The sequence below is a fragment of the Bidens hawaiensis genome, unplaced genomic scaffold (genome assembly GCF_021521415.1).
Source record: "Bidens hawaiensis isolate Kalapana, Puna unplaced genomic scaffold, B.hawaiensis_p1.1 tig00023070_1, whole genome shotgun sequence".
Taxonomy (NCBI): Eukaryota; Viridiplantae; Streptophyta; class Magnoliopsida; order Asterales; family Asteraceae; genus Bidens; species Bidens hawaiensis.
In genome coordinates, this window is record NW_027493614.1 from 72889 (window position 1) to 144977 (window position 72089).

General features: G+C 36.3%; 1 long non-coding RNA gene and 1 pseudogene across 2 annotated transcripts; one reads left to right on the plus strand and one right to left on the minus strand.

Annotated features, from left to right (window-relative positions):
- The first annotated feature begins 43141 nt into the window (after positions 1–43141).
- On the plus strand, positions 43142–43390 carry LOC143566895 (uncharacterized). 2 transcript variants are annotated; one of them, XR_013141309.1, is made up of 2 exons: positions 43142–43303; positions 43337–43390. It is a non-coding gene; the product is annotated as an uncharacterized LOC143566895 (long non-coding RNA). The 2 variants fall into 2 exon arrangements; XR_013141308.1 differs by having other exon boundaries at positions 43142–43300.
- Positions 43391–44959: 1569 nt separating this feature from the next.
- LOC143566902 (secreted RxLR effector protein 161 pseudogene) lies at positions 44960–45520 on the minus strand (annotated as a pseudogene).
- Positions 45521–72089: the final 26569 nt, after the last annotated feature.

A 72089-nucleotide genomic window follows, 5' to 3' on the forward strand; every position in this document is an offset into this window, starting at 1 on the left:
TCCATAAGAAAGCCTAATTTTAAAATATTCTCCTAACTAGATAAACGACACTTTACCATTAATCTATACACAAAATACATTTATAAATAAAGATATTAATAAATATAACTATAACCAAAACAGAGAACACCAGATAACATATAAGATGCCAGTAATCTACATCTTCAAAACTTGGTTAAAGCATTTCATCGAGCACCAGATGGGCATCTCAAAACGAGACCAAACCAATGAACAATGACTTTACTTTCAAACTTATTAATGTACAAATGTCAAATCAAATTAACTTATTGTTGTGCTACTGATCTATAAAAGCATTAATGGTGGAGGATTACCTATATCCTATGTTAACATTCGATTGTGGTGACCGCCATGGTGGAACAACACAGATACTGGAATCTTATTGCGATATGGAGATGATCGATGGTTACCTGTGTGACCTCGAGCTGCAAAAAAGGGATGGGGGAGGTCCTAGTTCGTCGGATCTGAGAGTCTTGCAGGGGAGACGTGCTGTGTCAAATATCGTCCAATTGAATTTGAGAACCGAAGGAAGAGGGAGATTTGATTTTTTTTTGAACGGCCAACTAAAGTTGGCCGGGTATTCCGCGGCCCCATTGGCTAAAGGTAGCCCGAGCCGGCCACTAGTCCGGACGGACGGAGCCTCTAGCGGTCCACCTGTTGAGGGATTCACCGGATAAAACCCGACCCCATGCCCGCCAAACGGCACGACAGCGAGGAGCTGGTAAAACCGGGTGAGATCAGGACTTGAACCCTTGCCAGGGTCATCCCTCATATCTCCCATAAAAGTTGGTGGTAGTGAAGTTTGATCCCCCTACCTCTCACTTGTAAAGTGAGTGCTCTACCATTTAGCTACAACCAACTTATTGGAGATTTGATTTTTTAATCTTTAATGGTGGGAAATTTAAGTTTTTTAGAAAAACGCAAGTTAATTAATCTTTGGAATTAAACAAATATTTTTCTTTTAACGGGAAAAAGTTTTTTTTTTTATCTATTTTATCTAATGTCTAAAGAAATTAGAACCTATAATTATTTAGTTGTAAGTAATACATTTTTGCTACTAGACAAAGCTAGTGGTTGTATTTGGAAAGAAACATATTAGTATAATTTAATTTAATCAAAACATAATTATATAGAGTATAAAGTCAACAATAATACTCTCTCCGTCACATTTTAAATGTCCATTCTTTCATTTTTAGTTGTCCTAATTTAAATGTTATTTCTATACATATAAATTCAATTTCCAATTGTGTCCTTACTATTACATATACTAGATGTTTCATTTTACAAAACAAGTGAGCATATGACATAATAACTTAAAGGGCGTTATTGTCATTTTACAGCTCATAAAATAAAATGATCAAACATTTCTTAATTTGTGTGTTTTGGGTCCCATGACATTTAAAATGGGACAGAGGAAGTATGTTAATATGTTTTTACTTTTAAGAATTATCTAATAATGATAACGGACAATGAGGCTTTGCTTGCCGCGTCTGAATCTAACATAGAAGAGAACAGAAAGGAGCGCGAATGATAATAAATTGGTACCAATAGTACCCGTTTTGGATCTGGTACCCAGTACCTTCTGCTCATCCTTAGTGTAGTCAAAAAAATTTGATAATCAAGAATTGATACTGACAAAACAATTTTGATACCAGTACGGTAACGGTACCCGGTACCTTGTGCTCATCCTTAGTGTAGTCACAAAAATTTGATAATCAAGAATTGATACTGACAAAATAGATCGAGCACTGATCAACCTAAACGACCTTATCAACCGTAGTTGTCATCTATGACACTAACACAATGTTAATGATATAATACAATATCCAAAAAAGATACAATTTCAAGAAAAAAGACATAATCAACGCTGAAAATAAAAACAAAATACGACGATAAAGAAAATGACACAATGATCTTTTTCATCATTATCATTTTTATCCCAATTTGTAAAAATACTAAGTATTATACTTGTGAACGAAAACATAGGAAGAAACTAATTAAACAATTATTCAATTAATATGATGAAAACTTATTATTATTTAAATATTAAAGTTTCAAATAAGTAAAAAATATTTATTATGATTAAAATAAAGATAAAAACTAGTAAGCAATAAAAGACTCAAAATGGATGCTAGAGAGCACGTAAATGATATTAAAGGATAATCAACCGAATTACTTTTCACATATTACAATCATACATTTATACAAGATGTAATTCTATAATTTGGTGAATGAATATACACAATAAAAGGAAACTAATAATTATGAAATATTATCTAAAAATAATTATTTGACTTGTTATTCAAACTTCTGAGCGGGAACTTATTGTATTGTTAATATTTCCCCACAAGATGGACGATCGAGAGACTAGTCCAATCTTGGATAGAAGATATTGGAACCGTGGTTTTAACAATGGCTTAGTAAGAGCATCAGCAAGTTGTTCATCACCAGATATGTGAGTGACCCGTATCGTCTTTTGTTGAACCTTTTCTCGTACAAAGTGAAAATCAAGAGCAAGGTGCTTCATGCGTGAATGAAATACCGGGTTAGCCGAATAGTGTGTGGCACTCAAATTATCACAGTAGATGCCTGGTGTAACTATGGACTTGTAGCCAAGTTCTGATAATAAAGATATTAGCCATTGTACTTCTGTTGTGGTGGATGCAACAGCCCGGAACTCTGCTTCGGTTGAGGACCTTGCCAAGGTTGGTTGGCGTTTTGAGCTCCAAGCAACCGGATTGGAACCTAAATAAACAATATAACCAGTGGTACTTCGGTAGGTAGATCTTTCACTTGCTCAGTCAGCATCAGCAAAGGCATGAAGATGTAGAGGAGAATTGTTTTTAAACATTAGACCATGATAAATAGTACCGTGAAGGTACCGAAGCAAACGCTTTAGGGCGGCCCACTGGATGTTGGTGGGAGAATCCATAAATTGAGAAAGCTTGTTGACCGTAAATGCCACGTCGGGTCTAGTGAGGGATAGGTATTGGAGAGCTCCAACAAAAGCATGAAATTGGGTGGGCGATGGAAGAGGTGATCCATCGGTGGGGGAAAGATGGTCCGAGAACGACATTGGGGTGGTAGCCGGCTTACAATCACTCATGTTAGCTCGATTCAACAAATCAAGGATGTATTTAGTTTGGGATAGAAAAATACCGTTTTTGTGGGGAAAGACTTCAACACCTAAAAAATATGAGAGAGATCCAAGATCTTTTAGGGAAAAACGAGCAACAAAGGAATTGATGAAACAGTTTATAAGCGATGTGTTCGGGCCGGTGACAATTATGACATCAACATAGACAAGAAGATAGATCGGAGATTTAGTATGGTGATTAACAAAAAGAGAGGGATCGAAAATAGTTGGTTTAAAGCCAACCAAAAAAAGATATGATTTTAGTTCATCATACCATGCGCTAGATGCTTGACGAAGGCCATATATAGCCTTGTTTAATTTACAAACATGATGAGGAGAAGAGGGATCGGCAAAACCGGGTGTTTGAGACATGAAAACATCTTCGGTTAATGTGCCTTGAAGAAAAGCGTTATTGATGTCGAGTTGACGGAGACACCAATATTGATAAGTGGATAGAGAAAGAATGAGACGAAGGGTTGCGGGTTTAATAACCGAGCTAAAAGTCTCAACATAATCGAGACCGGGATGCTGGTGAAATCCTTTTGCTACTAAACGAGCCTTTAGACGGTCAACTTCACCATTGGGTTTGAATTTGGTTCGAAAAACCCATTTGCAACCAACAAGGTTGGGTGCAGATTCTGGTGGAACAAGAGACCAAGTGCCGTTACGTTGTAGGGTGTCAAACTCATCTTGCATAGCCTTGCGCCAAAGCGGGCTTTTTAGGGCTTGATTTATTGTTGTAGGTTCGGTGGGTTGAGAAGAAGATGCATTATAAAGAAGAAAACTTTCGTTGTGGTATTTAGGGTTCGGTTTGCGGATGCGAGTGTGGGTCGGTGAGACGGGATGTTCATTGGGTGTGTTAGGATGTTCATTGGGTGTGTTAGGTTCAGATGATGAGTGGGACTCGGCTGGGTTAGAGAGGTTTGGGTTTTGGGCAGGTTGACTTATTTGTCCAGGAGGAGTGTTAGTTGGTGAATTTTGTAGGTTTAGGCCATAAGAATTGTTGTTTGGTGAATTGGGATTTAATGGGTTGACCCCTGATTGGTTTGGTGTGGTGGGGGGTGGGCCCCTCAATATGGGAATGAGTTTGTGGATCAACATGGGTGTTTAAAGGTGTAAGAGAAGTTTGGTTTTGTGGGGAATGTATAGAAGGTGTGTGAGATGGTGTAACTGGATGCATGTGAACAGTGAGTGGAAGCCATTCATCCGGATTAGGTGGTGGAGGAGTTGAGGATTGAGATAGAACTTCATAAGGAAAATGATTTTCCACAAAGTAAACGTGGCGAGAAATATAAATTTTGTTGGTTTGAGGATCTAGGAGATAGTAAGCACTTTGGGTCGATGAATATCCAACAAAGATACATGGTTTAGATTTAGGTTGAAGTTTGTTGGAGGAATATGGACGGAGCCAAGGGTAGGGAAGACAACCGAAACTACGAAGTTTATCATAGTTTGGTAATTTATGAAATAAGCGAAAATAAGGAGAATCATTTTTTAGAGTGGAGGTAGGGAGACGATTTATTAGGTATGTGGCGGTAGTGACCGCAAAAGGCCAAAATTTGAGAGGCATTTTGGCATGGGATAAAAGAGCAAGGCCCGTTTCGACTATGTGACGATGTCGTCGTTCGGCATAGCCGTTATGTTCAGGATTGTGTGGAGGAGAGGTAAGATGAGATATGCCACAAGATGCAAGATGAGAAGCAAGTTTGATGTATTCACCTCCATTATCAGAAAATAATTGTTTTATTTTACATTGAAAATAATTTTCGACAAGACGTTAGGAAGGTAATGAATACATTAAGTGAATCAGATTTCTTCTTAATAGGATAGATCCAAGTGTATTTGGTGTAGTGATCAACAAAAATAATATAATATTTGTAACCATCATAAGAAATAACGGGAGAAGACCACACATCCGAAAATAAAATTTGTAATGGTGCATTTGAAGTAATTGATGAAATATGAAACGAGAGTTTATGACTTTTGTTAATGCAACAAGAATTACACGAGTCATCAAAAGAAGAAATAGATGAAATAATTGAAGATAGACGTTGTAGCACTTGAGAATGCGGGTGTCCAAGCCGATGATGCCACAAAGAGGACTTATTTTTCTTAACATAAAAAACATGAGGTGGTGATTTCGGACGAAGCTCGTATACCCCATGTTTAACTGTTCCTTGGAGGAGAGGAAGTTGGGAGTGGCAATCCTTGATGACAAAATCAAGAGAAAAAAATTGGATTAGTATATTGTTGTCAAGACATAAACGAGAAATGGAAATGATGTTGCGAGATATAGATGGAACACATAAGACACTATGTAAAACTAACGAAACGGTATCAAAATGAAGTGTTAAAGAGCCAACATGAGTAATATTAAGAGACGAACCATCACCAATGATGAGTTCTTGGGTACCATCACATGGAACATGGAGCGACAAAGCATTGAGATCATTTGTGATGTGATGAAAAGCACCACGATCACAAAGCCATGGACGATTATCATTTGTATTGATGCTTGGAACTTGCATCAAATGTGCCTGCGGGGATGTGTGATGTGGCCCTTTTGGTAAAGAAGGTAGCCCAATTTGAGGATACATCTTCTTGAATGCAAAGCAGGATGTAAGGGAATGACCTTAGTGAAGCAAAATTGGCATTTTCCCTGGGTGATTGTTAGTGGTGGATCGGGTGGAGGCCAAAGGTGTTTGAGGAGTAGGCAGGAGACCAGCATTTGGAGATGGTTGATGATTTTGCCAATGTTTATGTGTTGGGCGAGTATTTGCAGCAAAGGCGGTGGCGGGTTGGTGAAGGTTGGAGGTGGGGGATGATTGTTGGGCAAGTTTAATTCATGATTAATAAGTTTCTCGTGAAGTTCATGAAAGGTAATAGGGGTGTCTCTAGCATGAACGAAATCGATAACAGATTTGTAGGCGGTGGGGTCGAGGCCGTGTAAGACAACATCGGTTATATATTCGGGGTCGGGTGGTTTTCCGAGAACAGAGAGTTCATCTGCAGTGACCTTTACGGATTGCATAAAATCAGAGACGGTTTGGTTTGGGCCCTTTGAAGTTTGTTTGAGACAATATTTGAGTTGTTTGATATGGCCACGAGAGGTGGAGGCATATGTATCGGAAAGAATTTTCCATGTGTCGAGGGAGGTTTTTGCATTGGTAATAAGCGAGACAATACTCGGAGATAAAGTCCCAACTAGAGCACCGAACAAGAGGCGATCTTGTCTAAACCATACCTGATAGTCAGGATTGGGAGTCCCTGATGTCCGTCTTTTTCAATGGATGATTGCGGGGCAGTGAAGCTACCATCGATGTATTTGAATAAATCCAACCCATGTAAAAAGGCTTCAGCCTGAGTTTTCCAACTCAGGTAGTTTGTTTCAGTAAGCTTCAAGGATGGTGGGAATGAAACAAGAGTAAGAGAAGTTGGGTTGGTAAGAGGTATTGTACCAATTTGAGATGAGTGTACTGAACCTTGAGTGGCCATTGTTATAGTGAAAGAAGATGGTTGAGCAATGCAAGAGATGAAAAAGATGACAGGGGTGGGGGCGGCGGTATTGTGGTAGTGGAAGATTAGGGTTATTTTAGTTTCCTGGCTGATACCATACTAAAGGATAATCAACCGAATTACTTTTCACATATTACAATCATACATTTATACAAGATGTAATCACATAATTTGGGGAATGAATATACACAATAAAAGGAAACTAATAACTATGAAATATTATCTAAAAATAATTATTTGACTTGTTATTCAAACTTCTGAGCGGGAACTTATTGTATTGTTAATAAATGAAACGGGAATCGCCCAACTACATCCATTGTTAAAGAGTAGAACCACTTGTTCAATGCACCAACCGATCACTTTTGGTATAAAATGGGATTTATTAAATTTTATTTTTGATAAAACGAAACATTAGAATACGAGTCCCTTGTTCTTACTTACACATAGACTAAATATCAGTACAAAATAATGTTACGAAAAAGATATGATAAAAAACTAATTTCGGCCCTAGATACTTCCCGTCATAAGATAGAATTTGTGTAATATAATTGGAGATTGATCACTCATCGTTTCCAATACTAAAATTCGTTCAAGACTGAATACCATTCCCTAATTCATCACGTTTTGAAAGTATGAAGGCTACTATTCAGTCTCCATTACATTCCCTCAAAATTAGAGACTGACGATTAGAATCGTCAAACTTGCCCCACTTTTTCATTATAGAAGAATATATTGAGAATAAATTTAGTCTTAGATAAGGTGTCTAAATACTAGTGACGGATTACTAGTCACTAAAATGTGCCGCGTAAAATCAGTCCCCAAAACTACTGGCTACTGAAAATCAGTCCCAGATACCAAATATTTGAAATTGAAACATCATTCTCTAATAATTTAGTCCAGTCTCTAATATGTTCCTTCTATGTTAGAGACTCATGATCAGTCGTAATACATTTGAGTAATTTTTCATTACATATATGGGACTAGAATATGCGAAAACCTTTTATTTCCTAAACACATTTGAGACTAAAATTTTGTCTTACATAAGGTGTCAAAGTATTAGAAACTGATCTTCAGTCAATAACATTAGTCACATAAAAATCAGTCCCCGATATTATCAGTGACTGAAAAAATAGTCCTAGATACTATGTATTTGAGACTGAAATATCAGTCCTTGATAATTTAGTGTTTAATGGTCACTTTTTTGTAGTGTAAGAGCACTAAAAAGTAAGTTGTTACCATTTCAAACATTTTATAGCTTTTGTTTTGATTTTATCTTGAATGTTCATACTTGTTCATAAGTTATTCTTCATGATCATGTAACTTTTATCATATGAATATTATATCTTGGTTTTAAGAATAATTATAATCATGGATATCCAAGATGAATACTTTGATTTTTCTAAATCTTGGATCAAGCCTAGTTATTTTTGCAAGTACAAACATAAATATATATTTATCTAAATCTTATGATTCGTTGATCATCATAACTTATAATCTTTCTTTTAAATAAGATTATTTATAAAAATTTCTTTTATTTAAAATATTTTACAATAGATATAACATACTTCATATATTTGAATTAATAATTGAGTAAATTAATTATTGTTTATTTTATTTCAACATAACTACTATTTATAATTTTCTTTAAGAGAATTCATGCAAAACATTTAAGTTAATTAATTAATTATGTTACTTGGAAACAAATGTTTAATCATAAATTGTTATTAATATTATTATTTAATCTTATATTAATAAGTTATAATTATTTGTCTACAAATCATTCTTCAACTAATAAACATCAACTTATTTATAAAAACTTTATTCAATTTGTTAAACTCATTAAAAATCCCCAAGTCCCCATTTACCATAAGTTAATTAACTTTATAACTCCGGTAGCTAGTCCTTGATTTTTGTATCTTCGTTATTATTTATAGTTTCGTGATTCAATTGCTTCGTTTGTTAACTCGCTTTCGGTTATTATTTCAAGTTGTCTCCAATATCAAAGGTGAGTTTCTCATACCCCCTTTTTACTCTTTTACTACTTTTGGGGGTAGCATATATATCCTATCCAAACTACAATTTCATTTATTCATTATTTACAAACTACAATTCGCTACATGGACTTGTGTGTTTACTTTTTACTTGCTACAAATTACTTGCTCATGGATTACTTCAAGATAGTATGATCATACGCCCCCCTTTGCGCTCAATACATTTGTTGTTATGAGTGGAAAATTGCCTCATTATCCGAGTACGTTGGTACAATCCCAACTGGAAAGGACCTTACTTGCGCTTATCTGAGTATGCTGGTGTACAATCCCAGTTGGAAAGGACATTACTTGCTCATTTACACTTGTTCATGGAATTGTATGATTTTTATGTACGTATGTCAAAACTTGTGTGAAGTCACCAACTATTTATTTAGTTGACTTTATTTTATATATATGTTATAGGTATAATTATTAGAGGATGAAACGGAGAAGACACTAGAACTTAGGTTATATTAATAAATGGACAAGTTGTTAATTGTTCTTGTATTTTCTTGTATTTCTTGTTCTAAACTTATGTACTTGATGTTTAAATAAATTAATGATAATATTGTCACTTAATAATGTCACATGTGTTTTGGGCAATTTGTACGTCACACTCGGGCGTATTCCGCTTTAGCCGGGGTGTTACAGATTGGTATCAGAGCCGTGACTATAAGATAGAACATTAGACGTAGTGTTCTAGTAGGTTATAGTTTATTTGCTTAATTGTTTAGGTTTCTTGATTAGAAATTATGTGAGCCTTATTTGATTGTTCAATGCACCTTATTTGATTATTATTAATTTGTTTATGCCTCATGTACGCAAATACTATTATACTGATGATTCAGTTACTTCAATTACACAAGCACACACAAGTCCAAGGCTTATGCCTAAATACAAGAGTTTTCCAAAAATTTCAATTATTGATTTTTATTGTGGTGGTCCGATATGTATTCTTCTTAAAGATGGTTCTATATGGCGGGTATGTAGTAATTGTAAGGGGGACGTGCCTGTTTTCCGAAACTCTTGACACCAAGGTTATTGAAACCTAAGGATAAGCAATGCGTATAAATCCCAATCAGACTCGGGACCCGGTTGCTTACCTGGAGAGTTAGGAAAGAGCATGAACTCTATTAAGCCAAAGCATACCACTTTCAATGCCATATGAGTCACAAGTTTAAATTTTCAAATGCGACAATGTTCTCTTTGTGAAAAGAATATGGTTGCGCTCCTCTATGTTTTACAATGTGTTTTAACTGGAAGTCTGTACACGAATACCCAGCTTTCGGTTCGATTTAATTACACATTTTTAGAAGAGAATAGTTAAGTTTAAAAAAAAAATTTGTGGCACGTTTTCTTTTTTATACGCTCATTTACGGCTTAAACTTTTAAAAGTTTGCTAAGTAATAACCGAATTTCAAACGATTCATTTGTTATTTTACTATCATGTTTTTTTTTTAAATTGTAAATCGAAGTTTTATATAATTTACTATAAAACGATTCAATTGTTATTTTACTATCATGTTTTAAAATTGAAAATTCAAAAAGTTATGGTGATACATAAATGGTTGAATTTCGATTTGATTACTATATTGTTTTACTACATTTTAGAATTGAAAATTCAAAAAAGTTACATAAATGGTTGAATTTAGATTTGATTGCTATATTATTTTATTCATTTACTACTGCGTTTTAGAATTGAAAATTCGAAAGGTCATGGTGATACATGAATGGTTGAATTTCAATTCGATTACCTTATTTCCATATTCATTTACCCTTATGTTTTAGAAGTGAAAATTAAAAAAGTCATGGTGGTACTGTAACATCCTAAATATTCTAATAATAAATAGAGAATGTTGCGTTAAATTGTCGTGCGTTTAATGTTACTAATTAACGTCTAATGAGGAAAAGATCATGGACTTGGACTAATTAAGATGGATTAAAGGAAATGGGCCTTAGGTCCATGGGCTTTAAGGGATATAAATATCCCCTAAACCAACCTTAAACCCTAAACCATAATTCATTTCCTTCTTATTCTCTAACACACTCCAAAACACACAGACACCGCCATACACGGCCGCGAGAGAGAGAGAGAGAACGGGACTCGAGTCCAAAATCAAGCCAACCATTATTAGACCTTCAATATACGAGCTAGATACGAGATAACCAAGCAAACCGTGACCACACCGAACGCGTAAAGGTATGCCTTTTACCTTAATGTTTACGTTTTTAGGATCAGTTAGCTTTGAAACTTAAACATAAAGTAAATCGGGTCTAAACGAAACGTAAAGTAACAAACTTGATGTTGGAAATGAACTTGACAAACCTATGGCTATGTACGGCGACTTGTTATTAAACGTTTTAAGTCGAAAGCTCCAAACTTTATGTCTTTTTGGGCCAAGTTTTACCCGAACTAGGCCATGGGAATGATCGCGGAGTTAGTTAACGTAATATCCAAGAAATTCTCGATGAAATAAGGGTGATTTTGGTGATTAAGTTTGAACAGAGACGGCAGCTGGGCAACTTCGCCCGCAAGCCATAACTTCGCCTTCATGCAAGTTCGCTTGCAAGCAAGTTCGCCTAGCTGATAACTTCGCCTAAGGCCAAGTTCGCCTAACTGATAACTTCGCCTAAGGCCAAGTTCGCCTAACTGATAACTTCGCCTAAGGCCAAGTTCGCCTAAGGCCAAGTTCGCCTAACTGATAACTTCGCCTGGTGATAAGTTTGCCCATGATAACTTCGCATGGCATATGTTCGCCTAGGGTTAACTTCGCCGATCACTAACTTCGCCTATGCTTAAGTTCGCTTAATGTTAAGTTTGCTTATATTTAAGTTCGCTTAATGATAAGTTCGCTGGAGTTTGCTTATTGGACCCTGCTAGGGGCTGCCGCCCCTAGACCCCGCTGCCAGGGGCGCTGCCCCCGGACCCCCGTTCGTTGTGGGTTATATAAAGATAGAAATACAACACGAGTAGTAGTAGTTAATTGATACATGTAAATATTATACAGTTAGCCGTGCACAGCTCAAGAAGGGAATAACGATTAACGGATAGCGTAACAGGATTCAGGTGAGTTTCTAGCCCCATTTATGTGTTATGTTTTCGGGGCTGTGTGCATACTCAATATGTTTGTTAATACTCTTATCCTAAGAGATAAATGTATGCTTTATGTGAATAATGTGAAATGTATGAATGATTGCTTGATGGTACGTGAACGATCTTCGGATATTGCACGTACTGTCAGGTTGTAACGCTATGTATAAGGTAAGTATAATATGTATGCTTATATGTATGAACGTGATAAAGTTAATAAAATAAGGAAATGATGGTTGTATGGTTGTATGGTTACGAAAAGGGTACCGAGCCCTAATAATACTCGAGGTATGATGTATGGTTGTATGGTAACGAAGAGGGAATCGAACCCTACTAATATTCGAGAACTAGGGAACCGAGCCCTACTAATATTCGAGGAAAGAGGGTACCGAGCCCTAATAATACTCGAGGAAGGAGGGTACCGAGCCCTAATAATACTCGAGGAAGGAGGGTACCGAGCCCTAATAATACTCGAGGAATGTAGGGCGTAATGCTCTTTATAACGTAAGATATGAAAGCAAGTTAATACAAAAGAAAGTATGAAAGTATGAATGAAAGAATATAAGTTTATGTGTATTGTATAATGTATGATTAACTAGAACTCACTCAGCGTAGCTGACTTTTAGTATGCACGCAGGTGAGTAGGATGAGGCAGCTCGCTTGAGGAGACATGTGGCACTGAATAAGAGGCTGGCATCGGAAGACTCAAGACGTTTAAGTTTAATGTTTCGGTTATTTTGAAAGACAAGATGATGTTTTAAGACAAGATGTGTTTTGTTATGAAATGTTTTATGAAAGCTTTTATATTCCGTGAATGTTTTAATTAACTCTGATATTTAGAACTGCGTTTATGAGTAAATCCAACACGAAAGTAGGGATACCGGTAACGGGGCCTTACAGGTACATGAACCCTCGATTTTCAATTCGATTTCACTATTTATTGTTATGTTTAATACTTTTTCCATGTGATTATTCAATAATTTATGAGGTTTTCGTTTATTGAAAGATGAAAACTCATGACGTTTCATGGGAATTCCAATTTCGATTTCAAATTTGTTCCATGCGATTTCTATTCTTTACTTGTTTTTATTGATGTATCTATTAATTGTTTTCAGACTTACGTCCCTGGTCATGTGAATTCTTCATGTTCGTATCATGCCTCCTCGTTTTCCTAGTTGTTACGCTCAACTGGCAAAATGACAATCCAAGTTATCGAGCAAATGGCCTCCGCGATCCCGATCACCCCATGTTTAACCGCACCCACCTTCATCGCTATAGTAAATTCAAATTCAAACCCAACACCATTCTTGAAACGCAAACTAAACCCAACCGAAAAAGCCTCGCGTAGAAACACACCCTTTGTGTAGTATGCGTAAATTCCACCACCTTACTTCCCTGAAACGTTGATATACTTCAATCTGTGGTAGATTTACTTACTACTGATTGCTAAAACTCACTTAAACTCAACGCCACTCACCCATCTGCAAGACCTGTACCTAACCATTTTCTCAATTACATGTTTAACCTCCTGCTTCAAGCCTACTAACCTTGTGGTGACCTTAGCACGCCCGTCATACTTTGGAAGGCCTAACTTGTTTCTGCCATACAATATCCCGACCCCGCATCCTTTTTCAACCTTATACGATTTTCCGGTTTCAATACTTAGATCTTTACAAAAACTCATCAAACTCGTCTATATTTCATTTCTCATACTTTCCTACAATTTATTTCTTTTACTAACACCTCGCGCCTAATCCCAAATCCTTAGTTATTTTAACTTTCAGTCAAATGAATTTTCTTTAAGAAGAATTTATTATCTCTATTATTATTATTATTGTTATTATTATTAAAATTATTAATATTATCATCATTACTAATATTACAACTACTATTGTTATTAGTACCATCACCGTCATCACTATTATTATGTAAGGCCCCGTTGCCGGTGTCTCACATTGGACGTTGGATTTACTTATAAACTCAGTTCTAAAATCAGAGTTAATTAAAAACTTTCGCGGAATACTAAAATAGTCAACCATTCGCTACAATCATCCATAATTTGTCTTTTTAAACATAACATAAAATATAGTGATAAAACATCATAACAAAATCCTCAGATGCCAGCTTCGTCCAACCATGCCACGTATCCTCCTCAAGCTAACTGCCTCATTCTACTCACCTACGTGCATACTAAAAGTCAGCTACGCTGAGTGAGTTCTAGTTAATCACATGACATACAATACATTCATAACTACATACTTTCTTACTTTCGTTTATAATATACTTACTTACCTTCGTACTTTCTTTCTTTCATATACTTACCTCACGTTTTAAAGAGCATTACGCCCTATAACCTTCGCATATATTATTAGAGTATGCAACCCTTTAACCTTCGCATATAATATTAGGGTATGCAACCCTTTAACCTTCGCATATGTTATTAGGGTATGCAACCCTTTAACCTTCGCATATATTATTAGGGTATGCAACCCTTTAACATTCACATATATTATTAGGGTATGCAACCCTTTAACCTTCGCATATTATAAGGGTGTGCAACCCTTTAATCTCACCTTACCTTTCATTACCGTATCCATATATTTAATACCATTCACAACATAATCGTACCTATCCCCTTATTCACACACACATACCATATAAACTACACTATACTTGCCTTAACAATATGTGCAATACCCGAAGGTCGTTCACGTACTGTCAAGCATACATATGTAACTATCACAATCGTTATTAAGACATACACTTACCATTTAATGTAAGTGTATTAACATTCACATCAAGTATGCACACAACCCCAAAAACATAACAAGGAAATGGGGCTAGAAACTCACCTGGATCCTGTTGCGCTCACCGTTTATCGTAATTCCTCTCTTTAACTGAGCTCGGCTAACTGTAATATATATTTTTGTTAATTAACCTTCAACTTGATTAAGTTGGTATTTAAGTTTACCAATATGATTCTAAGCTGGGCTTGTTTATTTTAGTTCATGCTGATGGGCTGATCTGATTTTAACTATGGGCTTTACATGATGCGGGCTTAGTTGTTTCAGGCCCAACTGTTCACTATCTGAGCCCAACTGGATTCAACCCAAAACCCAACAGAGGACTAGTCAGCCGAGAACACTTGGCAGAGAACCCAGCCCGTGAGCGACAACTATGGTCTTGACCGAGAACCCCATGGCCGAGAACCCTGAATCACCGAGAACTCTCGTCACCGAGAATTCTTGTTGACCGAGAACTCCATTTGACCGAAGACCCATGTTGACCAAGTTCTCGCGTTATCCGAGAACCCCAAACGGAGGCTCAGGTCACCGAGACCCCTGGTCTGATGCGTTCAGCTCAGGTTTCTACCTTTAAACCCATTCTATAACGGCTAACGGTCCATGGTTAAACTCTAAATCATCTATAGCCCAACCAACTTAACCGTTTCTCATTTGTTACCTCCTGTTAACCTCACTGCTTCAAGATCTAACCCATTCTAGTCATAAAGATTGAACCTTTAATCCTAAAACGTTCTTTAAGCTAGTTATAGGGTTTCATTCATGAGCCATATCTAACCATGAGACCTTTACTTCCATATTAATCATCAAGTTTGAATCATTATGATTTATCTAGACCCAATCTATCATCCTACCAATTTTCATGTAAATCCGTTTATGAAAAGTAAGCCTTTTTAACAAAAACGTACATTTGAGGTTTTTGTATGAAATCACTCGAGATGCTCAAAACGATATCAAACGAACTCCGATTTGAGTGATTCAAGCGGCCACGGAACCTTCTTTTCGCGATCTACAAACCAATTAGCTCACCTTCGCCGGAAACCGCCGCTACAGTCGCCGGAAGAGCTGAACAGTCACCGAAATCTTCGCTTTTAAGCTGTTGTGGTTTTACTGATAAACATCAGACTTCCCGACCTCTGATCGAAGATCTTTTCTGTGGAAATCTTCATTTATATGTCAGGAATACTCGGTTAAAATTTGAGACCGATCCGATGGCTAGATCTCGGGAATCTTTGTGTCTTTGTGGGTGTTTTTCTCAAAAACGGGAATTGGGTTAAGTGTGTGTTTTGATGGTGTAGGCTATGGTGTGGAGATGTATGAAAATGGAAATGATATGGGTTTTAAGGGGTATTTATACTCCCTTAAGCCCATGGACTTTAGGCCCATCTTTCCTTTTTGGTTCATAATTAATTTCGTCTAATTAGCCTACTTATCCTTCCATCTTTGTTATTTTATTTCTCTACTAAATTAAGTAAGCTTTTCCATCTTAAATAAATAATGTATTAATTATTTATTCTTAGAAATTTCGGGATGTTACAATTCTTCCCTCCTTAAAGAGGTTTCGTCCTCGAAACCTAACTATTACTTAAACAGATTAGGGTAGAACTTGTGCATCTCATCCTCAGCTTCCCAAGTAGCATCTGATCCTTTTCGATGCTTCCATATCACTTTTACCAGGGGTATAACCTTGCGACGAAGCTGCTTCTCCTTGCGATCAACAATCTCTATCGGCTGTTCAACGTAGTTCAGCTGTTCATCGACCTCGATGTCCATTAATGGCACGTGAGACGTGTCATCAGCTAGACACTTCCTCAGATGGGAAACATGGAAGGTCGAATGAATTCCCTCTAACTCATCAGGTAAATCCAGCTTATAAGCTACTTCACCCACACGATCTTAAATCTTAAGCGGTCCAATGTACCTTGGACTCAACTTTCCTCTTTTCCTAAAACGGATAATTCCCTTCCAAGGCGAGACCTTGAGCATCACATTGTCACCAACGTTAAACTCAATCGGTCATCGTCGCTTATCAGCATACGACTTCTGTTTGTCTTGAGCGACTTTCATTCTTACTTTGGTCTGATCAAACTTTGATGAGGTTTCTTGCACGACCTCTAGGCTTCCCATTTCTTTCTGACCAATCTATCCCCAACATACCGGGGTTCTACATCGTCTACCGTAAAGCATCTCTAACGGTAGCATACCAATACTTGAATGGTAGCTGTTGTTGTAGGAGAACTCTGCTAGGTGCAGATGATCATCCCAACTTCCTCCAAAGTCCAAAACACAAGCACGTAGCATATCCTCAAGGGTCTGGATCGTCCTTTCAGACTGTCCATCTGTTTGAGGATGATACACCGTAATGATGTTCAGTCTCGTTACCATAGATTCATGGAACTTCTTCCAAAACCTCGAAGTGAACTGAGTATCTCTATCAGTCACCATTGATGACGGTACTCCATGCTTGGTTACAACCTCTTTAATGAACAAGCTTGCTAACGTATCTAACGAGATAGCCTCTCGTATGGGCAGAAAGTGAGCACTCTTGGTCAAACGGTCCACAATCACCCAAATGGTATCATGATGCTTAGCTGTATGAGGTAGCTTAGTTATGAAATCCATGGTGATATGTTCCCACTTCCATTCAGGTATCTCCAGTGGTTGCATCTTACCATAAGGCTTATAATGTTCGGCTTCGACTTGTAATCAAGTTAGGCACTTACTAACATAATCCACCCAATCATTCTTCAATCCAGGCCACCAGTAATCTCTTTTCAAATCTTGGTACATCTTTGTAGCTCCAGGATGAATCGAGTATCTTGATTTGTGAGCTTCATCTAAGATTCGACCTATGAGATCACCATGGCGTAGGATCCACATACGGTCAAGCCTAGTCTTAACACCATGATTGTTTTCCATCAACTCATCTTGCTGGCCATAAATCCTTTCTTTCTTTACTAACCCTTCATCTACTAACACCTCTGACTGTACCTTGATAATTTCTTCAAAAAGACTTGAGTTCATAATCAGCTTGTGTGACTTCACTGTCGCAAGGACTTCCTCATTCTTACGACTTAGCGCGTCGGCGACCACATTATCTTTACCAGGAAAGTATTTAATGTCGCAGTCGTAATCCTTAATCAACTCCAACCATCTTCTCTGTCTCATGTTCAATTCCTTCTGTTCGAAGAAGTAATTTAGACTCTAATGATCGGTGTAAATGGTACACTTAGTACCATACAGATAATGTCTCCATATATTAAGAGCATGCACTTCAGCTGCTAGCTCTAAATCATGCGTCGGGTAAGTACTCTCATGAACTTTCAACTGTCTAGACGCATAGGCTATCACTTTTCCTCGTTGAATCAACACGCAACCTAACCCACGATGCGAAACATTAGTGCAAACTACCAAGTCCTCGTCACCATCGGGCAAAGCAATGATTGGAGCTTGCGTGAGTCTCTTCTTTAACTCTTGAAAAGCTTCTTCTTGAAACTTACCCCAACTGAATACTATCGACTTTCGGGTCATACCAGTCAACGGTGCGGCTATCTTGGAGAAACCTTCGATGAATCTCCTATAGTAGCCAGCTAACCCTAAGAAGCTTTGTATATCAGTCAGATTTTGTGGACTCTTCCAATTAGTTATCGCTTCAATCTTAGCTGGGTCCACGGTAATCCCTTCAGGATTAATCACGTGAACTAGGAATTGCACTTCTCGCAACCAAAACGCTCATTTCGAAAACTTAGCATACAACTTCTCTTTCTTCAGAGTCTCCAATACCTCTTTCAGATGCTCAGCATGATCAGACTCGCTCTTTGAATAAATCAATATATTGTCGATGAAGACAATAACTGACTTATCCAACATTGGCCGACACACCCTATTCATCATGTCTATAAATGCTGCATGAGCATTTTTTAGACCGAATGACATCACGAGGAACTCGTACTGTCCATACCGTATTCGGAACGCTGTCTTAGGGATGTCTTCCTCCTTCACCTTCAGCTGATGATAGCCTGATCTGAGATCTATTCGTGAGGACCAACTTGAACCTTGTAGTTGATCGAACAGATCATCGATCCTTGGCAAAGGATATCTATTATTTACTGTAAGCTTATTCAATTCACGATAGTCTACGCACATTCTCATACTTCCATCCTTCTTCTTCACGAACAACACTGGTGCACCCCACGGAGAAACACTCGGTCTAATAAAACCTTTGTCGAGAAGTTCTTGCAGTTAGGACATCAGTTCTTTCATCTCGGATGGTGCTAGGCGGTAAGGTGCTTTCGCGACGGGTTGGGCTCCTGGTACTAAGTCTATCTGGAATTCTATCTCTCGCTCCGGTGACAACCCCGGAAGATCCTCAGGGAATACTTCTGGGTAGTCGCGCACGATAGGAACATCTTTCATCTCTTTTGTCTCGGCCGTAGCGTTGACAACATACGCCAGGTAGGCACCACATCCACGTCGTAATAAACCTTCGGCTTTTATCATCGAAATGACATTAAGCCCGGAACTTTCCTTATCACCATAAACCGTCACCGCACTACCATCCAAGGACTTTAACCTTATTATCCTACTCTTACATGCTATACGATCTTTAACTTAGACGTCAAATCCATTCTCAAACGACATCGAACTCTCTTAAGGTCAATCATAAAGAGTAGAAAGGAACTCATGTCCCTCTAGTTCTACCTTACAATTCTTAACCATTCTCATACTTTGAAGAAAGTATCGCTGGTGGTCTCTTCCATAAAGTATCAGGTACACAACTACATTCTTCTTAACGTCTTCTTTCATATTTGCTATACTATGTAGTCTCGTACTTTCATTCCTTTTCAATTAGGATGCTTCGACTTCCACCTGTCTTTCTCGTTCATCTCTACTTTCTCCGCATTCGCTTCGTTACTCACGATCCCAACAAGTTCCTTTTTGGAGTTAACTATTGCAGACATACTACCTGTCTTGACTCATTCTAGTTGGCTTATCTTTGTTTCTTTCATGCTACTTCCATTTGGACATCACAGTTCGGGCTACCTTTGATGCTTCGGCGAACATTGTTGGCGTTGTAGTGCGAAACATTTGAGCAACACCCTTGGTGTATATGATTACAAGCTCCAGGAGTGATCCGTCTTCTTTACTTCCTAAAGTCGAAGTCCTATTGCTTTTGTATATTACTTTGTCACACCTTCTTCATCAGGTGTTTGGTTGGCACGTGTCCTACCACAGCGTCCGGTACGACCACTTCGCGCTCGTCCCTTTTTGTAGCAGTCATCTATCTTATCTCTAGGAAACACAAACGTTATCACTCTAGGAATTATTTAGCACATGATTCGTAAGGTAAGTAGTTAATGACAGTGGCCAAGTGTAATTAACTCTTTACATTACTCCTAAGGTTCTACATATTTCCCTTTATGATTTCACTTGTGCTAGTTTCTACTTCTCACATAATCATAACATACATATAACCTACATCCTTATCCCTAGAATTTAAGCTAGCATACACACATTCTTTCTTTAGCGGTTAAGCTAATATTCAAATGATTCTTTCTATAGCAATTAAGCTAACTTCCTTACACATTCTTACATTATACATGAAATTAATCATATACTTTACCTTTACCGGGCTTGCTTGAGTGACACATGGCTATCTTGAATTGGCATCTTCTTTCTTTTCTTAATTAAATCCCATTCTCTGTTCGAGTCTAAGCATGTACGATGCTTAAATCTCTCGAACTTTGCTCTGATACCAACTTGTAAGGCCCCGTTGCCGGTGCCTCACATTGGACGTTGGATTTACTCATAAACTCAGTTCTAAAATCAGAGTTAATTAAAAACTTTCGCGGAATACTAAAATAGTCAACCATTCGCTACAATCATCCATAATTTGTCTTTTTAAACATAACATAAAATATAGTGATAAAACATCCTAACAAAATCCTCAGATGCCAGCTTCGTCCAACCATGCCACGTATCCTCCTCAAGCTTACTGCCTCATTCTACTCACCTGCGTGCATACTAAAAGTCAGCTACGCTGAGTGAGTTCTAGTTAATCACATGACATACAATACATTCATAACTACATACTTTCTTACTTTCGTTTATAATATACTTACTTACCTTCGTACTTTCTTTCTTTCATATACTTACCTCACGTTTTAAAGAGCATTATGCCCTATAACCTTCGCATATATTATTAGGGTATGCAACCCTTTAACCTTCGCATATATTATTAGGGTATGCAACCCTTTAACCCTCGCATATATTATTAGGGCATGCAACCCTTTAACATTCACATATATTATTAGGGTATGCAATACTTTAACCTTCGCATATTATAAGGGTATGCAACCCTTTAACCTTACCTTACATTTCATTACCGTATCCATATGTTTAATACCATTCATAACATAATTGTACCTATCCCCTTATTCACACACACATACCATACAAACTACACTATACTTGCCTTAACAATATGTGCAATACCCGAAGGTCGTTCACAAACTGTCAAGCATACATACGTAAATATCACAATCGTTATTAAGACATACACTTACCCTTTAAGGTAAGTGTATTAACATTCACATCGAGTATGCACACAACCCCAAAAACATAACAAGGAAATGGGGCTAGAAACTCACCTGGATCCTGTTGCGCTCGCCGTTTATCGTAGTTCCTCTCTTTAACTGAGCTCGGCTAACTGTAATATATATTTTTGTTAATTAACCTTCAACTTGATTAAGTTGGTCTTTAAGTTAACCAATATGATTCTAAGTTGGGCTTGTTAATTTTAGTTCATGCTGATGGGCTGATCTGATTTTAACTATGGGCTTTACATGATGTGGGCTTAGTTGTTTCAGGCCCAACTGTTCACTATCTGAGCCCAACTGGATTCAACCCAAAACCCAACAGAGGACTAGTCAGCCGAGAACACTTGGCAGAGAACCCAGCCCGTGAGCGACAACTATGGTCTTGACCGAGAACCCCATAGCCGAGAACCCTGAATCACCGAGAACTCTCGTCACCGAGAATTCTTGTTTACCGAGAACTCCATTTGACCGAAGACCCATGTTGACCGAGTTCTCGCATTGATCGAGAACCCCAAACGGAGGCTCAGGTCTGGTCTGATGCGTTCAGCTCAGGTTTCTACCTTTAAACCCATTCTATAACGGCTAACGGTCCATGGTTAAACTTTAATCATCTATAGCCCAAGCACCTTAACCGTTTCTCATTTGTTACCTCCTATTAACCTCACTGCTTCAAGATCTAAACCATTCTAGTCATAAAGAATGAACCTTTAATCCTAAAACGTTCTTTAAGCTAGTTCTAGGGTTTCATTCATGAGCCGTATCTAACCATGAGACCTTTACGTCCATATTAATCATCAAGTTTGAAGCTTTATGATTTATCTAGACCCGATCTATCATCCTACCAATTTTCATGTAAATCCGTTCATGAAAAGTAAGCCTTTTTAACAAAAACGTACCTTTAAAGGTTTTTGTATGAAATCACTCGAGATGCTCAAAACCATATCAAACGAACTCCGATTTGAGTGATTCAAGCGGCCATGGAATCGTCTTGTCCCGATCTACAAACCCATCAGCTCACCTTCGCCGGATACCGCCGTTACAGTCGCCGAAATAGCTGAACAGTCGCCGCTACTGATAAAAACCCGACTACCCGACCACTGATCGAATATCTTTTCAGTGGAAATCTTCATTTATATGTCAGGAATACATGGTTAAAATTTGAGACCGATCCGACGGCTAGATCTCCTGGAATATTTGTGTCTTTGTGGGTGATTTTCTCAAAAACGGGAATTGGGTTAAGTGTGTGTTTTGATGGTGTAGGCTATGGCGTGGAGATGTATTAAATTGGAAAGGATTAGCTTCTAAGGGGTATTTATACTCCCTTAAGCCCATGGACTTTAGGCCCATCTTTCATTTTTAGTTCATAATTAATTTCATCTAATTAGCCTACTTATCATTCCATCTTTATTATTTTATTTCTCTACTAACTTAAGTAAACTTTTCCATCTTAAATAAATAATGTATTAATTATTTATTCTTAGAAATTTCGGGATGTTACATATTACTATTACGGTAATTATCAATATTATTATTATTAAATTATTATTATTATTATTAATATTTTTATTATTATTATGATTAGTAATATTATTATTACTAGTACTATCGTCACAACTAATAATAATGTAATTATTCTTTCAAGCCATATTTAAAGTAAACTTTTTGTTTCGAACAAGTTTTAAGCCCTTTAAATCCATTTTCATTCAACAATCGGGTAATAAGACAATCATTTTTTTCTCAACCTAGGTCACGGGCCAAAAGAAAACACTTGTTTTTATGTGAAAGTTTCATAAAATTTGCAAGTTTTAGCAATACCTAAAAACCTTTTGGCATAAATAAAAATAGAATAAATCTTATTTCACCATGAGATATAAAAACACCACGATTTATAACCGATTTTCGTAAATTAAAAACTATGTTGTATCCCTTCCTTTCTTTCCCCTTCGTTAACGCCAATGAGTTTTGGCTAAGAAATCATGGCACCACCTCCCACATCAACCTCTCATACCCCAAATAAACCAATATTCGAGAAGACAAGCGTCGCAAGCTGCATTTTCTTTTCTTTAACTTCTCCTTCACATATTTTTCGGATGTACTAAAAGTGATTTTTATACCCACTTCTTTAGAATATTGGTTACAAAGTTTGTTTTAATTGTTCATTGATCTTTGATCCATATTCGTTTATATATTTATGAAACGTGAATTCATACATTCTTATTCGCTCTATTAAATCAGTTTACGTTTGTTATTTCAAATCTCGTGGTCTATGACCCATTTTTCTTAAACATAACCGTTAAGTGGAAATTGGGACTATGCTACCTAATAGAAACTGTATTTTCATTTTATTTCTACATTTTACTATCGGTGAGTGGTTGTCTCCAAATGAATTCGTTTACTTAGAACCGGGACTGTGTCCCATGTACATGCCGAGTTTATGTTATGTTATATTTTCACACAAATTGTTTTGTTTATTTGTGTACTTCTTTTTCACTCGATGTTTTATTTAAATCATTATGTTGTTCTTGATTTCCTCAATCTGGAATCAATGCTTTATTTTGATTTCAAAATTTCAATTGTTTACTTTGATAAACTCAAGGTTGCTATTGTAACTTTTCTTTCACAAACTTAAATGGATTTTAATAACGTGAATATAGAATTTCGTTTATCCGTTTTATTTCAAATTATTAATTTATACGTTGTAATGTTCACTTCATTTCACCTCAATGTTACCGTTAATTGCGCTACATTCTTTAGGAGATTTCCATTTGTTAAACATCATGGTATTTTGATACATAAAAAGTTTCGTTTATCTAAGCTATTCTCGAACCCAAATGCGTTATCAATTTACATGTTCATACTTCGTTGGTTAAATGCTACATTTACTTACCACGTTATTCCCGACCCCATTATTTCAATCACATGTTACGATGTTCATAATTCTAAATGCTTTATTCTTTAACTTCATTACCTCGTTTATTCATTTTTTAAATCGTTCACTTGGTTTAGACTCGATGATTTTATTTACTTGACTTAGTGTTTCGTGTCGTCCTTGTTCTGAATGGTCTATCAATATGTTTTAGTAATGCTTACCCTTTAAATTCATTATTTTTTTTATTTTCAACGTTCTATATGAGAATTTTATGTAATTATAAAGTCTACGTCTTAAAACCACACAATAAAGCAAGTTATATGGACCATCCGACGATAGAGGTAATTATGGGTCGACACGTAATTATCAAAGTCCTCGCATGGAAAATATAATAAGTCCGGTTGTGTGAAATAACTCGGAACTTGGAATGATTTTTTGGAGAACGGGGCAAATACAATATGATAAGGGCATGGTGGATACGCCGCTGGTACATCCTATATATAAGTGTCCTTGTCATATTTCCTATTTGTGGCGTTCTTTCGGGTCATTCAAAGATCTACGTTATTATATTTTAATTATGCATGTATAAAATTGCAAAAATTTCCATCAACTCCGTTTATTAGTTGTTCTCTTTTAATTTTTTTTATTTTAATTTCGGGACAAAATTTCTAAAAGTTGTAAGTCTTGTAACATTCGTTACTTTTCAAACCCGACCCATTTTAAATTTTCGGTTTTGTTTCTATTTAAATTTATATATTTTTATAATGTTATTAATTAATCCCAAGTTTCGTTAATGTATTTTATGTGATCATTTCTATGCAATTATACACTTCACCACCCTTATAGTATTATGTACTCATTTAAAACATTCATAATCAAGATCAAATAATTATATACATGTCCCATGCAATTTTCTAGAATTATTATTTAACTACAACTACTACTTTTATTATTTATAATTATTATTATTAATTTTGTTATTATCATCATCTTTTCATATGTTACTTAACTAATAAAAACTAATGAATGTTTTAATTCAATAAAATTTATTAAAATAGTTAAACCTTTTGAATACCCTATTAAACAATTTTTAATTTGTGTTTTAATTATATTAAATATGATTAATTTTCATAATTTTCTTAAGACATAACAACTCTATATTTTCAATATAAAAGGAGGACAAATCCTCCATTATTTTCACACCTCAATCCATTCTTTTCTTAAGTTTAAGAGCACTAACAAGTAAGTTGTTACCATTTCAAACATTTTATAGCTTTTGTTTTGATTTTATCTTGAATGTTCATACTTATTCATAAGTTGTTCTTCATGATCATTTTACTTTTATCATAAAAATATTATATCTTGGTTTTAAGAATCATTTTGATCATGGATATCCAAGATGAACACTTTGATTTTTCTAAATCTTGGATCAAGCCTAGTTATTTTTGCAAGTACAAACATGAATATATATTTATTTAAATCTTATGATTCGTTGATCATCATAACTTATAATCTTTCTTTTAAATAAGATTATTTATAAAAATTTCTTTTATTTAAAATATTTTACAATAGATATAACATACTTCATATCTTTGAATTAATAATTGAGTAAATAAATTATTGTTTATTTTATTTCAACATAACTACTATTTATAATTTTCTTTAAGAGAATTCATGCAAAACATTTAAGTTAATTAATTAATTATGTTACTTGGAAACAAATGTTTAATCATAAATTGTTATTAATATTATTATTTAATCTTATATTAATAAGTTATAATTATTTGTCTACAAATCATTCTTCAACTAATAAACATCAAATGATTTATATAAACTTTATTTAATTTTGTTAAACTCATTAAAAATCCCCAAGTTCCCATTTACCATAAGTTAATTAACTTTATAACTCCGGTAGCTAGTTCTTAATTTTTGTATCTTCGTTATTATTTATAGTTTCGTGAGATTCAATTGCTTCGTTTGTTAACTCGCATTCGGTTATTATTTCAAGTTGTCTCCAATATCAAAGGTGAGTTTCTCAAACCCCTTTTTACTCTTTTACTACTTTTGGGGGTAGCATATATATCCTATCTAAACTACAATTTCGTTTATTCATTATTTACAAACTACAATTCGCTACATGAATTGGTGTGTTTACTTGTTACTTGCTACAAATTACTTGCTCATGGATTACTTCAAGATAGTATGATCATACGCTCCCCTTTGCGCTCAATACGTTTGTTGTTATGAGTGGAAAAGGGTCTCATTATCCGAGTACGTTGGTGCGCAATCCCAACTGGAAAGGACCTTACTTGCGCTTATCTGAGTACGCTAGTGCACAATACCAGTTAGAAAGGACATTACTTGCTCATTTACACTTGTTCATGGAATTTTATGATTTTTATGTACGTATGTCAAAACTTGTGTGAACTCATCAACTATTTATTTAGTTGACTTTATTTTATATATATGTTATAGGTATAATTATTAGAGGATGAAGCGGAGAAGACACTAGAACTTAGGTTATATTAATAAATGGACAAGTTGTTAATTGTTCTTGTATTTCTTGTTCCAAACTTGTGTACTTGATGTTTAAATTAATTAATGATAATATTGTCACTTAATAGTGTCACATGTGTTTTGGGCAATCTGTACGTCACACTCGGGCGTATTCCACTTTAGCCGAGGTGTTACATTTTTAGTCTAAGTTAAAATGGGTTAATCTTTACAACAACGCCCTTAATGCAATGTTTGTTAAGTGTTGACCCGACATGTATATATTTGAAGTGCTTGGATTCGGTGGATAAATATTTTGCGGTTTTAAATTGGTAAATATTTTCAGAGTTCGGGGTCGAGAGTGTAAAATCGTTTAAAACTCGAGATGTTTTTACCCTATCGCGAGATAGGTTGACCCTATAAAGGTCATTCAAAATACCATTTATTCTCATTCACACAATCCTTATCCGCTATCTTTCTCTCTCTATCTGTTTCTCTCAAAATCCACCGCCACCACCGTCCTTGAAAATTTCAAGATCTGCTCCAAGATCTTCAACAAACACTGATCTGCCTCATAAATCACACTTATATAATCTTTTTTAACATGGACCAGTTCCCCGTGGTAAAGGTTTTACCGTTTGTCCATGATTATTTTGGTTCTGGGTTCATGAACAGTTCCCGTTGGAACTGCTCATGCTTTATTGGTTATATTATTGTTGTTCTTTGTCTAAATTGATAATAGATTATGATTGTCGATACCATTTAGAGTATGTGTGTTGATTGAATTGAGTTTTATGGTCGTTTTTACAGTTTTTGATGCTTGAGGGTTTTCGGTGCTCTTTTGGGATAATAAACCCAGTCTTGTGTTTAAATATGTTCATAAGCTGCCTAGATCTTCATATCACATGCATATGAACCCAAAAACATGTCTGAGGGTTAATTATGTGATGTTCTGAAATTTTGGATACTTGTATTCGAATTGATGTGTATTCAAATAGATGTATATTCGAATGAAGGTTGTTTTTGGACGGGAACAAGTTAATATATTGCAAAATTGTTTAAGGAGAATGTGTTCGAATGGATAAATCTTGTATTCTAATAACAATTTCATTCGAATGGACATGATATGTTGAGAAAGTAATCAAGGATAAAGCATTCGAATGGCCTCATGAATATATATGGAAACCTAGTTGAGGATTGTTTATGTGAAAATATGTTAAGGACATGACATTCGAATGGCCATTCGAATCGAATGTTCATTCGATTCGAATGTTCATTTGATTCAAATGCTATTCGAATCAAACATTCTCAAGCCTAAAATTGACAAGTGACATATATTCGAATGGAGAAATTAATGTGTTAAGAATGTGGACAAGGACTGTGTATTCGAATGGGCATTCGATTCAAATGACCATTCGAATAGAAAAGTGTTAAATGTTTCAAGAACTGGTCATTCAAATGTCTATTCGAATAAGCTGAAAACATTACAAAATTATAGTGCATTCGAATAGAACAAAATTTTTTAAAAAACTTCTAATGTCAATGCATTCGAATACTCATTCGAACATGATCATTTGATTCGAATCATCTATACTTTAAAATGTTTTATGTTCTAACTTGTTTAAACTTAACAAAAGGGTTTCTTATTTGATTCGAATTGACAAGACTTAGTGTTTCCTGTTATTCTTTTATAACCCATTCGAATGCTTGGGACTTAGACAAATTTTCTGGTTTGGTACAAGTGTTGTGCATAAACTTTTTGTAGTTTTATTTTAATTTTATTTTTCTTTCAGAATTAATCCTTGTATATGTGTGTTATTTTTCAACTCAATTATCAACACTAATGTTTTTTTATAGGGTCATAATAGCTTTTGTTCTTTGGAGGTCCCTAGAAAAAGAAAATTTAAAGTATTCATTTCCATGATCAAGGGATTACAAAGTTGTCCTCTGTCCTATGCAATCACTGCTGATCCTGAAAATTCACTATTCTTGGATAGAGCAATTCTGGACCAAAGAAAGAACAAAGAAAGGCAGTTCAAGGATCACTTCATGGGTTGAAAGTGACAGTGAATGAGGAGGTGATTCGTCAAGCACTATCGATTGAAGACGATGCAAATGATCCTTACACCACTTTTACAAAGGAACAAATAGCTAACTATTTATATGAAATTGGATAGGATGTTGAGTGGTCTAACATGTGAAAAGAGCATCTGCCCATTTATTGGAGGCTTCTGTTTCACATTGTAGCAAATTGCTTGTCCTCTCAGAAAAGGAAGATTTGACAAGCTTAACGCAGACTGGGTTGGAGTGATGTTGTCTTTAACAAGAAAGAGGAAGTACAACTACTCTCAGTTGTTCTTCAAGTACATCCAAAAAAATGTGCTTGCCAAGAATAGAAGAATGATGTATCCTCTGTTCATTCAGTTAATTTTGGACTATCTGCTTCCCGACACATGAAATCCTATGCTTACTGATGAAGTTGATGAAGAGGGTAATGTAGTTGAGTTTGTTGAGCCATTTCATGTGAAAGAGATCAAGAAATCTGCCATGAGTACAATTCTCAAGCCCACTGGTAGAAGTTCATACAAATACAAGGGTAAACAGCTAGGTGAAAAGTTTGGTCAATTCAAGGAGACTAAGACTGATAGTGAAGAAACTAAGATTGAGGAGGAAGGAGATGATGATGATCCTGATGAAGGTCAGGATGAAGGTGATGATGAAGAGGAAGAACAGGAAGATGAGCCTGTTAATGAACCGGCTGATGATTCTGAAATAGAGCCGGAAGCAGTTGTGGTTAAAGAAGGCAGATCTAAAAAGAAACATGATAAAAAGAATAGGAAAGCTGGTGAGTCCTCCAAATGATCTGCTGCTGCTGAGGAGGAAGAGCAAGAGCATTCGCCTAAACGCTTGAAGAAGATCAAAGACTCCAAGAAGTCTTCATATTCAAAGGTGCCTCATCTTAAGGTATCTTTTCCTTCGATTTCTAGATGTTGACTCACTCCTTAGTCACCCAAATCACAACACCACAAACCACCATTCCCGACCCACACATAGGATCACCAACCTCATTAGCTAAAACCATAGAAGCCTTTAAGGCCAAACATATCAATTCACCAAAACCAGGCCAAACAGATCAAATTCACCAAAACCCAAACCCCAATCTCACCTAAAACCAAACAGACCAAACTCACCTCACCCAAGGCCTCAACCAAAACCAGACCTAGAATCATCCTTAGAACCAAACCAAAACCCAAGAAACCTTACTTTTAGATGAACCCATTACCTCACCCAAAACAACCCAACTCGCTTAGATGAACCAATACCGTCCATGTTTGAGGACATTCCCACAACCACCCAAACCTAAACCTTCACATCCCCTAGAACCACCGCACCCGTTACCTCACCTACATACCGAGTAGCATTGCCAATTAGAGGTACTACATTCTGGTCCTCTACATTTACATCCTCAATCCAAAGTCAAACCACTAATTCCACCATCCAACCAGCCTACCCTTAACCATAACCACATCATTCCCTAAGTTAACCCTAACCTTACCATACCAACCACACCACACTCAACCATATCGACCACACCACCCTCAACCCTTAGAAGTCCTGTCATTTCTGCCACTCCCATATCAAGTGGGAAATCGAAGAAGTCTCAAGTGTTCAATGATCCTGTCCTTGATAGGATTAAGGCACTGGAAGAGGCAAATGATAACCGTGCAAAGCGGGAACTCATGTTGATAAAATTTCTCAATGATCAACAAGCCATCAACCAAGAAGTAACTAGGCGAGCATCACTGCAGATCAGTTAGCTACTTTACAAGAACAACGTGACTTGGATCAAGCTCGAATCACAAGTCAAAGAGAATGGATTAATCTCTTGCAGCAACGTATCAACAATCAACAAGAGTTAATCAACAAGAATACCTTACAAAATGCTGAACAACACGTTGGGTTAGAGAAGCTTGAGTCGAGGGTTACAAAGTTGGAGACTGATCTTCCTTCCTCATTTACATTTGCAAGTGAGTTCAGGATGGAACTTGATTCCACTCTTGACAAAGTGTGGATTGATTTTGAGCGTTTGGGCTCTAGGGTAAGTGGGTTGGAAGGTAGCGAAAGTAGGGATGTGAGCAGATTGATAGGTGAAAGCATTCAGCTACGTGATTTAGTTGAGAAACTTGAAGAAATGATGGAAGAAGAATGTGATAGGCAAGGACAAGTGAACGAGTCCTTGGTAAATCGATACCTTGCTGTTATGGAGGTTATGCGGTTGACTGATGAAGATGTTGAGAATATGAGGGTTCACTTGTTGGAAACCTTTCGAGGGTTTCTACGTGTAGCTGAGCCGAAAGGGTAGAACCTAGATGCCGAAAGGGTAGAGCTCTTTGAAACATTCATGGTTTCCTATACACGGGAGAACCTAGAAAGGATGGAGGTGAAGGGGGATCCGGAGCTAAGACCGCTGATGATGAGCCGACTGTTGTTGTAGGAGCTGTTGTAGGCACTGAGCCTGTAGTGACTACTGCTACTTCTTCTGGGCATGTCAGTTCTACAAGTTCACAACTTGTTGTACCTATCACTAGTGCTCAAGTTAGTTTCATATTTACAACCACGTTGATTGAGTATGTAGCTCCACAACAAATAGCACAAGGTGGTGGTGATGATGATGGTGAAGATGGTGAGTCTGATGATGAGTATGATGATGATGACGATGGTGACGAGAAGAAGGATGACGAGGATGATGACCACGAGTATGACAGTTATGATGAACCTCGTGGTGGAAACGAAGATGATAGTTAGTGGTAGTGGTAGTGGAGACGCTGCCGGTAATAAGGCGGATGATGATGAACCGCCAAAGGAGGCTGAGAAAACATGTGAGACTGATGATGCGGTGGAGGCCGAACTCGCCTCTTTACTAAATGTTTATTCTTTTGCAGGTACCGACTCACCCGTTAAGAAAGCCGTGGAAGAAAATAAAAGTGATAGCGATGACGGCATCAACTATTCTCCTAAGCCGGACACACCGGTTAAAGAGAATGTGGAGACTGCTGAAGAGCCAGTTGTCACTATCGCTACTAATCCTGCTTGTAGAAAGTCAAGAAAAGGTACCAAATACTACAGCGTGAGCAGGATGGGAAGCTTGCGATGGAGGTAAGGCCATACCATGATTCTGATCCCATTCTATACGCAAAATGGCATAACAATAGTAAAAGTTAGGCTATCCGACATGCCAATGGGGATTTGACATATCTTACCTATGGAGATATGCACACGTTATCCATACTCGACATGAACTATTTTCGAAAGACCATAGATCGAGACGATAGCAAAGACACCATGGAACATGGTTAGAGAACAGGTTCTTGAAAAGAGAGTGGAGGAACGACTTTCCGACGTTTGCCGTCAATCCGGGTAGATCGTACAAGTAAAAGAAGATCAAACCCTTCACCAACAAGCCGTCCAAGGGTAGAAGATACAAAACGCCTGAAGATCATGGTGAACCAATTTGCCATGGGATGCCTTTCAAAGACGAATTTCTCTATGACTTCATCGCCTAGGAGTTTGACAACGTGCACGGCGAAGTCATGATTCATTGCACCCGCACTCACGACCTGAGGTTCTATGATGAGCATGAACCGGCAGGTTGTGGACTCAGTGACTTGAAGAAACTTGTGAAGTCGTCTCTCTGTACGGTGATGTCCGTCATGACAACATAGACGCGATCGTTGAAAAATTCAACAAGTTCGTCAATCTACTTATTGAAAAGCAACCATTTGAAAATCTAGACAATGTCTTCGACTATGAGTCCGAGTGCGAGTGGTAATGGAAGTCAATAATGCAAATACCAAAGACTAGAGGGAGATTGTTAGGCTCTTTTCTTCTTGAGTCTTTTGTATTTGTAACTTATGTTTAGTTTATGTTTGTATGTTTGTTTGAACAATTTCTTTGTTATGTTTGGGCCTTAGGCCAATGTATTAGAGCCCATTGGGCCTATTATAATGAAGATGTGCATGAGATCACACACACTATATATTGTGTGTGTCTCATACACAAACACCTTTTTGCCAAATATCCTAACTCACATACTCTATTTCTCTCCCTCTTCTTCTCGGCTGAAATAATCAACAAACAAGATTTGAGATCTCGGTCCTAGCTAGTTGTTTTCGTCAACTAGTTGAGTGGTTGATCCAAGATAACTAGTCATAGTTAGTGTGTTGTTAGATCCGGTCAAGGGACCTTCTCTTTCTCTCCCTCTTAATCTTGGCTGAAATAATCAACAAACAAGATTTGAGATCTCGGTCCTAGCTAGTTGTTTTCGCCATCTAGTTGAGAGGTTGATCCAAGATAACTAGTAATAGTTAGTGTGTTGTTAGATCCGGTCAAGGGACCTTCTCTTTCTCTCCCTCTTAATCTCGGCTGAAATAATCAACAAACAAGATCCTAGATCTCGGTCCTAGCTAGTTGTTTCCACCAACTAGTTGAGAGATTGATCCAAGATAACTAGTAATAGTTAGTGTGTTGTTAGATCTGGTCAAGAGACCTACATCATGTATATATATATAGTAAAGATATAAGAACCAATTAAATTGAATTAGATAATACTAAATAAAAAATTAGTTAACTTTTAAATGGAAAACTGGAAATTGAATTATATATTAAATGGAAAACGGTGCATGTAATACATTAGTGTTATTAATATTATATATTAAGGGTAAAGTTAAAATACAAATAGAGACAAAATGAGAAGTGTGAGAATGATTTTTGACCACACAAAAAAACCCTTAAATATAAATTAAAAAATTAAAAAAAATCATAACTCAAAATATAAATAAAAAACGAAAAACATAAAAAAACTAAAATGTTTCCGCCATCATTCCCGTTAAAAAAAAAATAAAAAAAAACAAAAAAAATGACGAAAAGACACAATGGTGTGTTCAAAGACACAATGACAAAAATGAACCAAAGACACAATTATAACTAAAAAAAGACACAATAGATCGCAAAATAAAACACAATACCGAACAAAGTATAACACAATCTTGAGTATTACAACGCAATATAAAGGAAAAAAAGACACAATGTCAAGGAAAGAAGACACAATCAATGACGAAAATAAACACAAAACACAATGATTAACAAAAAGACTGAACAACTTTTTTCTCTTATCATTGTCTTTTTTTATGAGAACGAGAAAGAAAGTGAAAACTTTTTTGTGTTCTTACTTTTTTTGTTTTTTTTGTTATATTTTATGTTATGATTTATTTAATCATTTTTATTTTTTTAGGGTTTTTTTTTGGGCTAGAAATCATTTTTATTTTTGTTCCCCTTTGTATAATAACTTGACCATATATATTAAATGGTAAAAACAATAGTAGAATATAAAGAAAATATTGTAAAAATAGTAACCAATTTTAGAATATAATATTAATTATGAAATTCAAGAGTAGTATCATATGCATCTTAACATCTTAACAAGTAAATCAAAATAGATACAGCTAGTAACCGTTACATTATAAAATTTATTAATTGGAATTTCCGACCCCCACCTTTTCTTTCCTAGGCCCAACACAACCAAAAATTTTTATTGATCCAATAATATGGATCTGAAAATATCAAGCCATACTCCGCACACAATTATAAACCTAACTCTACATTGGTTATCTCATCAGAGACATCGTTTAGTGGCCAATAGCGCCGCACGCCGCCGCTCCATACCCTAAATGGTAAACTTATGGCTGCCAATGTTAAAGGAAAACAAGCATCATCATCAAAGGGTAGCAAATAGTTGCTTATATTTAATTCTATATATATTTTTGAGTTATACACGTAATGAGAATTTTGTGTTCATTTTATCATTAACTTTTAGTTTTGTTACGAATGGGCATGCTTAATTACTTCTACACGTTTTCATCATGCAGGGAACTACGAAACCGACGATCATATATATCAATCAATTATAACATGTTGGTTGTTCATAGCAGTATAACAAGCATCCATGAAATTTGCATTCACAAGGTAATTTTAAACCAAACGGTTTTATATAAACACTTTGTGGTTGGTTGTTAGTTCGTTTATTTTCAATTAGAGTTCTTGTTTGATGCCAAAGCTCTAGTTTTGTTGATTTGTTATATGGAATTTCGACTCGTCTTTCCTAACAAAAATTTACCGCATACGAATTTGCTTTTCTTACAACAGATGTTCCCTTAGTGTTTATTGTATATGAAATGATTTTTTTATTTGGGGGAGCGGGTGGTGCTGTGATGTGAAAGTTCTTCAAAGGGATAGATAAAGTAAGCATTAATTTTACAACAATTACTACTGTTATATATGAAATTTAGGTTGAATTATGCGTATCAAAATTTAGATGTTGTCTTCTAGCCGTTGTGGATTATGTGTAGAAATTTTCTATTACGCCACATTAAAACTATACACATATTCAAAGTCACTAGGTGTTCACAATTTAGTCTCATTTTTTATAAAATTCTAGAGACAAGAAATATAAAGCTTGATCGATAAATAAGCATTGCTATAGTTTTTATTAGACTTCTTTAATGAAAAGTACTATATTCTTGCACCTTAAATTAAATCACTACACTATATTGATGGAATTCTATGCAAACCTGGAGGGGGTTGTTAAGAACTCGTACTTACCATACTCTATCATTTACAAGGTTGATAAAGTTACCTTTTAGAAAAATCTATTTAATTATGGTTAAATGCTAAGCACATATATAGATGCATATTATTCCCGCCTTGGATTTTAGCTAGTAATTGAAATTAATTGGTAAATCATCCTGCAGATGCTACTATTGAAGTATTGATGATAACCTCATTGAGGCCGAAGAGGATGCACCTGCAGATCTGTTGGGAAATCCTCCTGATGCTAATACTGATGATAACCTCATGGAGGCCGAGGATGACGCACCCGCAGATCTGTTGGGAAGTCATCCTGATGATACTTCTGCAGAGAAAACTAATAGTAATAGAATGTGTTCATTTCAATTCGAACTTGTGTCAAGATAATTAAAATGGAACCTTTTAAGAAAAGGGATCGATTTTTGATCTGCGATGTTTTAAATCAGTTGGAAAATCATCATCCTGTTGCTACTATTGATGATAAGCTCATTGCGGCCGAAGAGGACGCACCAGCAGATCTGTTGGGAAATCCTCCTGATGCTACTTTTGGTGATCCGGAGAATGCGCCTAACTTCACAGAGGCCGAAGAAGAAAGCAAAACAGATGCACCTGCAGATCTGGCTATGAGGTTAATTTGTGTGTTTAAAATTTTAAGTATTAAATTTTAATTACACTAACTGTGTATTTTTAATCAATTTTTATTTTGTGGTACTGAGTGTATATATATTAATTCTACTAATTTATGATTTCAATTCACAGCCTAGCTTTCTGTTATTACATTTCCCGACTTTTTAGTAATACATATATTTTACAGTACTTTAAATTTTAGTTAATCAATTAATCAACTCCAAGAGCTAGATATATAGCTAGGGTCTCATAGAAGAATATATATATATATATATATATATATATATATATATATAGGTTTTTTTTTGATAAGTTCGTTGTTGTGCAGCCAAACTGGCGATGCTAAGCAAACAAAGGAGGCCACGGAACATGAGGCTGGTGGTGGTGCTGTTAAGGATGGAAAGCAGGTTAACGAAACAAAGGAGCCGGATGAAACAAAGGTGATTGAACATGCCGATGGCGGTGGCTGTGCATCCGATGCTGTTGATGATGGTGAAAAACCGGATGAACCAATGGTCATAGAACTTGCAGTTGGTGAGGGAGAAAAACCGGATGAAACAATAGTTATAGAACATGAGGCTGGTGGCGGTGGGATGCATCCGGTGCTGTTGTTGATGGAGAAAAACCGGATGAAGCAATGGGACATGCTAGTGGTGATGACAGTGCACCCGATGCTGTTGATGGTAAAAAACAAAAAGATAAAACTAAAGAGGCAATAGACATCAGCAGCAATGCACTGGATATTGTGGATGTTGGCGGTAAACAAACTGAAGGAAATAACACTAGGAGATATTGGACGCAAGGCCGGCCATAAGGGGTGACAGGGTGGTCGACGGCCACATGACCGACACCCCGCTAAGCCCGAATTTTTTTTAAAATTAAATGTATTTCTATTAAAACAATATGTATATTTAGTGTTTAAACTCAATTATATAACCACTAGCTTGGTCTAGTTGCAAAGAGGTATTACCCTCAATCAAAAGGTTATGGGTTCTAGTCTCATTTGAGACATGTTTAATTCTATTTTTATACAAAAGTTTTTTACACAACCTAAAGTATAACCAAATAAGCTCATATAAAAATTAAATTGTTTAAACCCAACAAAATACTCCTTATACTTAAGGACAAAAAAAAGTTTTCGCTTTCGGCCTAATTTTTTTTCCTTGTCGAAGCCGCCCTTGATTGGACAACATGGGGACGAGAACACCCCTGATAAGCGCGAGGGGGAGGGGGGGTGCGTGTGTGATGTGTGTGTGTGTGTATAGGGGTGGGTTAACGTATAATAATGACTAATCGTACATTACGCACGCGACATTTCAGAGTGTTAGATTAAAAAACATGTGGTGACAATTTTGTAAATAACCCAACAGTAGTTCGCGATCAAAATTCGTCAATTACAAATCGACTCTGATCCAAATTCGGAACTCGTCGATGAATCTAATCCAATTTCTAAATTCTATTTACAACTTAAAGCATGAAAGCTCTAAAGTCAAAAACCAAATGAAAATCGAACGTCGTTGAACATCAAAAAATCTTCAAAATTGATAAAAAATGATGATTAAATCAATCGAATTGATGTGTAGAAGTTTTTAGATTCATCAATCGATTATGAAATTACAGAAGTAATGCACTCAATCGAGCTCTTGTTAGGGTTCAAAATATTACGTTTAAACATTCTGAAACAAAACTGAACATCTTTAAACGTTCTAATACGTTCAAAGAAGTTCTGATAAAAAAAACATATTTAAACGTTCTGTAAAAAACCGAACATCTTTAAACGGTCTTATACGTTTAAAGAAGTTCTGACCAAAAAAGAATATCTTTAAACGTTCTGATAAAAAATGAACATCTTTAAACGTTCTAATACGTTCAAAGAAGTTCAGAACTTCTAAACTAACAAAAAAGTCTAGAAACACTTATATGTTCAAACCTTTAAACGAACACCTTTAAACGTTCGGAAGTTCATATCTAAAATTAAACACCTGCAACATGAAATTGAACATTGAAATCACTTCATATAATCTCGTAATCATCAAACAATTATCAATTGACCGTCAATTTGATCATCGATTCGATCATCATAACAAAATATGGAACGTCTGCAACTGGGTTTCTGTAAATTGCGTATTTCAATTCAAATCATTTGAAGTGTGTGTCTACAAATGACGCCGATAACGATGGTTGAATCGATGCAATGGTTAATTAGGATGAAAACGATTTGAAATAATTTATAAATTTGCCACCCCGTGTTTTTTGAAATCTAGGGTTGTGGGTGTCGTGTACGTAATGTATGGGATCAGGTTCATGTGAGAACTATTTGAAAATTGAGAACTATGAGAACCATTTTGGACCACAAAAAACCAAAAATAAAAAAAATCATAAAACAAAAAAAAACGCAAAAATGAGGAAAGTAAAAAAACCAAAAATCTTATTTATAATCCCAGTTTCATAAAAAAACGTCTTGGTTTAGCTAAATTATACGTTTATGTATAATATGTACATACATGTATTTTTCTATACACATATGTACACTTTAAGGTAATTGATAATATGCATTACGTAACGTGAGATTATATAAAATTATACACATGTGTATAATACGAAGTTGTTTTTTTTTGTTTTTTTATGAAACCGGAATGAAATATAAGAATTTTTTTTTACTTTTTTGAAATTTTTGATTTTTTTTGTTTTATAATTGTTTTAAATATTTTTTTAGAGGTTTTTAGTGGTACAAAATAGTTCTCAAAGTTCTCAATTTTCAAATGGTTCTCTTAGGATCCTTACCATATATATATATATATATATATAGGAGGGATATTTTGAGAACTTGATGAGTTTTAAGAACTTTATGAACTCAATTTTGACCACACATTTAATTAAATGATATAAATATGTGGCTGAGATTAAATTTGATTAAAAAATGAATCAGGAGAGAGAATAAATATTTTTGATGATTAAACAAGTTTAAATGTTAGTTACACATGTGTAAAAAGTTGATACATGTGTAAAAAAATTAAAAAAAAATATTGTTACGTTGAGTTCATTCGAGTTCTTAAAACTCAAAGCGGTTATTAAAATAAATAAATCATATATATATATATATATATATATATGGCTGCAGCACCACCAAACTCCTAAAACAAAAATCCTCAATTTGTTCACAAGTCGCCACATGGCACGTGCCCATAAATTTGTAGCCCCCACTACACATAGTCTTAAACGAACATGTTGTCATTGAACACTTTTACCTTATTAGACCATGTGTAATAAGGTACTTCTACCTTATTACACTACCTCGGGGCAACCGGAGGGGGGGGGGGGTGGTTATGGGAGGTGCCCTTCCCACAAAGCGTTGGGTCTTGTCTCCTCCTTGTTCAATATAGCCGTTGAATAAATATAAATTAGAAAAAAACTATTTTATTTATTAACTTTATCCTCTATATAAACCAAACATATCATTATTTTAAAACACCACAACTCATTTATTTCATTCTATATCAAAATCAAAACAAAAAATCATCCATTCTCCACTCACCATGAATCCATTCAACTATTCCATGTTCGGTTTTGGACAATTTGCAGCAAACCAACGCCCGAACACCATCTAACCGAACACTACACAACCGACTCATCCAAACATTACCTAAGCGAGTCAACCAACACCCACCTTCTCTTCTCGGCTGGTTTGAATTTCGACCCTCACATCTTGTAATACATGCAATATTTAAGGATGCCCACCAACATACCACCCGGTGGTTTTAACCCATCAAACCATTTGAACTTCCCCGCGACATAAGATGAGGCGGTGCTGGGATGCAACTCAATCCGGTGTTTCAAGACAAGCCAGAGACACAACCCAGTTCGAGCAAATCTAAATAAGCCGGATCGAGCAAAGCCGATGAGGACGGCCACACAAAAAGAAAGACGTGATCGAGCTCGTACTAAAAAATCAACTCAACTATGGACCCTCAAGAAGTATTTGACCCTTTCACGGTCATGGTGCGCGGTCTCGAAAGATCCCGGATGTTGTAAGTATTGTTTAATAATTTTTTTTTTAAAATTTATGTATTAATTTTTATTAAAAAAAATATTAACGGTTACTAATATGCTTTACAATATTTTCGTAGCCAACTATAAAAAATTAGGCATTTTTGGGAGCTTTTTTCAAGGAAATGGGCAAAAGAGATGACTACCAAAAGCCCGATTCTATATCGGGGAAATGGTCCAATATAAATGGCAAATGCCTACTCTTTTAAGGGGTTTACAACCGGGTTTTTAAATCGTGGGGGTAGGGGTACCGGTGATGCTGAGATCATTGCGGCAACGCTGAGTACCAAAGTGTTCGGGGAACTATATATATATATATATATATATATATATATATATATATATATATATATATATATATATATATAAATTGTTGGAGTTTTATTCGCTATCACCCTAAGTGGAACATCGTACCCCCGCTGGTCCGGGTGATGGGAAAAAATGTCCAAAACCCCGTCCTCAATTGATCGATAAATGTCGCAGTCCAATGCTCGAAACACTGACTTAAACGATGACGAAGTCGATGATGACGGGGAAGAGTATGCAGAGTTGCCTCGATCAGGCGGTAGAAGAAGTCATGGAATGGCAAAATCGACGGAGTCGTCTATGAAATAAGTTTGTTGGATTAAGATGACAAATGGGCTTGGCTTATAATGATTAATATGGGAAATACATGATGTCCTCTATGAAAATGGTCTTATTCAATGCATCAGGTGCAAACTCCTCTTTTGTTGTAAGTTGGAATAATTGGTTGACAAAAAAAGTTGAATATTTTCATGTGGAAAGCGGAAATGGAAAGCGGAAATGGAAAGCATTTTAACTCGGGTTGGGCCTTTTCATAAAATATTCCAGTTGAGACTATGAGCTGCCCTTTTTGTGATGAATCTGCTAAAACTGCTGCATACTTGTTTACATCATGTGGGATGCAAATCGGATTTGGCAGTTCGTTAGCTATGGTGTAACGTCCCCTAACTTCGTTTTCTTGGTTCATGCTTTACTCGTTATTTATAAAACGCACCTTTATGCAACAAAAAGAAAAAGATTCTCAAGGGATTATTATGACAACTTATTGGTGTATTTAAAAAGTGATAAACGAAGCTGTTTTTTTTTAAGGAAATGAGATTCTGACGGGCAAGGTAATTGAAGACGTTAAATCTTTGGCGCTTTAATGGATTAAAAAAAGATCCTTGTTTAAGTATTTAAATTGTAAAGATTGATGTAATTTCTTTTTTTGAACTTTTTTTTGTTGTTTTCTTTTGTTGGCTTAACATCTTGCTAATTTGCCTCGTTTAATGAATGTTTGTCGTTCTACAAAAAACTTTTTTTCTCATTATTAGGATATTCAAATTAACACATGCACTGCCAAAACATAATATTAACTACGATGATGATCATATTAACCTATAAAAATGTACTAACCTACAATTTTAATAATTCCTCCTCCACAATTCGTAATAAAGCACATATACGGAGAAAAGTAAATGTTAGATATTTCTTCTTATATGTATTTTTTAAAGATAAAATAAACTATTCATGTGATAATAATCTTAACCAACACTATCCATGCTACTATGTACTAACCTACAATACACTTATATATGAAAATGAGTTCATGCTTAACTTACGATATAATAAATTATCCACTCAAATTAATACCGACATGTCCGGCACATAATAAAATATTTACTTACACATATAATCATATTGACTTTCATATAACATGCTATTAACCTACATTTGTAAATAATCCCAATATTCACGTCATTCATAAAACACATGCATGCATTGAAAAAAAGGTTTTTACTAAAAAACATTTTACTGAACACATGTACCTTTTTTATTTTTTAGTTTAACAGATCATGAATCCCTTAGATAAGCTTCTAGCTAAATTCACCTTAGATAAGCTTCTAGCTAAATTCACCACATATGAATGCATATTAATAAACAACATTAATACCTTAATTGATTTTAGGAGTAAAAGTCATAACAAAACATATAAGAAAAATTTAAAGATATAACAAAACATTAACTAAATGTAAATGTAAGAAAGACATTCAAGACACATTAATAAACAACATTAATGACCTTACTTGATTTCAGGAGTAAAAATTAGGAATTTAATTATGAGACAATTCTTACCAACTATCCTTTTACTATTAAATATCATTTAAGTTATGTAATTATTAACTTTATCATTTTAAACATATAAACTGATTAGACATAAATGGGCAGGATTGATTTTTCGTATGTCTCGTACTAAAATCATTTCTCACATGATCAACGTCATATACGTATATGTTATATAATCAACTTTAGATGTTAGTGTTATAATTAAGTTTGGTAATACTTTGGTCGCTTAGATTTTTCCATGCAGAGTCTATTTAGTTTGTTTTTTAACTTTTTTTTTATAATTATATTGTTAACAATAAATGCTTTTAACCAATTTATTTTTTTTTAATAATTATATTTACTAGTGAGTATTGATATATTTTATTTTTATGTAATACCATTTACAATTCACGAGGTTGTTGGGTATTTTTGTCATTTTCTTGTAAGGAATTCATTGCATAGAGGCAAACTAATCCCACCTTGGAGTTTATGTAATAATTTTGAAATTAACTTGAAAAACTATTATAAATATATCTGTTGTTTGTAACACATGCCACTACCAGAGAAAACTAATAGAAGGGGTTCATTTCAATTCGAATTTGATCCAAGAAAATTAAAATGGAACCTTTTAAGAAAAGGGATCGATTTTTGAGCTGCGATGTTCTAAATCAGTTGCGAAATCATATTCATGATGCTACTATTAATGATAACCTCATTGCGGCCGAAGAGGACGCACCAGTAGTTCTGTTGGGAAATCCTCCTGATGCTACTTTTGATGATAACCTCATAGAGGCCAAAGAGGATGCACCTGAAGATCTGTTGGCAGATCATTCTGATGCTAGTTTCGATGATCAGGAGAATGCTTCTAACGTCATAGAAGCCAAAGAGAATGCACTTGATCTGTCTATTAGGTTTGTGTGTAACTAAAGTCCTTAATTTGTTTGTGGCAATTGTCATATAATAGTTCTACTAATATATGATATCAATTCACAGCCTAGGTTTCCATTATTACATTTCCCAAGTTTTGGTAAAATATTATACACTTTTATATTCAACTAATTAATTAATCAATTGAGTCCAATATTTAGCTAGGGTTTCATACAAGAAAATATAGCTAAGGTTTTGATAAATTCATTGTTGTGCAGGCATAATGGCGATGAGGCTCGTGGTGCTGCTGTTAATGATGAAAAAGAGGTTAACGAATCATAGGAGCTGATAATAGAAGGTGCTGCTAACGGGGTAGCATTCATGGCTGTAATCGGTGATGGAATACAACCTGATGGAACAAAAGTGATAGAACATTCCGGTGGTGGTGGTGGGGGTGGTGGCAGTGCGTATGATACTGTTGGTGGTGGAGAACACACCGACAACCCAACAGAGGTGACAGGAAATGCTGGTGATGGTGGTGCACCCGATAATGTTGGTGATGGAGAACACACCGAAAAACCAAAAGAGGTGATAGGAAATGCTGGTGGTGATGCAGCCGGTGGTGCTATTGGTGATGGAGAACACACCTACAAACCTAAAGAGGTGATTGAAAGAGCTGGTGGTGGTGGTGGTGCACCCAATGCTGTTGATGATGGAGAACATACACACAAACCTATAGAGGTGATAGAAAATACTGGCAGTGATGCAGCCAATGCTATTGGTGACGGAGAACACACCGACAAACCTAAAGAGGTGATAGAAAGAGCTGGTGGTGGCACACCCGATGCTGTTGATGATGGAGAACAAACAGACAGAACTAAAAAGGTGATAGGAAATGCACTGGATGTTATGGATGATAGAAATCAGATGCATGTTGTTGATGGTGCCTGTAGCGTTGGCGGTGGGGATCTTACCCTTCAGACAGGTCAGGGTGCACAAACTGAAGGCAAACAACAGGCTGCATTCCTAGTTCCCAATGGCAATGACACTGCAGTTGTGCCTGGAGGGGGCACACCGCCTATGGACGATGGTATTCAAAATGAACAAACACACACCAACTGCATAAAGAGAAAAGGCCAAGAGCCAGGAGAGTTTTCTCATGATGAAGGAGATAGTGGTCATGATGCACCAAGACCTAAGAGAACAAAACACGGTGATGCAAGCGGGGATGAAATTGGTACTCGAAGTAGCATAATCACACCACCTGTTGCTGGTAATCGTACACTTAGATGTTTGGAATAGACATTTCCTCTGTTGTAGAAGAAAATCCAGTTATGCATCAGCCTAGCCGTACGCTTAGGTTATTCGGTGTTGATATTTCCACCCCAAAAGACCAAGAATGAGGTGGTCATCACTATTTGTAATAAGCAGAAGCCTAAAGTTGATTACTTTTGATCCATCATCAGAGTTTTTATTACATGTCGTGTGAGCAAGAATGTAGGAGAGGTGGCTAATTTTTATTTTAATTACAAAAGCTGTGTTCCAGATTTTAAATTATGCTTTTGATATTTTTCATGATATGCAGATTTATAACATACTTATTGTGATGTATGTGGGTTGAGACTATAAAAAATATATATTTACATACATGCATCAGTTCTCATGTTATTAGCTAAAATTCCTTTATGAAAGGTAAACATAGTCACTACTTATGTACGCAATTTTCTATCTTGATATGATCTGATATGGTAATCTGCTTTAATTCTGATTTGATAATGTTCTTTCTGATGATTTCAGATTGATAGATAAAGATAGAATATGAAGAATTAAGGGCAAAAGGGCTACTTTGATTATTAGAGAATGATTAAAAGTGATACAGACTCCAAAGAACTTTATCTCTTAAGTAGAGAGGAAAACAAACGGCTATTGCCACAAGACTAGGACTTAAAGAAACTAACCTACCGAGCAAACAGGCTCTTATTGTTTGAAATTGAAACAAACTTAAACATTAACATAAAATAAAATAAACGTGCAAACTTCTAGAAGCCCCTTTGCAGCCCATGTGACATGGATCACATTTTATCATCCTCCCTTGATTCATGTTCCACAACTCCTAGCCAGTGTCGAAAATACACAACTTTTCACGAAACACACCCTTTGTTAACACATCAGCGAGTTGATGATCAATAGTGTTGCAGTATTCAAGTTTAACTTGCTCTTGATTGACCATTTCACGAATAAAGTGATGCTTTAACTCGATATTCTTTGACCTGCTATGCATAATACGATTTTTACTCAAATTGATTGTGGACTTATTGTCACAAAACATGATTGTAGCTTCATTCTGAGGCATTCCTAGATTATTGAGAACTCTTCTTAACCAGATTGCTTGACATGTTGCTGTGGTGGAAGCTATACATTCAGCCTCTGTGCTGGATAAAGCCACAGTAGACTGCTTCTTTGAACTCCAAGTAACAACTCCACATCCTAATGTGAAGACATTAGCAGATACACTCTTTCTATCGTCAGCGCAGCTAGCCCAGTCACTATCGGTGTAACCAATCAGTTGAATCTTTGTTCCTTTAGCATACCACAACCCATAATTCAATGTACCAGCAACATACTTTAGGATTCTTCTAGCTGCACCAAAATGGATTTTTGAAGGGGATTGCATGAATCTTTGTTCCTTTATCACTTTCACTTTTACATTTGTAAATCCCAACTTACGTAGTAGAATCCTTCGTCATGTGATCATGAAGAACATGAATTGCGAGTAATATATGCAACAGCCTATGAATACGTTAAGGTTGCATACGTTAAGGTTATTAGGTGTTAATGTTTCAACCCCTAAAGACTATACCCAGCTGCAAGAGATATATCCAGTCTCACCGACAAAGATTCTGGTGGTCGTGGTTTGTAAGAGCATAAGCCTAAACTTACTCCGCATCTGATTCGCTTGGATATTCAGAGGTATTTTCTACTTTAATTACAAAATCGGTCTTCCAGATTTTCTACTTTAATTACAAAATCAGTCTTCAGAGGTGGCTATTTTCTACCATAATTACAATATCGGTCTTCCAGATTTTAAAATCTGCTTTTGGTATATGTCATGTTATGCAGTTATACATTTATAACATAGTTATTGTGTATGCGGGTTGAGACTTTGAAAGATATATATTTACATATATTCATCAGTTCTCATGTTATTAGCTAAAATTCCTTTATGAAAGGTAAAATATATTTATGATACTTTTCTATCTTGCTATCTTGGTATGATCTAATATGATGATGTTCTCATCTGATCCGATAAGATTATAACTAGGCCTCCTTTGGGAGATCACTAGTTCGAATCCGAGGGGGTGCATCCGATGCTGTTGTTGATGGAGAAAATCCGGATGAAACAATGGAAAATGCTAGTGTTGATGACAGTGCACCCAAGGCTGTTGGTGGTGATAAACAAAAATATAAAACTAAAGAGGCAATAGGCATCAGCAGCAATGCACTGGATAATGTCGCTGTCGATAGTAAATGTAACATCCTACTTTTGGGTTATAATAATAAAATAAATTTCTTTTATTTTATAGTGTGTCTTATCGGTTTAGATAAATAAACTATAAGGTGATGAGCTTGGACTTAGAAAGATGGAATAAGGGATGGAATGAGCCTTAGGTCCATGGGCTTAAGGGAGTATAAATACCGCTTAAACCCTAAACCTTTCCATTTTTATCCATCTTTAGAACATAGCCTACGCCATCAAAAACACACACTAACACTATCCTATATCCCGACTCAAGATCTGAAGGCGAAAACCCGAGCTTGTTGGTGCTGGAACGTCGTAACGGGCCAAACCTACATCAATACTAGATCGTGTCCATAGATCGACTCGTTTAAGGTACGTTTATATCGAGAACTTGTTCGTTTAGGTCCGGATTACGTCTAGAAATCATAGATCTGTTTTAGTATGTTAAAAACGAATCCAAAACAACAAATCCTACTGAAATTCATTTGATAGGTTAATTGTTAACCTAAAATAACCCGTAACATAGATGCATAAATCGCACCCTTTAAACGTGAATGTTTGGCCGATTTGATGATTGGGGTTTGTTAGCGCTGTGATTCCGAGTTCATTGATACCTAAATCGTGTTGTTTCGTTAAGAATTGAGGGTTTAATTGCAGATCTAATGAATGTTGACTATTTTGTGTTCTTGGCAATTTTGACTTTGACCCTAAGTCAAAGTCTGGATAAGACTGACGCAATTCGTTATGATAAGATAACGAATTAGTTCACCAATTCATTATGTCCAAATAACGAATCAGTTTCCCAGTTCGTTATGAGCAGATAATGAATCAGGTGATTCGTTACCCACCCAATTCGTTAGAATAACGAATTAGGCTAGCGAACTAGAATAACGAACCGGATAACGAATCAGATGATTCGTCACGCACCGATTCTCTATGTTAAGATAACGAACCAGACTAACAAATCACATCACGAAAAGTAATGAATTAGTTAACGAATTTGGCTTAATTCGTTATAGCAAATGAGTTAACGAATTAGAAAATACTTTAAAGTCCTAATGGAAAATGTGTTAAGACAGCTTAACCCAGCCAGGGGCTCTGCCCCTTAGACCTCGCTAGGGGCTACCACCCCTAGAACCCCCTGCCAGGGGCTGTTCGTTGAGGGTAATAATTAAACTAGAAACACGATATGGGTAGTGATAGTTAAATTGATACATGTAATTGTTATACAGTTAGTCGTACACAGCTCAAGAAAGGAATAACCATAAACGGTGAATGTAACCGCATTCAGGTGAGTTTCTAGCCCCACTTCCTTGTTATGTTTTCGGGGTTGTGTGCATACTCGATGTGATTTGTTAATTTTCACACCCCATCTTAGGCCTAAGAGTGCGACCAACAGTTGGTACCATATTCGTAAATATATCAGAGTTACGGGTTAATGCGGAAGACTTTATAAAACATAGTGGATTTAAAGTTATAAATATTTACAATACAAAATATGAAACACAAGTCTCATTTTAGTTTTACTTGTTTATAAGTTTACAAAACCAACATTTGTTATAATTATGCTTATCAAAATATCCGAGCCATCAGATGCTTGAGCACTTCGTCTTCACAAGCCTATTATTGATTACCTGCAAAATGTTAGAAAATACGTCAGCAACGAATGCTGGTGAATATGCTGACGCTAAAAATATTTTTCTTTACTTAATCACCCCTCGAGGTTTACGCAAGCCTCGGCCCATCTTGGCTTAGTAATAATCAAGTTAAATCAACATCATTATAAACTCGAGTCTCTACACTAAATACCTCAGCAGACACCGCAGCGTTCGACTTAGTTAAGTACCCGTATGTATACACATGGTCATTCCCCCCGCAGGCGAGCGTGACTATAACCAAGTGTGGTACGATGTGTCCACCACGTTATTACCACATATGTAAGGATCCAAACAAACGTATACTACAGCCTGAGGGCTAGGCTTATACTCTTATTTATAATGTTTTTAGAGACACTTAGTCTCATGTAAAGTTTTTCATATAACAAGTTGACTCGTTTGAAAACAAGTTTGTAAAAGTTGGGGCGTATTCACCTTTTCAATTTGGATCGGCTTCAATCACCGTCCGAGGGTCTTTCTGGTTGCTATCTCGCACCTATAGTACGAGTATAACTATTTGTTAGTCTGATATATAATCCGGCTTAAGACCTTTAGTCTTGTTTTATAATCGCCACCTCGATTATTTATTTTTTACTTTAAAACCTTTAGTTAAAAAGTAATATTATAAACCTTTAGTTTATTTATAAAACCCTACGTTTCTTCTTCATTAAGAAACATATTCTTTTCTTTATTATTTAAAAATATTCATTATTACTTAAATAATATTTATAACAAAGAATAATCATTCATATATATGTACATATATATATATATATATATATATATTCTTTTCTTTGTTATATATTTCTTTTATTTATCGAGGTATCAAGTATAACCTTGACTTAGGATACTTAAGCCTTTATAATATTTTATTATTATTTTATTCGGGCATTATGTCTACCTTTGTCGGCTTATAAATATTCAAGAAAGTCGAGCAGCACTTCGACGCCATTTATCTCATTTCCAACTCTTGCCTGATCAACACTTCACATGGGCATGCGAATCGAGACACCAAAACTTCACGGCACATACTTCGAGATGATCGTCGGAATGTCAGGATGGTATCACCTTCTTATTATAAACGTCGTTGAGTGGTGGCACAAATATCGAGGTTATGGCACGGAAAACGAGGTAATGATTGAGTAATTGGCACGAACTTCGAGGTAGTGAGAGAGTGGGTATTTTTGAGAGAGATACGAGAGCTGGATTTTTGATGTGGGAAATGAAGAACCCCATGGCCGCTATTTATAGGCAAAATTTTGGAGCCCGTCGCGATACGCGACGGCCTCCTTGGCTAGCCCGTCGCGTATCGCGACGTAGGCTACCTGAGTTACCACATAGACCTGCCACATTGCGACACGTGGCAGGCGTTGTGCCGCGTGGCGACACGTGGCAGGCGTTGTGCCGCATGGCGACACGTGGCAGACGCGTTGTCACGTGGCGGCACGTGGCAGACGTGTTGCCACGTGGTGACACGTGACGACACACTGTGCCACCGTCTGCCACGTGGCACACGTGTCAGGAAGGTCATCGCGATACGCGATGACCTTGATTCTAAGGCCGTCGCATATCGCGATGGGCCGAAGAATCAGATTTTCATTTTTATCCTTGGAGTTTGAATGTATCGTCAAGGGATGGTTTAAAGATATGGTATTGATATATATATATATATATATACATATATATGATATACACATGATGTATGTACGTATGAAAGTTATAATTATGAAAGTAGAGAAGGTAAGGAAGGTATGGTTAGAAAGTGAATAGACCCTAATAATATCCGTGAATGAAGGGAACGGACCCTAATAATATCCATGAATGAAGGGAACGGACCCTAATAATATTCGTGAATGCAGGGGACGGACCCTAATAATATCCGCGAATGTAGGGAACGGACCCTAATAATATCCGCGAATGTAGGGAATAGACCCTAATAATATTTGCGAATGTTTTAGGACGAGGTATATGTATACGTGTATGTATAAAAGGAAAGAAGGAAGGTTTGATAGTATGAACGTACGAAGGAAGGTAAAGAACTATGTATGTATATGTACCTCCGGGTGCGTATATATGAACGTGTATGGACGTATTGTATGTTACCTGATTAACTAAAACTCACTCAGCGTAGCTGACTTTTAGTATGCACGCAGATGAGTAGAGTGAGGCAGCTCGCTTAATGAGGACACATGGCATGGAATTGAAGATACTGGCATCTCAAGGAAATGTTATGTTTTTAAAGACTATGTTTTATGTTTAAATAACGATGAATGTTTGTTAAGACGAGATTTGAAGGTTGTGTAATATATATTATGGTTGAAGTTTTATGTTCCGCGAAAGTTTTAATTAACTCTGATATTTAGAATTGTGTTTACGAGTAAATCCAACTGAAACCGATATAAAAATCTATATTAGAAGCGAAAGTTTTAAGTAACTCTAAATTTTATATCGAAGACGAAAACCTAAATATATATTTTGGTCAAGCGATTGGTTATAGTCAGCGAGATATTCGTATATGAGACGAGAACTTCGGTGCATGCATATATCTTCAACGGGGAGAGAGCTTCTAGAAATATTATTTGTTTAGCTATAGATAAGGCATTTGTAATAGTGTTTATGTATATGTTTTATGGTCTAAATCACCCTCCCAAGGGGACCTAAAAAAACATATAGACAATCATGAAAACTTTTGTTTACCCGACAAGAAGGAAGTTTGGGTTGAGGAAGACACTTTGGAGCATACTATACGTGGTCAAGAACGAGGTCAAGACATGATCAATTATCAATATTGTGGGGAAGGACATACCTCTGATGAGTGTGGAGAGAAACGAAGGCGTGAAACCCGCAAGTATAAAAGACAAATCGTAAATATTTACGTGCTACAGAAGTGACTAGTGAGAAACTTGTTGGTTAAGGCCCCAAGGTTTACACACACAAAACAAACTTAAACTATGAACATAAATATGCAGAAGAAAGGCTTGCTATATTTGATAAAATAATCGTTACATCAGATAAGAAAACGATACATCTATTTATATTAAACAAAGATAATAAACACATGCAATAATAATAACTCCACGTTCTACGTGTTGCAACAAACCAACTATTCACTTCTATCGACTCCACGTAACTTGGTCAAACCTAGACCATTTCTTCAGCTACTTAAGACCCAATCAACTGTTGACCCGAATCCATATCATTGACTTGTATCTGCTTCATGACCCGAGGCCATCAAGATTATCCAACAAAATTTAGGCAATATGCTTATGAATGTCAAAATTCTCTCTTTTGTAGCCTCTGCTACTCTTTTGTAGTCTCTACAACTGTTTTGCTAGCATGCACCCTGAAATACATGACACCAAACGTCGTGAGAAGCAAATATATAGATTATACACCCTAGTTAGTTTTGATATCATTTGACGTCTTGACATATGATGACAGACTAGTTTTCGAGCAAAAACATGACTTGGATATTTTAAAATGAGATTTTAAAACTTTAACAGTTTTGATATAACAATCTTTAATCATCTTTTAGTACCTACCTTTATAATACAAAAATTCAGTTGCTAAACCGGTCAAATTTCAACATTGAACTTTTAATAATCATTATACAACATGGAAATAATAATTCATTAAACCACAATAATATTTTTTTTAATAAACAAAAACCTATGACTAATTTTAATCTCATCACTAGCTTGAAAATTTTAGCAAACAAAAAATTTCGAAGGTTGTTAGTTTCACTTTCAGTCATGTAACACCCGTTAATTCTCGTTACGTGCATGAGCATTTGTAAAGTTTGTATAATTGTTAGGATTTGGTTTTTCAAGTTGAGGGGCCTTGTAGTACTTCTTAAAAGTATATTAGCATAACCCTGGGAACAAGGGACTCCATCTTGCAAGTTAAGGGGCTGATCTTGCAACAAATATTGTTGACATGCCTTCTTGACTATCCCTACACATATAAGAACTAGTTAGACATGGTTCTCGAGACTTAGTTGTCTCGGGAAGATTAACCAGAAAATTACCAAATTTTATCTTATTTTTTTTAAATGAAGCTTTGTGGTAAATCTGAATCAGAAGAGCAGTCCTTTGGAATCCATGCAGAATCATCTTTCCTGTTTTTAGAAGACCTTTTGGGTCATCTTCTTCTTGGTTTCAGAATAAAATCCTCATATCTTTTGATCTATGGATTCCTCTTTTCATTTCTTTTTGGTGGGTTCTTAAAATTTTCAACCCTTGAACCCACTTTTGATTTTTCCTTTTGGTTAATCAAAAAGGCTTCTTAGTTTTCTTATGATCACTAGATCTCACATCCATTTCACTGACAGAGGCCTCAGATCGATCACTGCTTGCAACCTTAGATCGGGACTGTTTAAACTAATTTTTTATTTCTTTCTACTGTCTGCGCCAGTTCTTGTAATGTCTTACTAGTCGAGATAGGTTACCATAGACATAACACATTTTCTCATAGAAACCCTATAGAACTCATTAGAACTATGATACACTTGATGTGGTGGGAAAGGTGATGCTTGGAAAGGAACACGAAAATCATTCGATGTGTAACCTCTATTATCAAAAGCATTTGTGTAAAATGAATCAACATAATTTTGTTGATGAGTGCCATAGTAGTTATCATCAAAACGATTGTACAATTGAGGATTTTTCCAATGATTAGTTGTTTGAGAAAAGGAGTTTTTCTGAGGTGAAATATATTTACTTGAGTACTTTCCTTTTCATTTTCAAAAACTTTCCTTTTGTATAAGTTATCCTTAATTTCACAAGCTTTTGATGAACAACTAGTTATGTTCATATCATCAACCACATTCTTATTCAAATCATTTTTAACAAAAGTTTCACCATAAATAGTTTCACAATCACTATCTGAAACAAAACCATCATTATCATTTAAAGCATTTTGAGAAGTGCCGGCATCAATACTCTCAAAGTTTACATAATCATTCACAGAGGATGTCAATGTAATTTTCATGGATCCGTAAGTATTATTATTATTAACCGAGTTTACAAATGATTGTTTTAGATTCACATTGGAATCAAAAAGTGAATTTTAAAACACTTTTCTTTAACTCATGTAGTTTTCGACACACCCACTTTCTTCTACATGACCTGTTGAACAAGATAAATCACCATTAGAACTAACCGAATTAGGAATTGGATTGGAGATATGTGGAACAAGTATCTTTGATTTTGGTACATGACCAACCCCATAGACCATTTCGTCATCTGGTGGGGTATTGAAACTAAAATGGGGTAGGCTAGTATAGTTCTCATTAAACGGTGGAACAACTGCTATATGATCATAGCCTAAACCTGTCCTTTGTTTCACCCCAATTCATGCCTTAATGATCCTATTCAGTTTATGAGACGCCATTTCAAAGCTATCCACATTTATTTTTCTTTGGGCAAGGTCTAATTCTAGCTTTTCAATTTTAGCATTCAAATCAACTATTCGTCTTTTCATGAAGTTTGATGCATGATGAACAGCCATGGCCATCTGGTACTTGATGTCCATATTCTTGAGATCCTATTTGTTGATTTCGGGAAGGCCTCCTTGTTGAAATGAAGGAGGTAGAAGCTTTCCATGCAACAACTCCTCATGACTTTTCATAAAGCATGAAACAACACGACATGTGATTCAACAACTTGAGAAGTGGGTTAGGATGAAATGCTCGCAGACTTCTTAGTACCATGAGCTTTTAGTGCTTGTTCAACAGCCATGTCTACTGCTTCTTGAAAGGAGTTTGAACAGGATGGTGCTTGCTGACTTGCAGTGCTTTTGAGTATAGAATTTTGTGTTGGTTGAGCAGAATACCAATTCAACCCATTAACCGGATGAATATTAGGATGAGCTTGACAGAGGAAAGCTGTCTTGACTCCCTATCCAGTAGAGATTCCCGCATGATTCAATGAAATGATATGGTTACCCAATCGGAGCTTGTCATCCATATCGAATAACTTTATGGTGGAAGTCAAGTCAGATAGAGATGTTACTTGGTATTCGTTGTTCTTTTGATGGTGACGATACTACTGCTCCAGGTGTAGGGTAAGGAATTTAACAGCTTATCATTAATTTGTATATGATCCTAACAATCCCATCACTTTTCATCTTGTTAATCAATATTTCAAACCTATATGGACGAAAGATCCAATAGTTTCTCCATGTATATGATTGAACCTGTTGAATTCACCATTCAACATTGCCTTTTTATTGTTTCTCATCTCCAAGTTCCTTTCAAATTTGTTAACCAATACATCCTATAGACCTTTTAGCAGTGGTGTGCTCTCTTAAGTTTAAGTGATTTCAAGTGAAAGGCACACACTCAAGACACCATAGTCCTTTTGATCATCATTCATCTTCTTTTTGTCATCATCATCATTATAGGACGCTACATATTTGGAAACGCCTCTTGAATTCCTCTTAAGTTGTTATACCACTTAAGGGGTTGTTTGGTTCATTTAGATCTGAAATGAGTCAGATTCATTCAAATCTGAATGGGCCTCTGTCCCATTCAGCTTCAACAATGAGTCTTAATGATTCAGACCTAATTTTAACCATTCAGATGTTTTTCTGTTTGGAACCAAATAGTGTGAAGTATGAATGAATCAGATGTTTACATCTGAATGGTTCCATTGGTTCCATTCCGATGTAAACAAACAACCCCTAAGTAGGTTTGGGTTTTGTTAGTTGTGCCGACCTCATTTTCAAAGATCAGATAGGTCTTTAATGCCTCCGGATCAACCGTCATTTTGCAAATCAGTAATTAGCTCAAATAGTCAACTAACAGTCTCTGCCAAAATGTTCCAAGTTCAAACTGATCGAGTTTGAAACTGATCGAATCGAGTTGGTAGGATTGTAACGAGTCTCAAATGAATCGAATCGAGTTTTAGAAAAGAATCGAATCGAATTTCAAATGAAATGAATCGAGTTTATAAATGAACCGAATTGAATAGAATTTGTTTAAGATTTCGATTCGATTGAAATCGGGATTTCGATTCGATTACTTTGAAAAATTTGATTCGATTGCTTTGAAGAACTCGATTCGAATGGTTTCACGAATTCAATTCGAATGGTTTGTAGGATTTGATCCGAGTTGTTTTTCAGAAAGTACAGAAAGTACTTTTTGCACGTATTTTCACACAAGTACTCTTTTTGCTAATTTAGGAAGCTCGACTAGAACTCGATGAACACCTCAACAAACTTCAAACACAAAATTCTAGCCAATTAAACTACAACAAACACATTCACAAACCCGAATACACACAAGAACACTTAGCACTTATTTCAAGCCCGTGAACACACAAGCAAGCCTGAAACCCACTTCAAACACTTGAAAACAAGTCTTAAACACACAAACACGAACAAAATGTAAGGTTGTGACCCAAGAACTACAAGCTTTAAGCTCAGATACCAATTGTGGTCGCAAGAATGGATCAAACTACTAGTTCTTGAATCAGTCTGTAACTATAAGCTAGAGGAAATCACTTGTTGCCAACCGAGATCTCGGATCTTGTTGGGTTGTTGTTATTGCCGTAAGAGGAAAAGAGAAGAGTTGGTGGATGGATAAGATTGTTTTCAAAATGTTAGTGAGTGCATAGGCATGTTATCCTATTTATAGGAGAAGCATGTCATGCCTTTCTACTATAAGCGGCCCAATGGGCTCAATATTACATGGCCTCCGGCCCAAACATACAATAAACAAACCGACAAGCTAACTTGACACAACGTACAAGGAATAAACAAACACAAAACACTAAATAAAAAAACGGCCCCGACATTGGTGTTCCATTTAAATTGTCCAACATATAACCTGAGAGAACCTGGTTCTTTACCTCGCACCGACTACCAGATTCACAACAAACGAGAATTTCAACTAGAAAAAGTAGGTTTCTTAAATTAAGTTTTCTTTTTCTATAAAAGTTTCCTAATCCATTTAATATATAGTCTACAACATGTGTTGAATAATTCTCATACCATTAGACATATTTTTTTAAAGGTGAAACAGTTTCAAGTAAAAAGAAATTGTAACTGCACATATTTAAAAGTGAAACCACTTCAAGTAAAAAAGACATTGTAACTTTAATCTATGCTATCTCATAAAACATATATAAAAAAACGAAATGGTAAATTTATATAAAATTTAAGAGTTAAAATAATTACAAGTATTAGAATAAATTGTAGTCCCCAATTGAGTCGAGTGAGCTAGCTTGACATTTAATCAAGTCAAACTTGAGTTTAAGATTTAAGCTTTAATTTCGAGTAGAGCTGAGTTGAGTTAGCTTGAATGAGGTTTGAGTTGAGCTCGAGCAAGCTTTGGCTTTAGCCTTTAAGTGTTGTTCTCCGTCGCATCACGCGTGTAACCTACTAGTGGGTGAAATAACAGACTGCCCCTTAATTTAACAATGTTAATAAGGGAATCTAGACTTAGGGACACGGTTTGTCCAGCATGAAAACTATAAAACATGAAAACTATAAAGAGGCAGGCCATTGGAATTTTTTTATGTACTCAAAGTGGTCCCACCCACATACCACAAGGACACCAATTGCAATTATCACAATAACAATTTAAAACAACGCTTATTTGGTTGATAAAACCATGGCGTTGGTAAAATCTAAGTACTATTGATTCCGGGCGTTGTGGTCGTGAATTGACATAAATTCGGTTGGTTTTACTAAAGTTCGTTATTGTACCATAACTAAAAAAAATATAAATATGGAGGTGGACCAACGGGATGGTATCGACATGTAAAACTCGGGAGTTGGTAAAACTGAGCGTTGAGGTGGTAAGTCCACATGAGGTGGTAAGTCCACATGAGTTTGGTCGATTTATATTACGTTCGTCACAGTACCGGTACCGGAACTCAACGTTTCATGATTTTTTTTTATTGAAAACGTAATTATATTTGAAATAAAGCAATTTTTAGTATTGGAGATTATATTGAGTGTAGGTACGATGCCGATACCTTGACGAACCAAACCGGTATTACGAGTGTCATTATCAACAAAACCAATACCGATATTCACTTTTATGATTCTTATCGGCGCAAAATACGTGTCAGTATATCCCCTTTTGGACATACCATGTGTTTATTATTTGGAATTACACGAGAAAAATTTTGTGTAAGCAACCCATTATAAATATAGTACTTAATTATGTAATAAACATAACTCTTTACTGAAACGAAGCTAACTTATACCACATTAACAAAATCGGTAACAATAGTGGTGTCGACTTTAATTGTTTTTGGCTTTGATAAGAACCCATAACTTTATGTTTATAACATTTATATGCTTATGTATAATACTATTATATCCGTAAGGACGAACATATGACTTTTGACATCAAAAAGAGAAAATCATAATATATACACCTTTGGTCAATCATTTAAATTAGAGAGTTGACGAGAAATCTGGATCCAAGATGAGACCTTTGATGCACAAGCACACCTTCAATATGGATAAAGCCTCTAAAAAGAATAGGCTTATCAATAAATATGACTTTATTATTTCATTATTAGTATGTTTTATATGTAAATCAACCACACAAGGGGAGCTCACCTTGGGTGGGGTTAATGTGCTTTCAATATATTAAATAAATTTATATGGATTACGAGATCATTCATTATATGTATTATCTTTAAATTATTATTTCGGTCATTCGATTTCACATACCCATCTCGATCGTTTATAAATAGCAAATCTGTTCGTTTATTTTATATCCGGTTTTGGGAGATCTAAGAATATTTTCCTATTTTTCAAGATGTCTGGTACTGATTTATCAAATTGGTGTGTGATTCAAGTACTACGGTGTTAGATTTTGGTACTATATTGTTCGGTTTACTCCAAATCAACGAGAGCAGCTCAGTTACATACCTAATTTGGTTTTACCTCTATAATTACATACCTAATTTGGTGATTACCTCTATGATTTGCAGTATGTTCATCCATGGCAGTCGACGTTTTGAAACTCAAAATTGGTTGTCAATTTATGTTTAATGATGCTTGTTTTGCTTTCTACGAACAAGATAAGGTCAGTTCTTCACCCGATTTTATGTTTACAACCTTGATTCTGGGTATTACTCATTTATGGTGGCTAGGGTTTCTCCATGTAAATCTACGGTGAACGAGGTTGTATTGGATGATGGATGTTGATGGCGGCCTGGGTGATGATGATGGTACTTGGTAGTGTCCGAAATTCGGTTTTTGTTGTGACATACCAATAATTTCGGTTTAAATTTGACAATTTAGAAAAGATGAGGCACTCAAAATGTTCTCAAGATAAATGATAGGAAAATGAGATAAGGAAATAAAACATTTCATGTTAAGAAAATAAGAAGGTTCATCCCACATGGAAGAAATAATAAAGTGGAAGCATTCTATATGGTTATAAACAGGAAAGACAATTCCCCCCTTGATAAATTATAAAACTCGTGAGCTCTTTATAAGGTAAAGAGTTTCCATAGTAATATTCTTATGTACCAAGATGCACCAAGTGGTCCTAGCAGAGGGTGCGAAGCATCCGACACGCACACGCACAATCACGGGCACGGGCACGGGCGGTGGGCGCAACGTGGCGCTTTGATGGCACACTTTGAACTTCACACGCTCGCATCACCGTCATTTCACACATTTCATCTAAGGATGTGTGCCAACTCTCTAAGTATGTGCCAAGCTCTGAAGTTCCGATAGTTTAAGCTCTAGTATGCGATAGAGAGTAGAAGTGCCGCTTGATCAGTCTTAAACGTCTAACTCCAAATACCCGTGTAAGGTAGGGTCCGCTTAAGAATTATTTTATTACTATTATAAAGGATTAGACCATCGTCGGGGTAAAGCCCGAATCTTGATTACAATTAAGCGTAATATGATTTTTCATAAGCAGAGGTTATGGTAAAAAAATATTGTTTCTTCTTGATTAAGAAACATAAGCATTTCCATACGAAGGGTATACTCAAATAATATTTCTTGATGATTAAGAAATATGATATTTTATATACATAGGTTATAGTTGAATTAAGGTTTCTTCCTAAAGAAGAAACCCATTATAGATGTTTCATCTTAGAGAAGAAATGTAGCATATAATTAGTAAACAAACAAAGGGACTAAAGGTCCAAATATTTTATATAAACAAATGATTTTATCAAGGTTAATGCTATACTGAACACAGTAAAGGCCCAAATACTTTTACAAACTCATTAAGAGTCAGAATGATTACATATGACCTATGCATCCTTAAAACTTTGTGTTACAATAATAAGAAGTGGACACACTAATTAAAAGTATACATGTGTCTACATCCATTCATACATGGTGACATAGCATTTTCATAAGGCCATGAAAATCAACAACATGTCTCCGGAAGCATTATGAGAAAGGATTTGTGTATGTGATTAATTGTACATGTGCCTAGGGTAATTTTATCCCAGTTGAGCTGGGTGCCTAATGAGTAGTCACAAAGGTGTTATTGCTGATTTCACAAAGGTATTGAAAAGATTTTACAACAGAGCTAGCATCATTCACCAGCTGTGTGCTGACGTATTTGCCAATTCATTTTACAGGAAATCAAATCAGAAGGAACAGACAAACAAGACATGATAGAAAATTGGAGATATAGTCATTAGATGCTAGCTCGTGACTCAGATATTTTATTTCATAATAGTAAAAAGAATCATATTTTCAAAAGATATGTATTTGAGTTATCAAATGGGTATTTAATCCCAAGTTTTCAATATAATAATAATTATATTTTATTCAAAGATTTCCGTTGAAAAGAACTTATATTCACAAACGTGCATTGTAAACATGAAACGGGCATTTTAACATAACCTTTTATAAAAAAATATATTGTTTAAGAATTCCGCTAAAACAAACCCACAACTCTGATATATCAAAATTGGTACTAACTGGTGTCACACCTAGGCCGTAAGTCGATCGGGGTGTGACATGTGTTAACATAAACAAACCCAATAGCTAGGTCACATGTTTGTGTGGGCTTGGCCTCTTTCTAACCTACATGGGCTAGTGTGTTGGGTTTGTTTCAGCTAAGAATTGGATTGATGAATGTTTTCTTGGCTAGGTTCATTTTCCAAAAAAATGAATTTTCAAGATATTCAAGAAGTTGGAATCGTGGTTTATGTGCATCGGGGATGCTTATTTACTAAAGTGAACTTTGAACTAGTTGTATTTGATGAAAAATTAAAAGTTTTATCATTTAATCGATGAAGTCGATAATTCAAGTTTGATTTGTGGATATTTGAGCTCATCTCAAGCCAATACAGCTTAAGATCCAAAAATAATGGATAAAGAAGCAAGAACTACTACAAGATTAAAATAGGTGGGTCATACCTTGATGGGATGGATTGAAACAAATAGGCTTTGTTTATCGGGATTCATGAATATGTGTGATTCGGTTAAAAAAATATTTGATATCATAAGTTAAGGGGCGTGATTGTAAGGACCAAAATGTGACTTATGAAAACAAAAAGGAGAAAACCCTAAATATATATTTGGTAAATCAATCATTTTAAGTTAGGGAGAAATTCACCATATCCGAGACGAGAGCTTCGATACACACGTATACCTACAACATGGAGAAATCTTCTAGAACGAATACTTTTAGCCACAAATAGGACTTTATTATTTCATTATTAGTTTGTGTTTTATGGTGTAAATCAACCAACCAAAGAACTCACATTGGATGGGTTCAGTGTGCTTTTAATATATTAATTAATTTTATTCCGATTACGAGATCGATCATTTGTATTATCTTTATATTCTTTGTTCGTTTGCTTTATTTACGCACCTGTCTCAATCATTTATCATGAGAAAATCTGCTCGTACGTTTATGATAGATCTGGTTTTGGGAGACCTACACTATCTTTTGCATTTAAAAATATTCCACGTAACGAATTCCAGCGAAAACGCACGAGGAACCTCACTAGTTATGTTTCAAAAAAAATATCAGGATTTCGTCATACATTTTTCTCTTAACACCAAATAGTCTTTTGTCTAGTGATAAGAATTGTAAGATAAGGATTCGAAAGTATAGTTTAAATTTATGTCTCAACATGACCATCTTTTATACAACACAATACTTGTAGTTTGCTTTCTTGTTTAATGGCATGGGGTGATGGTTAAGGCTTAAGTTCTTAAGGTCTGAAGTTTGAAACCTTACTCAAGGGAATTTTCCATAGTGATGAGTTTTCTTCTTGATGATGTTCTTGAGTGAGTCGGGCCTAAGTGTCAAAATCAGTATGAACGGTTGAAATTTTGTACTAGTTAGGCTCACACGGGTATTAGGGTGGTTACAAATGCTCTTAAAAAATACTCAAAAATAAATTGTGTATTTGTGTGTAATACGATTGCCATTGACTACAATTAATATATATAAACTGATGTGGGTTTTTTAATATTTTTAAAGAATTCATTTTATATATATATATATTAATTTGAAAGTGGCTGGTGTGTTACGTATTGGTACTGTTCAATTGCTTCAACATTTTATACACCATTTACAAGTCTTTATTAAAGCATGTGAATTTACCACATTTTCAATACACGGGTCTTGATTTTGTGTTTTTACAGGCCAAATAAGCTTTAGCATTATCTCTCTTTCTCTCACTTATCACCGCTACTCCTTTCTTTTTATTCCTTGTCATCTTTCTTTTAATTACTTTTCTCTTCTTTAAGGTTTCTCTTTAAACATCAAGAGTTTTGTATGTATATTCCATTTTCGGCAAGTTTGTGACAGCCGTGGATGATTGATTACATGGGCGGTGTGTCTGCAACTCTTTATCTTGATCTAGAGAGATAAACACAGAGAGACATAATCAGGCACAACGATTACCAGGATAGTGGCTGTAGATAAATGAGCGAACGCTTTGATAGTCTCTTGCTGTTGCTGACAGATTCTTCCGTCTATGGTGGTAGTGGTGATCTAATCTAAATTTTCCGGTGCCATTGGCAGCGGTGATGTGGGTGTAACCGGCTTCAATTTTCGCCTAGCTATTTATTTTCCACCGCCGGTTACTTTTTTTTTATTAACTTAGTCTCCTTTTATATTTCATAGAAACATCCAAACGATTTACAATGAAGTGGCAGGTAAGTGGGTAACAAGCTACGCTGCAACCCCCTTTTGGATAGCAAACCCAATCCGACTAAAAACAAAGTTTTGATTCTTATGGGCTGATACGTTACTATACACAACTTTCTGAACTCTATTCAAAAGGTCCACGGCATCCGGGCTAAGAAACCAAAAGTGTCAAAGGCGAAGGGGATAAACACGTGTTGATTCTCCAAACAAGCTCTCTCTTGTTTAGCAACCTTGCCCGATGCCGCCTTCAATGCTGCCTGGCTGCTACAAATCCAGTGTCCCTAATCCCGACAAGAGGGGACACTCCTGTGAGGTCGACACAAGCGTGTTTTCCCCCTACCCACCCAAAAACAAGTATATCGGCCGATCGTAATGTAGATCTTCCTTCTTGAGGATCCATAAGAAAGTTTACGGGGGCTTCCTTTTTAGCCGAAATTCCGGCTCGTTTAAGAACATTGCATAGAACATCCCTCACCAAATCATGCCTGTACTTAAACCCAGGCAACTCTTTGCAGTGAACCGCATGCTGGCCAAAAGAATCCAAACAAACCTTACGGCAAACCGGGCACGGCTCATCTACCGGAAACGAAGGGATCATTAACCGATACTTCAGGATGGCCCGGTACTCCAAAGCCGTCATATGTTGGCCCAATCCTTCAATAGGGAGAACACTTAAGAAATCTTGAGCCCGAGGAGCCCGAAGACACTCAAACACCGCTTACTGATGAGGGGATAAATCAAACTTCATTTCCAAACTCTTGATGATTCCACTATAAAGGGCACTCGCCAAAGCATTTTGGGCTTTAGGGGGGGCGGTATCTTTATTAGAGAAACCGCTAATGTCAAAATCGGGAAGTGAAATGTGCAACCGATCTATCGCACTCCCATAATCGAAGTCAAACCCATCAATACCACAACCCCGAAGAATGTGGTCTTGTAATTCCCAAGATTGCGCCCTCGAGACCACAAACGCATATGTAGAAACGTCTGAAGCTGAACATAAACCCAAACCTCCAAAACGAGTCGGAAGTGATGCCAACCTCCATTGAAAATCTACCACAAACCACGATGTCCTCAATCTCCCCCGAAGGCCATTGCCAAACATAGAAACTACTTCCCCTACATACACAGGTTGGCATGTTCTGAGGCCAAACAACAACTTTCCAACTCCCATACGAGCGTAGCAAAAGGAGCTCGCATTGAGGGTCCCGCATTTGCGGGAGATAGCTCATCAACTCCACAGCTCGCGAAGCCCTTTTCATTGAAAGTTCACTGATGAACCCGGCATCCCAGCTAACGGCTCCCCTAAGGAGTTTCACACCTAGCACCGGTCTTCCAATCTCACTGGGAAACATCCCTCCTGCACCTTAACCCCATTGCACGACGGCCAAAGTACTTCGGTTTTCTTAATATTAAGTTCAAGGCCCAGGCGGGGACCCTTCGACCTGATAATATCTAAAGCTTTGGCAACCTCTTTAGAGTCCCAATAATTGTACCATCATCTAGGTACCAAGCATGAAAGAGAAGCTTACAGGAACTGTGGACTAGATGAATAAGTGGGTGCAGAACTAAGGTGAAAAGAAGAGGTCCCAAACGGTCCCCCAGCTGAACCCCAGTGGTGGACCAAATGTGGTCATCCCCATATATAGCATGGACGGTTGCTCGTATAAAAAGTTCACCCATAAGGAAATAGATGGACATCAGGCCCGAACCTCATTCAGAATGGCAGTCCTATCCACCAAGTTGAAGGCATTACAAAAATCAATAGTAAGCATAGCCAATGACCCATCAGAATGGAACTTACTTAAAAACCTGTTCGCGCTATGAAGAACGGCCTCTGCACCACTAGGGACTCCCACCCCAAACTGAAAGTCGCACAGGTATTTAGTAATGTCTTTCCCAACACCCCTGATAGCCACCTTAGAGATCAATCTTCTCCAAACGGCACCTACGGCAATGGGTCTAATCCCATTGTCCGGTTTGAGCAACGGTGTGAGAGGAGCCGACGCAATGAACTCTGTCAAAACCCTTGAGCATCTCCCCCCAAACATAAATTAACTAACGCAGTAGTAGCCTTTAGTAACACAACAGCGATCGGCGACCCCTCTCCACAAAATGCATCCAAAATATGTTGTGCCCTCAATCCATCTCGTCCTCATGAAGTCCCTTTAGGGAAGGATTTAATGCATCCAAGCACACAATCCTCATCAACAACAAGAGGAGGCTCAGAAAGCAATGAAGCAAGCATAACCGGCTGGGCAAATTGGGATGCTTAGCCACTAACACTTTCAAAGTGTCATTGCCGAAAGGTGCAACCCCTGAAGAGCATAATACTTTAATGGCGGCAGTATAATGCCCGTCCGCCACTTTTCGTAAACATTGTTTCACATTGGCGCATACCGCAACATCATCATGCTTAGCGAGAGGCTCCCCATGACTCGAGTTCACCCCTATAGGTGTGGCAAAAAGGGATAAAATAAGCGCATTAAAACCATCCTTAGCACCCCAACTTGCTAGTGCTTGTTGAATACTCTGACATTACAAAGACTTTCTATTACCGGACCTGCGCTCCTGACGTTTAGAAGGTCTGAAAACACGCAGCGTGCACCGCGGTAACAAGAAAAGTTTCACCCATGCCTCAACAGAGTCTGGCATAGGAACCACCTTACCCAGAGCCGCAGTTAACGCTTGAGCAAATGCCATACGACAACTATGAGGGATGCTCTTAACAGTGATGATAGGAAGAGAGAAGACGCGGTCAAGGAGAACCTCATCCACCACTATCCCTCCCAAGGGAGCAACATCCCTCATAACATGTGGTTTATTAATCCCCACAATAAACTCCTCCACAGCTCCCCCCACCCTAGTTGTACTTGGTGACTCCATCAGCATGATGACACGTCCATTTAAGAGCATTTGGATGCATACACACCCCACATAGCCACTGGTCCGAGGCCTTAAAAGCCTCCCCAACCAAAATAAATAAATCACAATCCGTGGAAATGGCGTCCTGTAGGTTCCCTTTCCGCTCATCCGACGACAAATGAAGTCGTTTGATATGCGCCATTAACAGAGAGATCCCCCTTGACCCCGCCCGTCCATCCGGGCAACAATGGAACCCCCTAAAAGGACATGGCCAAACACCCACCGAACCCACACTATTTTCTAGGGTCTTAGACATAGCACCCTCATCAATTAATCCACCACGAGAAATGATGTCGAACTGACAACCATGTCCACCTCCCATGCCCACCTCCCCCCATGGGGCTCCTTTGACAATCCGAGCCCTTGTCATAACCCCTCACGACAAAAAGGCCAACAAATAAACTCGAGCTGAGTTTTGGGAGTAAAAACCCAAACTAAGAGGAGAAAGGAGACAACCGCCAGTTGATCTCCCCTCCGTAAACCCAAAAAAACCGATTAACTCATTGAGACATTTTATCGAACACCTGGCGAGCAGACCCAAAACCGAGGATTAAAGGCAAAATTGAAATAGCAGTAGGGGTGGTGGTGAGGAGATGACGATGATATGACGAGGAGATGATACTGGTTACTGATGTGTGACGACAGGTAGTTCTTTAGGCGAAGGTGTAGCAATGGTGGTGGTGGTGGAAATCTGTTTTGGGGTCGGCTCAAAAAGTTGAACACTTATTGTAAATTAAATACGCAAGAACAACTGCTTCCAGCTCTGTTTAAGAATCATCAGCCAGTTCATCAACAGGCTCATCCTTCTATTCTTCCTCTTCATCATCTCCTTCATCCTGACCTTCATCAAGATCATCATCATCTCCTTCCTCCTCAATCTCAGTTTCTTCACTATCAAACTTAGTCTCCTTGAATTGACCAAACTTTTCACCAGGCTGTTTACCCTTGTATTTGTATGAACTTCTACTAGTGGGCTTGAGAATTTTACTCATGGTAGATTGCTAGATCTCTTTCACATGAAATGGCTCAACAAACTCAACTGCATTACTTGGGCTTTCGTGTGTCGGGAAGCAGATAGTCCAAAATTATTTGAATGAACCGAGGATACATCATTCTTATGTTCTTGGAAAGCACATTTTGTTGGATGTACTTGAAGAACAACTGTGAGTAGTTGTACTTCCTCTTTCTTGTTAAAGACAACATCACTCCAACCCAGTGTGCGTTAAGCTTGTCAAATCCGCCTTTCTGAGAGGACATGAAATTTGCTACAATGTTAAACAGAAGCCTCCAATAAATGGGCAGATGCCTCTTTTCACATGTTGACCACTTAACATCATATCCAATTTCATCCAAACAGTCAGCTATTTGTTCCTTTGTAAAAGTGGTGCAAGGATGATTTGCATCATCTTCAATCGGTAGTGTTTGACGGATCACCTCCTCATTCACTGTCACTTTTAGCCCATCAATTTCTGAAGTGATCCTTGAACTGCCTTTCTTTGTTCTTGCTTTGGTCCAGAATTGCGCTATCCAAGAATAGTGAATTTCAGGATCAACAGTGATTGCATAGGACAGAGGACAACTTTGTAATCCCTTGATCATAGAAATGAATACTTTAAATTTTCTTTTTCTAGGGATATCCAATGAACAAAAGCTATTATGACCCTATAAAAAACAATAGTGTTGATAATTGAGTTGAAAAATAACACATATATACAAGGATTAATTCTGAAAGAAAAATAAAATTAAAATAAAACTACACAAAGTTTATGAGCAACACTTGAACCAAACCAGAAAATTTGTCTAAGTCCCAAGCATTCGAATGGGTTATAAAAGAATAACTAGGAAACACTAAGTCTTGTCAATTCGAATCAAATAAGAAACCTGTTTGTTAAGTTTAAACAAGTTAGAACCGAAATTTAAAGTATAGATTATTCGAATCAAATGATCATATTTGAATGAGTATTCGAATGCATTGACATTGGAAGATTTTCTAAAAATTCTGATCTATTCGAATATCCATTCGAATGCACCATACTAATGTAATGTTTTCGGCTTATTCGAATAGACATTTGAATGTCCAGTTCTTGAAACACTTAACACTTTACTATTCGAATGGTCATTCGAATCGAATGCCCATTCGAATACACAGTCCATGTCCACATTCTAAACAAATCAATTTATCCATTTGAATACATGTTCATTCGAATATATGTCACTTGTCAATTTTAGGCTTGAGAATGTTTGATTCGAATAGCATTTGAATCAAATGAACATTCGATTCGAATGGCCATTCGAATGTCATGTCCTTAACATATTTTCACTAAAACGATCCTCAACTAAGTTTCCATATATATTCATGAGGCCATTCGAATGCTCTATCCTTGATTACTTTCACAACATATCATGTCCATTCGAATGAAGTTGTTACTCGAATACAAGATTTATCCATTCGAACAAACAGTCCATTCGAACACATTTTCCTTAAACATTTTTGCAATATATTAACTTGTTCCCATCCACAAACAACCTTCATTCGAATATACATTTATTCTAATACACATCAATTCGAATACAAGTATCCAAAATTTCATAACATCATATAATTAACCCTCAGACATGTTTCGGGGTTCATACGCATGCGATATGAAGATCTGGGCAGCTTATGAACATATTTAAACACAAGACTGGGTTTATTATCCCCAAAAGAGCACCGAAAACCCTTAAAAATCAAAAACTATAAAAATGACCATAAAAACTCAATTCAATCAACACACATACTCTAAATGTTATTGACAATCATAATCTATCATCAATTTAGACAAAGAACAACAATAATATGACCAATCGGGCATGAACAGTTTCGACGGGAATTTATGAGGCAACTCAGTGTTTTGTTGAAGATCTTGGAGCAGATCTTGAAAATTTTCAAGAGCGTTGGTGGCGGAGGATTTTGAGAGAAAAAGGTAGAGAGAGAAAGAGAGCGGATAATGATTGTGTGAATGAGAATAAAGGATATTTTGAATGACCTATTTATAGGGTCAACCTACATCGTGATAGGGTAAAAACATCTCGAGTTTTAAACGATTTTACACTCTCGACCCCGAACTCTAAAAATATTTACAAATTTAAACCGGCAAAATATTTATCCACCGAATCCAAGCACTTCAAATATATATATATATATATATAAGATATATTTTTGCCGGGTCAACACTTAACAAACATTGCATTAAGGACGTTGTTGTAAAAACTAAACCATTTTAACTTAGACTAAAAAAATTTAAAACAAAAATAAAATTTAAAAATAAAGTAAGGTTAAAATTTTAAGATAAAATAAAAGTAAAAATAAACTATAACAAGATAAGACAAAATAAAATTAAAGGTAAAATAATGTTTTAAGCCAAACTAGATAAAATTAAAAAAAATAAAAATGAAATTAAAATTAATACAAGTTAAACTAATTTTAACATGTAAATAAAATCAAAGAAAATCTTAAAATTAAAATTAAGATTAAAATTTAAATTTGAAGTAAAGATGAAATTAATATTATATTAATTATATTTTAACTAATTAATTTACAAAATTCGAGTGATACATATTTTTGGTTTCGAAGATCTCGACATGGAATCACATTGTCTATAGTGTCCTAGATTAAACTTCTATTTGGATGTTATTATGCCAAGAACTCAAAGTCGATTGTAGATATGTTGGTCTACTTTAAACTTAGCAAGTATTTAGATTTTGTTGTAACAAGTTAAGGTATTAATTAGGCATAATACTTGTGTGGTCCTGTTAATCCAACATGTTACAAACTCTTGGGCATAATTTGTGTTTAATAGTATCACCCCGAATTGACTCCGACCCTGTTCAAAACATTTTGAGCTTATATAAACTTTTGGCGTGGATCCGAGACAAACTGACTTAGTACATTAACCGTGTATGCTATGTCAGGTCTCGTGACTTGTAAATACAAGAGTCTTCCTATTAACCAGCGGTACTGATTACATCGACTTTCGACCCCTTTTCATCTTTATCTAATCATAATTTTTGCTCAATCGGAAAAGCGCTTGGTTTACATTCTTTCGTGCTGGCGTCTCTAAGGATGTCTAGATTGTACTTTTTTTTTGACTTAGAACCAATACTTTTGATGTTCTTGCCACTTCAATGTCAAGAAAATACTTCAGGGTCCCAAGATCTTTGATACTAAATTTTGTATCAAGATTGGTTTTTACTTGTTGAATTTTGGGCATGTCATTTCCCAATTATGGCATCATCAATGCAGATCAGAGCGGCAATAAATGTGTGGTTTTCTTTGAAACTAAAGAGGCCATGATCGGCCTTTGATTGTTTAAAGTTTAGGCCGAGGAGAACCGTAGTAAACTTTTGGTACCAGTTACGAGAGGCTTGTTTCAAACCGTAGAGGGACTTTTTTAATTTACAAACTCTAGTCTCGTTAACTTTGGAGAATACTTGTGGTATTTTCATGTAGATCTCCTCTTTCAGGTCTGTGTTAAAAAGTGTTATTCACGTCTACTTGGTGAATGAATCATTCCTTATTTACCACAATGTCCAATGATGCTCTCACGGTAACGAGTTTGGCCACTGGTGCAAAAGTGTCATGGTAGTCTATGCCTTCAGTTTGTGTGTAGCCTTTTGCGACGAGCCTAGCTTTATATCGCTCCACTTCTCGATTTGGTTTATATTTTATAAACCCACTTGGAGTCTATAGCACGTTTTCCATCCAGAAGTTTTCGAGTGTCCAAGTCTCGTTTTCTTCCGGTGCTTTTATTTCCGTTTTCATGGCATCGACCCATTTCTCATCGAGCATAGCTAGCTTAAAAAATTTGGGCTCATTGTTTGAATTAATGGCCGTTAGGAAAGCTTTGTGAGAATTAGAAAATTTGTTATAATAGATGTAATTAGCAATAGGGTATACCGTTAAGGAATCTTGAGTTGATATGGGTTGTGCAGGGTCTATTGACGGGGAAGATTTACAACAAAATCATTTAATCGCTTCGGCTGAGAGCAGATTCTTTTTGTTCTAGTAACAGGCTCTTCAATATGTATTGTTGCATCTTCACTAATGATTTCAGGGATCCGTCTTGATATGAAGAATTTTCATGGCCCATGATATTATTTGCGCCTTCATTGTGGTGAGTTTGGTTGAGACCCATATTGGCCTGGTCATGTTCAGCTTCGTTTGAGCCATTTCTATTGTGAGTTTGATCAAGGCTCATATGGGTCTGGTCTTCCTTTTCTCTACAATTGGGATCTACTCCATGGCACACAATATCATCAGAGTCCTCAAAAACGTGGGCATGCTTGTTAGGGAATTTATAGTAATCAATATTATCTTCTGTTTGTTTTATGTTTGAGAAAGGGAAATGACCTTCATGAAAATTTATCTCTCTAGAAATGATTATTTTCCCTTTTTCCAAGTCATAAATTATATCCCCTTTTGTCCCGGGTGGGTATCCCATAAAGACACCAGGCCTCCTACTCAATTCAAGCTTGTCCCCTCTCGTTTCATTGCTTTTGTACTATGCCAAACAACCAAAGACCCTCATGTGGTTGTACTCGGGTTTTTGGTCAAATATCAATTCATAAGGGGTTTTTTGTTTTAGGACCTTTGAAGACAACCGGTTGATAAAATAAGTTGTTGTTAAGACACGCTCACCCCAAAATCTTTTTGGTAAATTTGCCTCAAAACATTAAGACCCGAGCCGTTTCAAGTAAATGCCGTGTTTGCGTTCCACCACCCCATTTTGTTGGGTTATGTGGACACGTGGTTTCTAGTAAAATCCCTTGTTTGGCATAGAAATCTACCATAAAATTTGATGTAAACTCTCCCCCATTATCGCACCTTACCCTTTTGACACGTTTCTCAAATTGGTTTTCTATTAGGCATTTGCTCGCTTGACTCTTATGTTTAATAAGAAAGAATCACACCGCTCTACTCAAATCGTCAACTATTGTAAGGAAATAGTTTGCACCTGTGAACGAAGGTGTGCGATATCTACTCCAAATGTCACAATGTAAACGTTCAAAACAACCATTAGTTTCAATTGTGCTTGTGGGGAAAGGCTTTCTGGTGCGCTTAGCCTTTTCACAAGAATCACAAACAGTTTCTTCATTTTAAGAGAAACATTTTAACGAAATCAACTTGTGCAACTTTATTCTCAGATGCATGACCTAGTCTCTTGTGCCACACATCAAGAGTTGTTGTCATAGCCTTTCTTTCGTTCCCAAATATCCGCATTCGATATAGGCCCCTTTTGCATTGGCGTACCAATAAAGGTTCTCGAACGTAGCCCTTGAAGATTTGTGTCAAACGGCTTACGGACAATAGGTTGCAGTTAAATTTTGGGATATATAAAACTCCCTCAATTTTATTGCCACTCGGTATCGTGTAATTACCCCTACCCTCGACAGGGACGGTATCACCATTTGGGATCATAACTGGCGTTTCGTAATTATTTTTTGTTCTATTTTTTAAGTATATCTGTTTTATGAGTTACGTGTTCCGTGGCCCCTGAATCAATAACCCATTCTTCATCGTTAATATACTAACTAGCCATGTTAGCAATGGGTCGTGTCTTGTCTTTGCTCACGTTTCCAGATTCTGAAAAGTGTTTGATGAACATTCCATATTGCTCCTTGTTGAGACCAGGGATAGGGCTCGATTCCACTTCAGCCAGCGACATACCTTTGTCATTCCTTTGAGCAGTCTTGTCACGTTAATGGCCTTGAAAACCTTCATGTTTAGTAGGCACAAAAGCCTTGAAAGTCAAGTTTTTGTGGTGGTTTTTCTTTCAGCAGAGACCGTTGTTCTTGGTCCTTTTGTCATGGTGTTGATTTAGGGTTAGGGTTCTGCTCTGATGCCGCCATCTGAAATTCGATGTTCTCAAAATAAAAATTCTCTATATGCCTTTTTTTCTTGAATCAATCAAATAAGAATACATGCTCTAAATATATAAAGCTAGTCAATGAAAAAAAATAAGGAAACACCAAAGAAAGAGGCACAGACGGTCCAACA